Below are 72,089 nucleotides of genomic sequence, written 5' to 3' on the forward strand. Positions count from 1 at the left end.
ATTATGTGAGGAATAAATGCTAGAAGTAGAAATGTAATTTAGGGACGGAGGGAGTGTAGTAATAACCTCATCTATAAAATCAAATCTTAGTGATTAAAGTCAATTGGTGGTTTGTACACCCGGGTGCATGGTACACCCAAATTAAAGCGGAAAGAAAATAGCAAATAATTATAAAGTATATCATGAATTTATAAAAGAACATATCACTAAAATATAATGAACACAGTATATTATGAGATACTTATTATCAAAAAGGTAAAACATAATTATGAATTGAGTTTTACCAATAATTTAATGTCAAATCATTTCAAAATATTACTTTTGAATTAGAAAATATTCAGATTTCAAAATTTTCTCTATCTAAAATAAATTTTACACAAATATAATTCAAAATTTCTTTCTTAAATTTCAAAAATTCGAAATTCAAAATATAAGAACATATTATATTAGTATAAAGAACATAATTTGTATTATTATACCCAAAGAACATAATTTGTATTGTTATAACCAAAGAACATGATTAATATATATTATCTTAAAGAACATTGTTTGTATTGTTAAGAATATATAGTTTATACTCAAAGAATATATTGATCAAGACTTAAAAAAACATATTTCATTGAAATTAAAAAAAAATGATAAAAGAACATTCATCAAAATAGGATGAACATCATCTTCAATCTTAGAAAATAACACCAACACATAAAAATTAATAACAAAAAATATTTGAAAATGTCTTTTCTCTCAATAACGAATTTGTCAATTACATTGATATTTCAATTAAATGATTAATCAAAACGATAAAATCAACTCCGAAATAACATTAAATCACTTTGAAATTCAAAATTTACCATAATTTCTCTCTCTATAAACCCAATTTCTTTCTCTTAACAAAAAAAAATAAAATTTTGTTTTATCAAAAGTAATGTGGAATGTTCTGTCAAAAAAAAAAAAAAAAAAAAAAAAAAAAGTAATATGGAATGTTAATAATGAATCAAGGAATAAAAATAACAAATCAATCTTTTAAATCAAGAGGAGAATTATTTTGATTTATTTTTTCTCGTGTACTTTGTATTTGTATACAATGTTCTTTCCGCATTTTTATAACAAATGTATTTTGACCGGGTGTACCATGCTCATGGTACACTTGGGAGTCTGATTAAATTTTCAATTAAAGTAATTATATTACCTTTATAAAACTTATTCCATTGCCTTTCAACAATAAAATCATACTAGGTTTAAAATTATTCAAATAATCAAATAGTTACCCTAATATTGTTCAATGTACACTAATATTATTGTAACCGGGTGTGTGCAAAAGTTTATTATTTTTTTAGGTATGTAAATGGTTTTATATGACTGATCTTGTCAACGGTTCATATTTTAATAACTCTATTGATAAGTGTATACAAGATAGGTATACAGAATTTGGATTATTATTAAAATCTCCTTTTTCCTCCTTTCTCTCTCCTCCTTTATTTCTCTCACCAAAACCCTAGCCTCCATTGTTGAATTTTGAAGGGGCTTTCATCGATTTTAATCGGTGGAAAGCCCCAATCCTTGTTTCTTTATTGTTTTTTTAGGTTTATAATAATGCTTCCTCCTTTTGGGAGGAACTTTTCTCCCTCGAAAGAAAGGGTTTCCGATCTCCTTCAAAATACAAGGGTTTTTTTACCTCCTTCGAAAGACAAGGTTTATCTCCACTTTTCGAGGGAGAAATTTCTTAGTTTTGAATCCATGGTAGCAGATCTAATGGATTTCCGTGAAATTATATTTCGTTGGTGAAAAAGTTATCAAGTTTTTGAATACGAACAGATGAATCAGAAGGAAAACATCCTCACGGCTACAAAGGATCGTTTGATTGTCTCTCCAACAAGGCTGTAATTTTCAGCGATATAAGCGGGAGATGCTCCGTAGTGCAAGATCTACTCGACGATCGTAGTTTTTATGAAGGAAAATTCTATTTGATTCAATATCTTATGTATTTGTTAACATCGAATCTCTATTGTAGATGTCGTATGACTTTTAATTAATGAAATATTTTTGCTATTAAAAAAAAAGGTATACAGAATCACTTATAAAAAAACAATAATAATAAATAAAAAAAAGACAGGTATACGAACATTGCCCATAAAGGAGTAGGATATTTTTTTTTTTTGGTGTTTAGAGAGCCATAAGAGCGGATAATGATAATCAATCCCAAAATCTCTGTAACCGGGAAGGAAGCTCTAACCACTTGCCTCACTCTTAGGAGTACCATATTTTGGGATTGAGTTTTTTATTTTATTTAATTTTAAATTATTACAAAGTGATCTTTCTATTTCAACTAATACCTAATCGAATAATCCATACATTTTTGGATCACAACTTAGGGCCTGTTCATATTTACTGAACTGAGCTGAACTGAACTGAACTGAACTGATTGGAGCTGAACTGAACTGAACTGATTGGAGCTGAACTGAACTAAACTGATTGGAACTGAACTGAACTGAACTAAGCTGAAATGAATATTTTATGAGAGAGGGAAATTAAGAGCTGAACTGAACTGAACTGATTGGAGCTGAACTGAACTGAACTGAACTGAACTGAAAATAAGTAAATATGAACAGGCCCTTAGCATTAGCAATATAATAACCTAGTTGTCTGCTTTTTTCCTACCATAGAATTGATTTTAAGAAAAGAAAAATACTTTGAATAGATTTTGTGTATTCCTAGAATAATGCCGCAATGTCAAAGTTGGTGCGAGACCTCACCTAATCATGTGTAGTTTAGTTAAGAAAGCACATTATAATCTTGTTTTACGTCCTAATTGATTATATTTTATGTACTTGCTTGTTGCATGTTACTGTTAACACCTTCTTTGTTGGGTTTTGGGATACACCCTAGCTTTTTAATATTTGGAGGCCACCATATTATAATGTCTTACTATTATAGTTACAAATCAATGGCTTGAATATATAAAATTCGTCTTGCAAAAATATACTCCGTAATATGACTAGAGGTTGTAATTTTGTTGTCATTATTTCATAAAAGTCGTTGAATCTTGGTGTAATATTTGTTTGAATATGCCTCGAATGAATCTCAATACATTTAAATAAATAAACTCTCTACCGTAATCTTTTACATAGATTTTAATGATCTCATCTATATCTATACTCTACACTTAGTTAGTTAGTATTTAAAAACACAAACCACACATTACTCATATGCCACATGTCATCACAAATCACTCATATGCCACATGCCACCTTTATCAAAAAATAAAGTTTATGTCTTTATGCATTCTGTAACTTGCAAATTTAAGTAAGGAAATTAAGTGTTTTAACTACACCAAAATAAAGTCGTAGTCTTTCATATCCTAAACTTAAAATAAAGTAATAGTAAAAAAAAAAAGTTGAGCTAATTAGTCCCCATTATATAAACATATAAAGTACAATAAAACAATGCTGACTCATATAACATAAATAAACAACACATTACAAGGAAAATATTCTAAGTAATAACCCGTACATGAAACGGACCAGAAGGCTAGTTATTAGTAAACCACGTAAATCTGCATATTATTCTTGTTTTTTGTTACTATATTACCAGTACAACAATACATATCCTAATAATTGTAAAGAAAAATAAAGTTGATGTAAATCATTTTAAATTCAATTTAATCTAAAAAAATAGTAATGCAAAAGTATTTTAAATTTGTAATGTAAATATAAAATGTTAGACATGCATGGACCGACCCTTTTTTTCTAACATTTGTCCAAGAAAAATAAAGTTTTCAACTGGCCCTTCTTTCATTCTATTTCAAGAGAAAACAAAAGGAGTAATTTGTGCATATGAATCAAGCTTGGATTTATTTGAACAATCTATCAATGATCTTAGAATAACCTAATTCATTAGAAACCAATTTATTTTGTCTTTTACACTAAAGGGTTGAAATAAAATCTAAAATGAATGAAAGTTGCAAACCAACTTAACTTAAAAAAGGAATATAATTTTTTTTATTTATCAAATTCTTTTTTACAAATTGTTGCAAATTGTTGCTTTATTCACCAACTCTATAATATCCTTAGGTGCAAGAAAACTAAAGTAGATGGAGCATGCGGTAAAAGATTAAAAGTTCCTATATATAATTGCATGAAATGAAAACGACTTGTTGAAAAATTTTCAAATATTGGATCAATAATTATCTTTTCAATTTTATTTTATTTTTGAGTTTTTGTAAAAATTTCTTTTAAGGATGCATGATAGAAGGGGTTAATTGATTGAGCTCATTGAAATGCAAGTAGTCAAGTCACAATCTAAGATGATGACACGTGGGGATAGGGGGACATCAACGGTAAAATATTGTCCCACATACATAAAAATAAATCAAAGAGGTTGTAACATTATTGAAATTAATTAATTAGTTTTGTTACACTAGGTTCAAAAAATATTTGTATCCAAGTATTTGGAGTGATTGTGACATTGCTTAATTAGTAGGGAAGAAGCTTGATGTGGGCGGTGGAATGATTTAAAACTATAGGTTTAATTTAAAAATAATGGATAGAAATCTAGAGGAAGATGAAAATGATACATAACCCACAATTCTTAATTGTTAGCTAGATTGAATGTAATGAGACATACAAGTGGCAAAATAATTTGGTATTGAAGTGTATTTTCAATTGCAACAAATCCGGGGAGATAAATTTGGTAGGTCCATCTTTTTATGTACATGATAGTGAAGTTCTTGCATGTAGGAGGAATTTGCTTCAATCATGTAAAAGAATTTACTATTCATGTCCATTTTCAAATAGTTTATGTTTTGTTGACTTGTTATCGCATTTATTATTTGCCAATTGTTTGTACTATTCTTGAGCAACTTTAACGTTTGCCATGCTACATAAGCTTTTAAACTAATTATCATTATATTTTGGTAAGTTTAATTTTCAAGCAAATTAGTTAGGCAAAGCTCCAGCTAATTGAGTTTTCTATCTCCAATGGTCAAGCTAGTAGCTATAAAATTATTGAAATTGCAAGAAAATCCCTATTTACAACCATTGACATTGGCGAAGTTAAACTCAAATAACAAGATCAATTAATTATTTCACTAAGTTTGTAAAAATCTTATTACAAACAATTACAAGCTAAATCCCTGTCATCAAATGTTAAAGAGGGGAAGGGGCTTAAAGCTAGAAGGAATGAATTGCATACATATATGAAGGTGATGAAGTAATAGGTATGTTAAAAAAAGGTATATAATCATAAAAAGGGGAACACAAACTATTAGGTCAGTCAAGTCTGACCAAATAGATTGTGCGGCGGAGGAGATGACGATGACGAAGATGACATCAATGGTGGATCTTCTTCCCCCCTGTAGGCGACAATGACGATGATGACATCAATGGTGAAGGAGAGAAGCGAGGTCATTCATGGAAGGTATGTTAAAAAAAGGTATATAATCATAAAAAGGGGAACACAAACTATTGGGTCAGTCAAGTCTGACCAAATAGTTTGTGCGGCGGAGGAGATGACGATGACGATGACGAAGATGACATCAATGGTGGATCTCCTTCCCCCTGTAGGCAACAATGACGATGATGACATCAATGGCGAAGGAGAGAAGCGAGGTCATTCATGGCAGAAGAGAGAGAAAGTTTGATTCTGGCATTTTTCAAAAAAAATGCCCCAAAAAGTCGAATTGATGCCCCATATACTTTTTATTAATTTCTCTCTCTACTTTTTTGCATACCCAATATAAATTTACCTTTTCAATAACTTTTATTATTCTTATTTATGCTTATTAATTCCCGTGAAAATTGCCCATAAGGGACTTCAATAAGTAGGGACGGACAGAGTATCATTTATGGTTGTGTTTATAATATTCTTTTCTAGAGGTTAGATGATATCCTCTATTGGTTGTATTCATGGCTTGATGATATCCTCTGTTGGCTATATGATATCATTTATGATTATGTCTATGATATTGTTTATTGATTGGATAATATCCTCTATTGACTATATGATATCCTTTTACTGGCTAGATGATATCCTCTATTGGTTGTATTCATGGCTGGATGATATCCTCTATTGGCTACATGATATCATTTATGATTGTTTCTATGATATCCTTTATTGGTTAGATGATATCCTCATTGGCTATATGAGATCATTTATGATTATGTCAGGGATATCCTTTATGTTAGTGGATCATCTCAACCAAAAGCTTAAGTTTATGGTTCAAGCCTAGGAATATGTTTTATACTCTATCACTGCCCCTCCCATGAAAGGCCCTTTGGGCTTAAAATATGGATGCAATACAAGCCCACTCATACCTGGCGAAAATTAATTCTACTTTGAAAGAGGGGTGGATGAGATTTGAACCCGTGACCTTTAATCACGTTGACTCCGATAATGTGTTAGTGGACTAATCAGCCAAAAGCTTAAGCTTATGGTTGAGGCCGAGGAATATGTTTTATACTCTATCACATTATATGATATCCAGCCATGATATCATATAGCCAATAGAGAATATCAAAAATTCGCTGGACTGACGCAATACCTTCTTAAAGGGGAAATGGAAAAGAATGGACACCATTAATGGATTAATGAACGAATGAAGTGGTGGAAACATCCAACTTCTAGGTTTTTTTTGTGATAATATATTTTTTTTTAATTTTTTAAGATGCTAAAACACAATTTGAACATTTTTAATGCATAAAAAAATAAAAAATAATGATAAAGTTAAAGGAATAGGATTGAGATGCGTCACTCTGTATGAATTGCAAAACTACTATGGGCCTCTTCTGATTTACTGAATTGAGTTGAAATGAACTGAATTGAAATGAACTTATTGGAGCTGAATTAAACTGAACTGAACTAAACTGAACATTTTATGAGAGAAGGAAATTAAGAACTGAATTGAACTGAATTAAACTTATTGGAGTTGAACTGGACTGAACTGAACCGGAGTGAAAATAAGCTAAAAAGAACAAGCCCTATGTGAATATGTGAAAATTTTAAAGTATAGCCGTCTATACCTTGCTTGGTACAAAAAAAAAATGTGGAAAGAACATGTGTCTGTTTTTGTAAGCACATGTAGCTATTTTGTAAAGAACATATAGCTGTTTTGTAAAGAACATCCTTTTTTTTTTTTTTTTTATCTAAAGAATATATGTATTATTAATAATGAACATAATAATACTATTATGTAATGAACATTATTTATATGTGTCCATCATAATTTAAAGACAAAATTCAAATAACATTTCACAATTATCAATGAATATTATATCACAAATAAAAGTACATTACTCTGACAATCCAATAACATGGATATAATATATGTTTTTTTTACTCTTTTTTGGTGCAAATATGTTCTTTTTACTTTAGGTATAGGTTCATTAGATTCTAATAGTATGTTCTTTTCACTACAACTGTATGTTCTTTACATTTATATAATATGTTCTTTTCGCAAAACGTCTGTATAATGCACGGTACAAACACATGTAGGAACCACACACTGGTGGATATGTTTTCATTTCTTAATCATCTTCCTTGATTGTTTTCAAATCTCTAGGATTTACGTCAATACATACAATTAAACATATCATAGATGATTCACTATATGTATTATGATTCACCCAATTATGTTTGATCTCTAAATTTTTGACTCCTTTGAAAAATCTATCACAATATGACACTTTTAGAAGCATATCATTGTTGATGCATCATTATTCCCATAAAGTAAATCCTTTAATTTTTAGCTTCTTTCCTTTTCTTATTATACATTTTCTTTTTTCAAAATCTCTAAATTATGAAGTATTAGCTATATTTTCTCCACATTGTTCAAAAAAGTACACTGATGAGAAGCTAAGTACTTTATATACTTTTTAAAATAACTCCATTGCATTTTAAAATTTAATAATTTAATTTTTTTGGTGCAAAATAATTTAATTAAATATACAAAACTTCACTAATTCTACTTAACTTGCAAATTGCATTGACAACAATTACAAACGCAAATAAGTGCTTGAAGATACCGTTATTCATTAGTATTTAATATAAACAGCTAAGAAAATAATAATTGTGGGAAAAATATCATCACACTTTTGGTAACGAATCAATCTAATGTTACACTTAGAAATTAACATATTTATAAGAATCAGTAAATACCCAATAAAGAAGAGATAATTGGAAAACTTAAGGCATTAAATTCAGTAATTATTTTTGTATATAAAAATAAAAAGTAATTTTAATGCTCTATAATTTTGTTTTTCGTTCTTCTTCTTTTGCTCAATCCTCTCATATTTCTCTCAAAGTTAAAGATCATCTTATTAGGCTGACTAATCTCTCTAAATCAAAAGTAAGACATTTCTTATTTCTTTATTACTTTTGTTTTGTTTATACTACTTTTTTGCACAGCTTTCATATTATATAATTTATGAAAATACGATCACCATAATAATTGTATTAGCCATGAATTTTAATTATTGAAATAAGTTAGTAAACGTGATGCTTTGGAATTAAAAGAAAAAAAAAAAATTAAATTTTGACGGAAAATTTTATTATGCTCTTGTTTTCTATGTATTGATTTTTTTTTTTTTTTTTTTAATATTAATTCTTTATGTATTTATTCGACTAAATTTTCTTTTTATGTAGTCCTTTTGACTTTCACATGCAATCCTTACTTTGTGGATGAACGTAAAATATCTTAATTGGAAAATCGTTGGAATTGGGAGGAAGACATGAATTCAAATGTCGTCTTCATTTTATGATTTCGTCTCAATTCTTTCAATGATGAAAAAAAAAAGAGAGTATAATTTTTTTTTTTAAAAAAAAACGATTTTGTTATGTTTTAATTTTGGGGTAATGCTATATGTAGCCCTAAGGGCTATATATAAGCATTAAATACACACTTAAAAATTGTATAAAATTAGGAATTCATGACAAAAACACGCGTAAATCAGTGTAATTAGTGTTTATATTTTTATGATTTCTTAACTTTTTACAATTTTCAAGTGTAAATTTAATGCTTATGTAGCCCAAAGGTTGTGTATAACATTTTCCTTAATTTTAAGTCATTAATTTTATAAGAAATTAATGAAATTATTGATATGTATACTTTGTTAAGAAAATTAAAGTAACCTTAATTCTATCACATTTATTGAAAAACTTTTGTAATTAATGCCCACTATTTTAGAGTAACTCCAATGGCAAACTAATTGTCAGCCACATAAGTTTCTAAGCTAATTGTCATTTAAACTCTAATGGCTAGCTAATAGTTTATTATTTAAATGGACCACATATCCTTAATTTACGTACATTGATAAATTTCATTTTATTTATTCTACCCAGTAATTTGTTTTTATTTTAGCAAGTATTTTTTCCAACCTCTAATGGTTAAGCTAGTAGCTATGGATTATTTAATATTGCAAGCAATTCCATAACTACAACCATCGGAGTTGCTCTTAGTACTCGAGGCGTCCCTAAATAGTGGCCTATTTCTCTTTATTATGTGAGTAAAAATATTAGAAATAGACCACTAATTTAGGGATAGATGGAGGTAGTAGAAAAGAGTATGACACACTACCCACATTAATTTAGTCAACAAGGGAGTGGATAAATTATCTTGGACACAACATTTTATGTTTTCGCTCTAATTTATTTTTTTCACCACTCTCCAATATTTACAAAAATTTGTTTTACACTAATCTATGAACTGGCATTCAATAATTTTGCATAAACCTTGAAATTTAAAACCCTAAAAAAAGAGTTTTTGTTTCTTTCTTTTTTTTAATAAAATCAATTCATTAACAATAACGCATATGACATCTATAAATGAAATCTAAATCAATAAATACATAAAATTGAATCAAATAAGGGTTTTCTTTTCCCTAAGAAAAGAGTTTGTAACATAAATCTCATAACAAAAGCTAAATTAGCAGCATAATCTCTTACATAGAAAAATAAGGACTAATTTCTACATTTCAATATATTTTTTGCACTTTTTTATTGTCAAAATCTAATGAGATACAAGTGTCAATTAGAACAAAGAACTAACCAATTTGCAATTGAGCCTGTACAAGATGCGAGTCTAATTGAGTAGATAGAATTCAAAAATAGCTAGATAGATCCTAATTGTTACAAAAATTGAAGGTTAGTTTATTATTAGTCTTAGGGCCTGTTCACATTTACTTAATTTCAGTTCAGTTCAGCTCCAATCTAGTTCAGTTTGGTTCGGTTCAGCTCCAATCAGTTCAGTTCAGCTCCTAATTTCCCTCTCTCATAAAATATTCATTTCAGCTTAGTTCAGTCCATTTCAGTTCAACTTCAATCAGTTCAGTTCAATTCAGTTCAGCTCCAATCAGTTCAATAATACAGTTTAGTTCAGCTCAGTTTAGTAAATGTGAACAAACCCTTAGTCAAAAGGATGAACATAAATTGCAATATTTGTATCTATTTATGAAAAAGTTCCCAAAAACACCAAGTTTCATTAATTAAAGCCGTATGACATCAATAATTGACAATTAATGACAGAAAACAAATTCAAACAAAAATTAATCAATGAATGCTAACAATCCAAATACATATATATAACAATTCAACACATTATCTGTTGGTTGTCTCGTACAACTTTATAAATGGATTTGTTGTCGGCTTTATAATTTTGTTAAGAAGAAATTTTTTATAATAACTTCATAATCTGAATCTGAGCAAATAGTATTCCAAAGTAATCCAAACCCTTTTAAAAATTCTGACAAGATAAATTATTTATGATTACACCCTTCACTCTGATACAATTATTTTGTCAAAATTTTGATGGAATAAAAAACTTTTCAATTCTCACAAACCAAGGACGGAACCAAGTTATCCATGTGGGCGGAACCAAGGGTCTAGGAGGGCAGGGGTGGGCCTTAGCCTCCCCTTGGTTTTGGTTATCTATTAAATGTTGGTATGAGAATGATGAGATTATGTTGGTTTTATTATACTTGAGTTGGTTTGGGTATAAATTGAGTTTTTTAGGCCTCATGACCATTTCACTTTTCTTGTATCATTCTTATTTGACATTTCAATATATTTCATATTATTTTATGCGTGAGGTATTACTACATAGTTTGTTTCCCTAATAAAATATTTCTAGTTCCGTCATGTCTTGTACATAGTTAGCAAAAGAGTACATACTACAAAGTTGAAGCGTTTTTAATAAAATTGTTTTTATTCTTACGTAATTTATTCAATTACATACAGTATTAAAATAATTTATGCTTCTCTTCTTGTGTAGGTAAAATTAATTGCTCTATCATAAACAATTGAAGTACGTACTCATGCCTAGCAACAACCGGTTTAATATTGGTATGCTACTCTCAAACATTTGGATTAAGCACTTGTTATTTAAATTTAGGCTTTTAACCCTAATCATCTATGCAAATCCGAGGTTTGATTCATATATTGATAAAGACATTCACAATATTGGTCTTAAATCAATACTTAATCACCAAGATAAAGAATTAAAGGGTTCTAATTCTAATTCTAAGATACTCGTCGACAAGATAAATATAACTTCATCATTATTGTCACGGCCACAACCACCACCACCACCATCGCCAGTAGTAGACTCATTACCATTTTGCCTATCATCATCGTCGATATCACTAGATACTTCACCATCGTCGTTGGCCTTAGTAGATCACGATATAATTGGCAACGAGAGTGGTTTTCATTCCATGTCAATAGATGATATGATAAATTGCAAAAGGGCATCTCATAAGACAAGTAAAAGTGTTACTAAACGATACAAGCCTCGAGTACCATCGTTGCCTCCTCTTACATACATGCAAGATGGAATGGTAACTCGATTTCATAGAAAGTGTATCGATGGTAGATTAATCATAGAGGGTGAGAGCATTGATATTCAGGCGTCTTGTTGTTTCAAGACTTATAGACAGAATGGTCGATTGGTAAAATGCTTGATCTTACCTTCTAAAGCTTGAGATTCAGACTCAAATGCAACAGTTAACTAAATTTTATACTATTTTGGTTAATAAAAATATGTACTTTGAATTAATATAGTTTTGTTATAATGATGTGTTGGGCTTTTAATCTTATAGCTAAATTATATGCAAAATAAGCTCCCATCTATGATTATATAGCTGGTGGAAATTGGGTCATTGTGAGCTATATAAATGAGGAAAAATTTGCTAGAATTCGAGTTAAATTACAAGTGTTCCAGACAAAATTTATGTTATAACACTGAGGTGCTGTAATTTACTTGCTATACATACATATTGATACATAAATACCGGTGAAAAGTCCCGGATTTTACCTATGCAACAGCCCAAAGAACAATTGAGCATAGAAATCTAACCTATAACAAGAAATTATACAATGCTCGTTATTTACACAAGCACGAGTGTACTTACCCTATGGATAAATTCATTCGTCATCCATTTTCAAACCTTGAAATATGCAACTGCTGATGTTCAAATAATCAAAATTGATAAACAAACTAGCAGTAAGAAAACTCTGAAGGATCATGAAGATGGATCCTCATAGGTGGATGATTGAAGCCGATTTAAGAGTTTTTTTGGTGAACGAACGTTTTTTAGCGTCATTGTAAGCTTTTGTCGCTCTCCTTCAACCTCAGCAAAATCCAGGCTTAGTTGAGAGTATCGCTCATGCATATCTTTGAGTTCTGCCTCCATGGCACTGTATCGGTCCTTCATCTCCAGCAAGTCTTTAATCAACTCATTTATGTCTCTGAAGCTATGGAATACTGCAGCTTCATCACTGTGTAATTTCAAGAAAGAACTAGGCCAAAAACAAACAAAGAGTACAGTAAATTTCAGTTGCATTTAATAACCACAACAAAATAGAAAGGGTTAAAAAAAATCTATCACCAAAAATATGTCCATGCAACACTAACAGTATGTTTTCTAAGTACTGAAAGAGGCAAAATAACAAATGGAATGCCCACTGTCAGGCAAATATTTAAATAGTCAGAATGTGTGGAGCATTCTTGCCTACTGGGGGCAAGAACAGCTAAAACAGCATGACAATCTAAGACAAAATCCAGAACTTGGAGCCACAACACAACCGAGATTTAGTTAAGTGGCGAGTAAGACTTTTTCATGGATAAAGAAGTTTTGATTAATTAACACGAGCTCAACACAAAGGTCAAATCCTCACTGCCTCAAGTGTTAACTGGGGGCACTTTGAGCATGTGGCTAGTAGGAATTTCTCATGGTTGTAATGTTGAAAGAACTGAATTTTATTTAACACAAGCTCAAAATTAAGATTGAATCCTGACTCAACTGTAATGAAAGCTAAAAACTAGGTGTGAATCTTGAATTATGAGCTGAAGTATATTCACCTCTGAAATTGAATGGTTGACTTTTTCTTGGCCTGCAAGGCTTCAGCAAGTTCCAGCTCCAAAGCAAGTACTCGCTCCACTGAGTTCCCACTTCTTGAAGAATCATTATACAGGGAAGACATATCACTAAGTTCCTTAGTTACCTGTGGTGAAACATTACAAATAGACGAGCTAAGAACCAGATCAAGCCCATCACTTGCAGATTAAACTCAACTCTTACGGTCTTACCTTCTCCAGATGCATTTGCTCACTGCGTAATCCTTCATGATATTGTTCAACCGATTTTTCATCCTCTAGAAGTGTATTTTCGCTTCTCATCCTTTCTAACTACAAGCGAATAACATATAAGTCAGTAAGGTGTGACAGAGCTTCCAAAGGATGAAGTGAGAATACATGATTAAATGGTACAGGGAAAATAAAAATGCTATATGCTTTCTAGTTTGAATAGGATATAAAATGCAACTCTCACAAAGAGAAAAGACTAAGATCATTATCTGCAAATTTTTTGCTTTCATGTTATTCATAGCAAAGTGTGTATACCTCTTTCTGTAGACGGTCCATGCTTGACATTAAATTTTGTGCTTTAAGCTGATCATCGTGAAGATTAATATCATCTTGATCCTTTATTACCCCTGAAAGACCTTCTGAGGATTTGGTTACCAAGGCATCCTGCATATATGGTAAAATTGGTTTACCTCTATATCAGAAAACAGAACATGTAATTAATTGTGTTTACCATAAAGAATATTGTGCATTAATCTCAAATACAATGTAGACCTAAGTTGATACTGGTCAGCATATTTCATGCAAAACAAAAGCTCTAACAAATTGATATACATCCCAAGAAGGAAAAGATAATACTACCTCCGTTTCATATTATTTGCAACGATCAGACATTTTTCCTCTCTACTTTATGTCAAATCGCTGCAAATAATATAAAACGGAGGTAGTAATATTATTCCCTCCATATCACCATGACCAATCGAGTTGATAAACATCATGCATATTAGGAAAAGTTTAATTGGATCAATAATAAATGGTTCAGGGAACTGTGCATCAGCTGAATAGAGTGAAAATGAAGAATTAACAGTCCATATGAAACAGATCAAACTAAACAGTAGTCTAGACAAATTGGAACAATATGGAGAAAGCTTGAAGAGATGATGAGGAGGTCAATGTGAACTTTTTAGTTGCAGGCACCAACCTAGGACCTAATTTGCACAGACACCTCAACTAGGAGGTGTGTCACCACATCAACACATATCGAATGCCAACACAACAATAACAGCAACAACAACAATAACAGCAACAACAACAACAAAGCTACATTAATTTCTTATAAGAAATACTGAGAAGAGAATTTTGGAACAAGTATAGCTTTATAGTGGTCTATCACAAGGGTATATAATACAACCTCCATTTTTCTAAGTTCTACCCAATTTCTATTTTCACCAGTTTCATTGAGTTCTACACACTTTTACCTAATTGCCTCAATAGAAAATTGGAAACCTTTCTCATATTTTATCTCCTACCCACATCCCACCTTGTGGAGTCAATCAATCAATCTTCAAAGCCTTAATTCCACCTTGTGGAATCCTACTACATAATATAGAAACCCTTACTCTTTGTTCTCCTTCTCCTTCTAAAAGTTTTCAGTACCCACATGAGAGGCCCCACTATTGTGTTCTCCTTAGTTTCCATTGCTACAGCTTATACTAAGTGAACTCCGAAAATGGAGGTAATAGAAGTTTTCTGCAAATTTCCCTGAATGTGCTGGTGCAAAGTAAGACAGATGAATGATAAAATAAAGGAATAGATAAAAATCGGTGCCCACTCTCAATCACTTATCTCAACTCAATAATAAGTATGGGAGGAACACAGGAACTTCATCATCTATATCATAGCCTTCTATCCATGAAATCAGTAATTTAGCATAGATTATTATTAATCTATGCTATAAAATTCGATATTTCATCAGATCTGTCATAGCCTTCTATGCTGGAAATTTACATCAGATACTCCAGGTGATTCTGCTCTTGCACTCAATAATTATTATTTCATATTCATACTAAATAATATTATCAATGGAGGAAAATAAATTTGCATGGAATGCAGACTTGCAGAGTAGCTATAGTTGACATAAGCAAGATTCATATTCATACTACAATCATCTGACCCATGTTTGCACTTTGCAGTGACATTGGAAGTCACATAACATAACCCCAATAACTGCTAGTCAGCAAGCATGACGAAGTCGTATAGCAATAGTAGACAAGTTTGAGATTAATGTCAGATATCAACGTAAATAAAACACCTAACTTGCGGCAGATCATCTAATTATTAATACATCAGTAATTTCATACTCATAGTTCTACACTTTAAAAAGAAAAGGAGTAACCAGACTAAGAATATACTCCATCGTCCCATAAGACCATAATAGTGTACCCATTTGCTTTTCATATTCTCCAAGACACCTTTGATCATAAATATCTTTAGTTACATGGTAAAGTAATGATGAATCACTTTGTTTCACACTTGCTAATACATATCCCTAGTTATTAGTAGTAGTTCATAGCAAAATTGATGTTTGTAAAGCATGATATTAACAGATTTAATGATAATGTTATTCCTTTATGAAAAAATCACCAAATATAGAGATTGTATGGTGTGTGAATGGTGTAGATTTAGAAATGTTTCACCTATAAGGAGGGAAAAACTGGAAGAAGTATGTATTAGAAAATACACATTGAAACATATCTAACAAGATCACACATAGCAAGATTGATGAACTTTGACCTCAAAGAAGCATATGGGTACACTTCTTCAATCCATATCTCTAGTTATCAGTAAGTAAAAATCATAGCAAAATTGGTTTTAGAAAGCATTACGTCAGATTTAATGATTATGTTTTTCCCTTATGAAAAAAATCACCAAAAAGAGTGTATGGTATGTGAATAGTGTAGATTTAGAAATGTATCACCTAGAAGGGGAGGAAAGGAGGAAGTATGTGTTTGAAAATATACATTGAAACACATCTATAAAAATCACACATAGCAAAATTGATTAACTTTGACCTCAAAAAAGCATTTGGATACACTATCAGGATGGAAGAAAAGTTAGCAAAATTGTGACTCGTCAACCTATTACTTATATACTTTGAGCGAACATTAAGACAATTACCTGTTCTGCTGGCAGATTCATACATTTCCTGTCTCCCCTTTCAATGTTCAGTGACATATTGTGAGATAAGTAGTTAGCCTGATAATCAGAGGAATCGTCTACTATTTTCTCAAAATTTGAACCCTTTTGCAGAGTGTTACATCCATCCTCATTGGTTTTGGTACTTATCATGAATGCTTTGAGATTCTCTATCTGTTCTCTCAACAATTCAATTTCGTCAGCAAGTCTAGTTTTTTCGTCATTGGATTCCTGTAAAGATGACATAAGTTGCTTTTTTTCTTCCATGCAGCAGTCTAGACTCATGACTGAGCAGTCTAACTCTGCCTTTAGCTGTTCATATTCCATAAACCTTTCCCGATTATCCGAGAGCACTGATTGTAGCTCATCCTCTAACTCGGTAATCTTCAATAGTAGCTCTTCATTTCTTTTTAATTGAGACGCTTCACATTTCTTCCTATTCTCGAGCTCATCAAGAGCATCCTGTAATTTCCAGAGCATCTCTTCACCATGCTTCTTCGAAATAGACAATTGATGTCGCACTTCTTGTATCTTAGTTTCATACTGCTCCTTAATGAATGCTATTCTCAAGGATTCTTGCATAGAAGCAGAAGGTCCTTCAGCGTCTTTCTTTTCCCGTGCTTGAAGATGCCCTGCTTCAGCTTTGTCTTTAAGCTCCTTAAGATGAATGGACAAGTTCTTGAACTCCTCTGTCTTCAAAATTTGCTCAGAAAGCTTACGGGTAAGATCAGAGCACTGTTTCTGCAGTACAGTCAGCTCTTCCCTATATTCTTCATGAAATTTGCAATTAGCACTCATCTCCTCCACTAATGCTTTCATCACCAGAAACCTGATCTCAAGCTCTTCCTTTGAAATTTTCAAACTGTCATTCTCTATTTGAGAACTTCCAAGCAAGGATTTAAGCTCTTCAACGTCAAACTTGTGCTCTAATTTAGCATCTTCATACCTTGTCTCTAAATGATCACTCTTCTTCTTGTACTCTTCAAGTTCAGCCAATGTAACAGTGTTGGTATTCTCAAGATCTTTGTTCAAGAAAACATAAGATTCTGACTCGGATCTAAAATTTTCAGGGACTGACAACAATCTAGTATTTTCTTCAGCAAATGTTTCTTTGCTAGCAAGGCAATTGTTAAGCTTGGAAGTGAGATCAAGATTTTGCTTGTTAACCTCTAAAAGAAGCTGATTTGAGTACTTCAGCTGCTGTAAGAGTGCTTCAACATGGTATTTATACTGCTCCTTAACAATGGTACATGTAATATCAGAAGCAATTACAAGGGCATGCATATCCAGTAATTGAATTTCTAAATCAGCAGAGGATCCCGCTGCTGCCTTCTTTAGGTGCTCTTCCATATTGGAGAATTGATGGTAGAGACTTGATTTTTCTAACTCCATGTCTGATAGATGCCGCTTCAGTTGGCTAACTTCAGATTTCTGCTGATCAAGGTGGGACAACATATCATCTCTCTCCTTCAGCTGAGTATTCAAATTCAAAACATCTGCCTCTAGTTGATTTCTGAAGCCCTTTTGAAGAGAGATCTCATCCTGCAATATTTCCACAGTTCCTTTCAAATTATTAAGCTCCAACGTAAGAATGCCTAATTCATCAGTCTTATTATGTAGCAATTCAGTTAAGTGTATATTTTCTTGTGACAACCTATCTATAACCAATTTATCACCCTCTTGCTCATCAGTAACACTTCCTAAATCCAGTATCTCTGCAGTAAGATCCCTATTTTTGGAAGTAAGTTCTTGCACAGCATCTTCCAGTTTTGCAAAATCAGACAGAAGATCCTGAGTCATCAATGAATACTTTTCCTCAGCCTCTGAGCTAAGCTTGAGCTTGTCACCAACAACCTCAAGATCTGTTTGAAGCTTTTCCATGAGAGTGCTCGATGCATTTAATTTGTTAGCCATGTCTGCTATATCACACTCAAACTTCTTCTTCACAATTTCAACTTCAGACGTTGCACTGGCTAAGGAGAATTTAGCAGTATCACACTCATTCAGCAAGTCTTCCTTCTCTTTTGTGAGTAGGAGAATTTTATCATGGAGCTTCCGCTGGCCTTCTTCCAACTGGAATATTATACACACAAATTCTTCAAACTCTGAATTCTTATCATCTATGTCACGGCAGGATACCAAACCATCAAGCCGTTCATTGCCAGAAGCCAACAAATTCAGTCTTTGACGAAGGTAGTCGACTATACTCTGCAAATGCTCATTTGTGCTAACTTTGCTCTTCATGCTCATCAGTTCTTCTTGCAATAATAATATTTCATCTGAAAGATTTCCCTTCTCTGCAGTAGCTTGCTCTAGTGAATATGCCAGCTTTTCCTTCTCAACATTACATTCTTCATAATTGCTTTTATAACTTCGGTAGTCAGTCAACAAAATCCCTAACTCACCAATTTTCTCATCAAGAACAAGCTTTTCGTTGGAAATGGTTTTCAGATCTGCTTCCAATCTATCATTCTCCAAAGCAAGGTCATTGCACCTTGAAATACAAAGATTTTTTTCCTCACTCAAATTACATACCTCACCTGTCATATTCTGCAATTGAACTTTAAGTGATTCATTGGCCCTGGATGAGAGTTCCAACTGCTTTGCTAATCCATACATCTCTGTCTCTGCAAATCTCCTCCCCAAATCTGCTTCTGCTAAAGCTTCATGTAGCGTAACTGAGAACACGTCAAGATATACATTTACTAGATGCATTTCAAAAAGTTCTTCCTGTATCTTCCCATACAGCTCTTCCTGCGATGCTAGGGACCTCTTCAACTCCTCCAAGATCCTATCACTTCCCAGAAGTTGATTATTGACAATTTTACTATGACTCTGGGAGATCATAAAATTTTCAGAGTCACAGCCTCTTGTAAGATCATTTGGCACAGCATCTTGACACTCCAGAAGCAATGATTGTGGAGATTCTGAAAAAGCTTTACGTATGAGGCTTTCATTTGTCTCATACATAGAATGTACCTGCAGAGAAAGAACTTCAAGGTCCTTTTGTAACTTATTCACAGCAATTGAATAATTTAATCTTGCCCTTCTTAGTGCCGCTTCTGATGAATGAGCTCTTTTCTCCAGCTCTTTATTATGGAGATCCAAGTTACATCTCTCCTCAGCAAGTTGTAACAGCTCATTGTTCATCTGTTGATGCATTGCCTCCATCTGAGCCTTAGTGGATGAAACAGTGTATAGGCATGAAGAATGTTCATTTCTTAGATTCTGCAATTCACCAAGAATCTGCTTCTGGTTTTCCTCTAGCTCTTGAATAAGTGCTTCATAATAGCATTCCATCTGATCCATCTTTCTTAGAAGGCACTCTCGTTCAGCTTTAGACTCATCTAACTCCCTCAGAAGTTTAAAAATTTCTCCTTGCATTGCATTTGTAGCATCTACTGAACCAGTTCCAGTAGGCAGCAGCCCTGGCAAAAGTACACCTTCAGGATGGCACAACTCAACACCTAGACCAGTATCTGACATGACATGATCAGTTTTAGGTGAACTCATTACGCCAATGGTTGTCATTGCTTTTCCAACCGAAAATCCATCAAGCTGATTGCTAGAACCCTCAGCTCCATGTTTGAGATCTTGCACAATACTGAGCAATGCCTCTAGATCTGTGTGCTGCAAAGTTGAATCATTCCCATTGAATCCAAGACGCGCCTTCTCCTGAACATCTCTTATCTTATCCTCCACAGCTGAAATGCCCTTCATCCATCTCAAATTCGTGTCTTGCATTAAGTTATATGGATCTGCATCTACTGCTGTCCTCCTTGGAATTGGAGGATTCATTTTCAAATTCTTTAGCCATTGAAGATCATCTTTAAACCTAGAACACTCTGATTTGAGCAAAGAGACCTCTTTCACCAGTTCCTGATCTGCGGAAATTTCAATGGCTAATTTTTTTGTCAAGCTTTGTGCTTCAACACCTATATCATCAGCATAACTTTGCAGGGAGCTTATCTCCCGTTTTAGATCATTAATAGTCATATTGGCGGCTTCCAAGGCTCCTCTAAGTCTATTGTTTTCTTCATATGCAATTGCAATTTCACCATCGGTTAAGTTTTCAGCACCCCATTGGTGGACCCAATCACTGGTACCATGCACCAAAAAGCGATGATCAGATGCCCCTTTCTCCTTTTCAGAGCTCTGAGGAGAAGGGACCCCCTCACGATCACCAGAGAATGTTCTCTTGACACTCTCAATTTCACGAGTGCTAGAGACTTCATTCTTTTCTGTACACAAACTTCCAGAAGTGTTGGATGATCCATCAAAGCCAGCAGCGGAGTCTGCATACTCTTCACTGACGCCTGATTCTTCTTCAAGTGATGGTAGCTCCTTAGATTCTAACTTGAATTTAACTCTTGGGCTCACCTAATAATAATAATATCATTAGAAGTTTTATAATGTTACACAATCTTACAGAAAGATAACAGATTTAAGCTAGGCTTTGGTCCTTGTTAAATGTTTTCAAGACAGAAGAATTAATTCTAGACATAAGAACAAAAAAAAAAAAAAAAAAAAAAAAAAAAAAAAAAAAAAAAAAGGAAAAAGAAAAGAATATTAGAGATTCTTATACAAAAAAAAAAAAAAACACACTTAGTACACATATTTTACACTGGAGCAGGACATTGTCGCAGTGTGACACGTGAGAGTTTTCCGGTTAATGGCACAGACTTCATTTAACCTGCTGTTTCATCAGAGATATCTGCTATGCATTCTCTTTTGTGATCTTTGCTGAAAGAAACTAAAAGAACAACCAAGCATAGCCAGAGAACATCTGACATATTGTATGGCTAAGAACTTTTGGGAATGGAGGTTGTTGAAACCCATTGTAGCCCATTTGTGAGTGTCCCACATTGGAGAAAGAGGAGAGGTGGTTCCACTTTATAAGGTAGAGGAGTTACGCCTACTATTGCCAATTGGTTTTAGTATGGAAGCTCCAAAGCCTTGTTTGTGGACCAAACTCTCCTCCTCCTTGTTCGGGTTGCCCAGCCCATTTCATATTGTTTCAAAATTTATTATGGTATCAGAGCCCAGGTTTGTTGGGTCGTTTATAACTGGGTATTTGTCAAGCCACTGGTTAAGGGGCCTCTATTGGATGTTCATTTCCAATGAGGATTTATATTATACCTTTTGATGTGCTCTAAGTTCTAAGAACACTTACAAGTGAGAGGGAGTGTTGAAACCCATTGTAGCCCATTTGTGAGTGTCCCACATTGGAGAAAGAGGAGAGGTGGTTCCACTTTATAAGGTAGAGGAGTTACTCCTACTATTGCCAATTGGTTTTAGTATGGAAGCTCCAAAGCCTTGTTTGTGGACCAAACTCTCCTCCTCCTTGTTCGGGTTGCCCAGCCCATTTCATATTGTTTCAAAATTTATCAGAGGTATTGTGCTATTGTTTGCAAGTTTTATTTATTTACTCACATGTTAAAAATTTATACTTCCTCCGTTTTTTAATACTTGCAACACTTCCCTAAAATGGAAATGTCACAATACTTGCAACACACTATAAATGGAAAGTTATTTTAGGGAAAAGATGTATTATTTCCCTTATTTAAAGTACATGCCCTACTAAATTGCCCTACTAAATTACACTCCTAACAACCACTCACCTCATTTTAAAGTGTATTATATCATGTGAACCCCACATTTCTTAAATACCGTGAAAAAGTGTGTGTTGCAACTATTAAAAAATGGAGGAAGTATTATTTTACTAAACTTATATAAAGTTTTGCCAATTAAGTTCTTTTAATTTAATTAATGATGCCCTGCCCAAAATATGCAACAACAATCTTACAAACTAGTTGTTGAGCACTTGAAGCAACCCAGACTAAGGAGTCCAAGAAGTTTAAACTCAGGGTTCAGAGCTTTTGAAATTTAGCCAAGACCCATTACTACTCAGCTACCCTATTGTTACAGAGCAAATTCTAATATGACCATCCGATCTTCACGAGATAAACCTTCTTACCTATTCTATTATTCGATTATACTTGTGTGCATTTGCCGGACAGTTGTGACAAAAGAAAGATAAATGCACTTATACCTTGACACCACATTATTTTATGCCAATAGTTCTTACTTCTTAGGTTGGAACTCCACTTAGGATTCAAAGTATCAAAGTATCAAATTGATTGTATTACTACGTACCTTGTAGGACATAGGCCTTAGTAATAATAAGAGTAACCATTACTCATATGAGCAACCTCAATTATTCATAATGGTAACCTTATTTTATCAATAAGAGTAACCCAATATAATAAACATTATAACATAAAAAAAAAAAGGGTAACCCTATCTGATCATTCGAGTAACTCCACAATTTTAGTTTTGACTATTAACAGAATGACTCCGCTTGTTTATAAGAGTAAACCTATTTCCCTAGCGGTAAACCCTCATCCATCAAAGCAACCCTATTTGATCATCGTCATAACCCCATTATTTGATAGTTGCTTATATTTGAAGAGGCCACGCTTTCAATTAATGGTGTGGTTGGCCCCATAAAAGAATTTGTGATAATCAATATAGTAATAATTTTAATAATTAAAAAAAATACCCAAAAAAAAAAAAAAAAAAAACACTCATTATAGCATCTGAGATTTAAAATTTTCATGGTAATGTGCAATCTATGAAAGGTTTTAAAACACAAGCAAACAGGAATCACAAATACAGATACAGCTTTATAAACACTCCGTACTCCGTAGGAAAGTGTCATACCTTGTCAGTACGAGAAATGACTCCATCGCCGGGTGCTGACAGTTTTCCATTATCATGATCAGTGTTTGACGGCAAACCTCTGTCACTGACTTCCCTCTGCTGTTCAAATTCCCTGGACAGTTGAATGATAATATAAGACCTACTAAATAAATCAGTGGAATTACTAACTTGTACTAGGAGTCTGCACACTGTACCTGAAGCCTGTTTTTGAAGTCAAAAGCTGCACTGTAACCTGGCATTGAATGAAAGTCAGCAATATTTCTTATGTTCAATACCAAATGATTTTTTAAAAGTGAAAACCATGTTTCTATAGATGCATCAAGATTTGTGGCATCTAAAGTCTAAGCCATAACAATTGCTGAGGCACCCACATACTGTGTTATCTAAGATGCAGATATATTTGTCCTTATAATGTCTAAAAATGATTGCGAACAGAACCCTACTATAAAATGATGAAAATATATCTTTAGATTGAAGGAAAAATCCCAACAAATGTTTTGACTGTTTGTATCATGGCTTCCCTAGTTCCCTTCCTCCACCAGTCCACCCCACCCCCGAAATAAAAGGAAAATTCAACACATTAGATCTTTTACTGTCATTAGTTAGCTGTCCCATTGGTATCCTCCCTACCAGCGCCAAAATGGTGTCCATCATGTTAGTTTACTTTCATAAAAGAAAGTATGGAGCACTTTAGAACTGCCGAACTTAACCTGGACAGAAGTCTAAGCACCCAAATTTCATACTTTAAGAGGAGCACTTTACAACAACAACCCACATGTAAGAAACAGAAAGCTTTTCTTGTTCACAAAACAAATCACAAGCCTTTATCATAATGCTTACTGTGCAGTACATTTTTTCAGGTCAAGCAATATGTTCTCAATTTCTTGTCGGATATAACATCTAACCAAAAAAAAAAACACTAGAATATCCTTACATGTAACATAGCTCCAGAATCAGATCCCTGGAGGGGCAGAGAAACAGCAGTGGGCTTTAACGCATCAACATACTCAGAAAGATTTATGCTGGCTTCACCAAAAAGGCTAGACCTTGATGTCCCCTGATAGCAGGCAGAGAGTAGAGAGCAAGAAAATCAAATAGTTCATCAAACAAGAAGAAATATATACATAAACTGGTATGTTGACAAAATCCAAGTACATGAATTATAAGCAATTACCATTGCAACAAGAAGTTTATAAATTTTTTCTTCAAATTGTTTAGTTTTAGAGTCTTGGAGAAGTCTGGTGGTTTCATAGATAGGATCTGACCATTTGCAAGATCCATTTCTAACATTTGCTTTATTAGTCTTTGCTGTTGCCTTGCCAGAATCAGCCGGAACTAAAGAAATAAACAAATTATTCCATCCAGATTGTGGGATCTGTAAAAGGCATAAACCATCACTTCAGTTGGAACAGAAGTTGTCAGAGCAGATCCCATTTCTACAACAAATGTGGTGCCACATCTAAAACAAAGCAGTTTAAGCAAATAGTAATCCAAGTACCGGAAATAACAATTTGATATTGTATCGGAAAACAATGACACACAAGCACAAAGGGAAATAACATGAAGCCTATCTATTTTGGAGGTAGAATGCTTTTTCTGTTGTTTATATATTTCCATTGCAGTATGGGGGCAGGCATCGAGTTCTAGGAGACCCACGTGATGAGGAGTTAAAAAAAGAATGAAAAAAGAAGCTGTAGAAGGTATGTTAAACTAATTTTAACTTCCAAAATAGGGAAGTATTGCAAGTCTATCAGCTATATAACACCATGAAGATTTCTCCAATAGTACGGCTGTCCAACTTAATGAATGATGGAGTTAACCCACAATTATCAATCCTTACTAAGTCCAAAAGACATTAACTTCATATCAAATTATTCTACGAAAAATAAGTCTGAGATACTATGTTGTTAGCCTGTTATGCATCATACTTAATGTTCATTCTGCACTTGGTCCATCCCTTGTCTTACCTTTTCTCTGCAAACTACATCAGTATAAGCAGCTAGGAAGAACGGAAGTACATTTCAGGCATATAGAAATTAATTGATTAAATTTTAAAATCCTCTTTTCACGGGCTTTGGCTAGGACAAAAATATCAACATCAACATTATCCTAAAGAGGTTCCTACCAATGCATCTAAAGGGAAGAGAAATTGGAAGCTATCATGAATCTGTCCAAGTATCACGTATAATGTTAATAAATCATTATAACCAGGTATGTCCACCACCACCACCCACCCACGGGAACCACCTTCAGTAATATCCAAGCTGGAAAATGGTTTGGAGTAAAACGGTACACTTGTGGACTAATGTTATATGTAATTATCCAATCCCAGCATACTTAGAGAAAAATAACTGCTTTAAGTAATTAAGATGGATAACTTGAACAGTGTGCATTGCGAGTATTCATAAGAAACAACTTACATGTGTACATTGGAACTGAAGTCGAAATACAACTTTTACTTTGGTCTTTTCAAGTTTCCACTTCGAAACCCTTGACATTCTTGGCAGTCCGTATATTATACTGTGAAGACCATTTGATTCAACTATCGATACCCTGCCAACAAAACACACAATGGCTTTTAAGACTTTACATGTTTCCACTTAAACAAAAACATAACCTCCTTGGATTTCTATTAGCAAGGTAATGATCTTATATATTAGCAAAGAAATGTAAGAAATATATCAATTGCCAAATCCATTTAGTTTTAAATAAATGTCTATATGTCATTGTTTCAAGAGTGACACCTTTGATTAAATTCCACATAGAAACCATTCATACAAGCTACTTCCGCGGTTCATTAATTATCCCCATACCTTCCTAACAACATTCATCAAAATATCTCCGGTTTTTACAAAACATCGCCCCTATACTTTTTCAGAGCGTCTTCAAGCATAGCTATTAAAGTCACAAATATACTCATCATAGTAATAAAAGAAACAAAAATTAAACAACCCAAAAGTGCAATCTTTTTTTCTTATTAACAATAAAACCAAAAAGAAAAATGCAATTAACTCCATAGCTTTTACACTAATGTGGGTCACTTGGGCCACAAAACCAGCTTAAAATGTATATTTGTATTAAAGTAAACCTTTAAACTAAATCAACAATCCAAAAAAACAGAAACGAGTATACTCTACTTGATTCATTTCGATTTGGTTGCGAATTCGGATAAATGCACATAAAATCAACAATCTAGAACACTAAAGACTATACCCAAAAGCAGATCTTGCATTTGAATACTAAACAAGAAAGAAAAGATGCAAAATTCAGACAAAATTCCCAGAATTTTACCTCGTAGAATTCAAAATTTGAACAATTTCAGCTTCAAATTTCAAATGGGATTGCTTCAAACAAGTCAAAAATCAGCTCAAATCACTCCCAATCTCAACAATGTACTTCAAATCTCCAAAAAGATCACCCAAACACTTGAATCAATGAAATGAGTAAATGGGGTTATGATTAATGATAAATAGAGAAACCCCAAAAAGTCAAGAACTCAATAGAGAACTGAGGACCACAGTAGAAGAAAAAAATCAACTTTATTTTTCCTAAAATTCAAAAAATTAAAAATAAAATAAAATGTTGAAGTACTGAAGCAGCCCATAAACCCAAAAATAAACCCAGAACAGTGACTGTTACAAATTATTTACAAATTCCAAAACAATAAAAATTAAAAAAAGTAAAAATAATAAGACAGGGAAGTGTTGTCAAGCACCTAATTGCAGATCTTCAAATAATTGGGAGCTGCTGGAGTATTCTTATGAAGTAAGCAAGGAAACAAAAACCTTATGTCTGAAGCTTTAAACTAGAATGATAATAAGCGGGATCGGGTACTTAAGATCAAATCTCGTCTACGTCACTTGATAATATTTCGCCAATAAAAGGATGATTAGTGGGAAATAATGTGTTGGGATATTTGAAATGAGCAGGAGGTTTGTGTGATTAATGTGACAAGGAGGAAAAAGACAGCCCGCCAAAGAAGCAAAGACTTGTGAAAATTCACGGATTAATTGCGGGTGGTCAATTCATTTTCCTTTGATTAGTGTAAGAAATTTGGTATTAGTGCTTGTAATGTAATAGATTAATATTTGAGTAATGTGGGGTACAAATGATGTCTAAGCTTTTTTGCAGATTTTCAGACACATAAGAAGATGGGCTGTCTTGTGTTTGTTAGAATTATATAGTGGGATTGTCTTGATATTTTGACTTCACATAGTTTTAAATAATACTTCCTCCGTTTGTTTAGTTGTAACATTTCTATTATCACATTTGTCATCGCATGTTTTTAACGATTAATATCTTTAATTATCAACATTGTACAATCATAAAAAGTGGTTATTAATAAAATATACATTAAAACGATTCAAACAAAATCCCCCGTAAATATGTTTTATTTTATCTATAAACCACAAAAGCGAGTCAAAGCGTGTTGTGTGAATAGTGTAAAAGTCAAATGGTGTCAACAAAAAAAAATAAAGGAAGTACTTCATCTTTTTTTTTAGTTGACACATTTCTTTAGTCATGTTTTCCAATGCACAAATTCAACCGTTAATATCTTTAATTACCTATTACCAAAAATGATAAAAAGTTGATATTTTGAAAATATACATCGTGATGAATCTAACAAAATGTCACATGACTATATTTTTCATTATGTATAAATCACAAAACATGATCAAAGGGAAGTATGTGAATAGTGCTAAAGTCAAAACGTGTCAACTAAAAAAAAAAAAAAAACAACGGAGGTAGTATGGAGTTTTTTTTTTACTTACAATATTGGTAAGGATGTGAGAGGAACTCAAATTTGATCCGGTACCCGAAGTGATCAAAGTCAAAGGTTCCCGACTCGGAGTTGACCCGATAGTTGGCTCGTTATCCGAAGCGACCCAATACCTTAAGTGACCCACCTTTATTTTAACACACTAATAGGAATAACAATAAACTAACATAGCTCACTCCAAAATAAATAGTTATTAGTCACATGCAAAGCCACTCTTTTAAAACTTACCACATAATTATTAACTCTAAACTCTATAACTTGACACTTAAATCAACTTTAATCAACTTACTTTAATAGGATTATGCATCAAATGAGTTTCTTACCTCATAGTGCATGTCCACAAAAGGGATTAATTTGAATTCCTTAAAAATTAAGAAGAAAACCAAAAGTATTTTAAACAAGTACAACATTGTTGAGTTCATAATATTGTAAAAATATACTGTTTTTCACCGTATACCCCTAAGTTTTTTGTCTATTCACCATATACCTATGAACTTTTAAAAATTTTATCATATATCCTTGAGTTTTTACAAAAATACACCATATACCCTTGATGACTAATCGTTGTTAACTTTGTCAATTATTAGGATTAATTATGACTCGAAATCACCCTAAATACTTTAATATTCCCCTACCTTTGAAATCACCCACATTTCTTTTTCCCGCTCCCAAAACCACCCCAAATTTCTTTTTATCATCCTCAAAATCAATTATACGGATATGATTTTGGAGATTTGGAATGATTTCAGGGATTGGACAAAGGAGATGAGTGGTTTCGGGGATGGAGGGAAAGATTTAAGTTGGTTTCGATGCATAATTAATCAAATTCCACTCATCTTGTTGTCATAAGGAGTATATGGTGAAATTTGTAACAACTCCGGGTCATATGGTAAATTTGAAAATTTTCATAGGTATATGGTATATTAACAAAAGACTCAAGGGTATATGGTGAAAAAACCATAAAAAAAATGACTATTACATTGATTAAATTAATTTCATTGTCTTAATAAAATCATTTTTTATTAGAAATGGTGTATAATAATTTAGAGTATCAAAAATTCGCAAATCACATATCGCATGGGAACTTGTAGGCACCTATTTGTGTCTCCCCAACTCAAAACTAATGATAAGTAGTCTTTCATCGCCATTTGGTTGTGTTGTGTATCGGATCCAGGCCAAGAATTGCTTGATTTCCCATAGCCTAGCTGAAAGCGTAACTAGTACTCAAGAAGGGAGATTGAATTGAGTACGGTAGAAGTTGTGAACTTATAAATTTTTTCTCAAAATAAAGGGGAACCAGTAGACTAAAGCTAGTTCCTGCACAACGGAAATAGAAATAAGTGTGAAAAACCATAAGAACACATAGATTTACCGAGGTTCGGCTCAACTTAAATCCTATATCCTTCCTACCCTAGTTACTCTTATTAATCAACTCAGAAAAATAAATGCAATTACAATGATTGTTAACCTAACTATAGCTAAATAATCCTCACACCTAATTAACTCAAGGTGTCACTCGCACTTGAACTCACAAGCTCTTGCGCTTGAACTCTCAAGCTCTAGCGCCTGAACTCTCAAATACTACCCAATCACTAATCCATTAGTGATTCAATTACAACACTAAATGATTAATGAATCATATTTATATAGGATTTATAGGCACATTTAATTTGTGCTACTTTATAGTTAATTTTTTGCTCTTTTAGTCGCTTTTTAACTCACAAATGCATAAGTTGTCCGTTTCGCGTTCTATTACATTTTGTTTGTATTTTCTTAATGTTTCAAGTAGTTTTTATAGTTATTTGGACACTTTTGGAGTGGTTTTGGATCAACGGGACAATGAAAGGATGAAAAATTGATTAATTTAAGTCGTTGAATGAAGTATATGTGTTTGTGGAAGCTTAGGTCGAGATTTATAAGCATACGAAAGAAAATAGCATCCACAAGGGTCGTTATGCATCTTTAGGGAACGAATTTGCATTGAGCTAGAAACGAACCTAAACAATGTTTTACAAAGTGCCAAAAATGACCCTTGTCTACTCTTTTAATTATAACTTGAGTTCTACACATCAGATTGGAGTGATTAAGGTACGTTATAAACTAGATTTGAATAGCTTTCCAATGATATATAGGTCACACACCCTAAGAAGCCTCATAAAACAGAAGATGTGGTTGTTTCAATCCAAGCAATGCAGTCAGTTACCCACAGGATTTGCTGCACGCCTATCTCGCGCCACTCGAACTAACGTCCCACGTTACTACTAGGTCGCAACCTAGCCTGCACCCACAGGTTTTGGCAAGTGAACAGCAACCCACGAGACATCATTGCTGCACATATAACTCGTGTCCTTCAACCCCAGTTATGGTTTTAACTTATGTAATTTAGATTTTCTTATTTCTTTTCTTTTTTTATTTTTAGATTAGAATTTAGGATATTATAAATGATCCAAGGGATTATTCTATTTTCCCTTAGGCCTTTTGTGCCTTTTATTTTTTTATACGTTCGTTTTAATTTTCTCTCTAGCCCTAATTTTTTGTGGACAACTCCATGGATTCCTCCATGAATTTGTCCTTGTGTTTGTTACTTTAATTTATAGTGATAGTTTTAATTCTTTACTTTAATCATGCTTTCTTTCTTAGATTTATTTTTAATTATTTATTTCATGCTTGAGTAGTTTATTATTTATATAATTTGGGAATGTATGTTTATATAGTGAATCTTGATTAATATTATTGATATTTTATTATCGTTTTCTCTAACAGATAGTATTTTATTGTTAATCTTACAACCTGATCCCTTGTTTGATTAATCATTATTGATAAGAGTTTGAATCGAAAGATTGTACTTTAAGAGGCTTACCTACAACTAACAATTCTGATTATGTTAGCGACCAAACTATTTATGTTTAATTGAGAGCGCTAAGACCCAATCGTAGGCTAACAAATTGCTTAAGATACTTGATTAAATAAATTGTCATTGATATTTGATAGATTTAGAACTATAAACATGGTGAACCACAAGCCACAAACCTAGTCCTTTTTATTAATTGGATTTTTATTTTAGTTTAGACTACCTTTTAATACCAATTTCGTGTCATTGTTTAGTTTCTCTTATTTTTAGAAGTTAGATTGAATAGTCACCTCTCTATGTATTAAACCCTGCTTACTTTACTGCATTATTAGTTGGTTTTGTTAGAATTTATTCTTGACAGGTATACAACAACCTATCAATGATCCCTTAAAAACTCTATCTCTCAAAGCGAAGGTAAGAGAATAAACAAAATAAAATAAGGTGTAAGCACAAACAGTTTAGCTGACAAATTGTTTTTCAGGAGTTTTTTTTTTTAGCTTTTCGAATGATCTCTCAAATTATGTATGTAGGGATTATTTCAAACACCCAACTTTGAGCCCCGCTGCGATCATGCATTTAAGCATGGTGATGTCTAAAGGGAAGGAAGTTAGAGTAAAAGAGTCGCAAACAAGTTTTATGAATTTTTAAACCATTCACGAGGTGAAGGGGTTACACCCCTTCACGATCACAGACATCACTAAATCCATAGTGGTCCAGAACCATGACTGGATATTCGGGGATGAAGGTACAAATCCAGCCTAAAAAAGATTGAACTCGCCCTAAATTGGTCTCTGCTTTATTCTTCTCATATTCATTTGTGCTTTTTGATTAATATACAATCATTATATTAATCCTAAACTTGTTTAACCTATGTTGGTAGATTATTAATGCACAAATAAATCTATTATTGGTCATCACTTGAATTAAAATCATATTAGCCTTAAAAACAAATTATTAATTATCTTATTAAGCGTGATTTCAAGTACAAATTCCCTTTAAACCTGCAAGAGATGGCGTGATCAAGCAATATCAATAATATCAAGCAACATAATAATATTAACACAACAAATCATCATCATCATAATAATCTCATCAAAGCATAATAATGTTAGCAAAATCCTAGGCATGATACCAACAAGATTAATAACAAATCCTAGCATGTCACTAAATATTAAAAATCAAAGCTTTAATTCTAATATGATACTAGAAATCAATAAAGGCATCCTAACATGATACTAGGAATTAATAAAACAATCTAAGCATGATTTCTACATTAAAAGAATAATTAAGTAGTCAAATTACTTATTTTGATGCCTCGAACCTGTTTCTATCAAAACAATACACATGTTAGTAACTTCAATGAAAATATTAAATCAAACAACTAAAATAATTAATTGAAATTAGATTTGGGACCAAACCCTTAGAACTATCAACCTTTCACGTTGAGGTATAAGGCAACTTCGAGCTTGGCTATGAGTGTTTTAAGTACGTATGATGTATTTTGAAAAGGTTAGGCTTAGAAATCAAGATAGAAAGAAAGAATAAGCTTTAGCTTAGAGAGAGAAGGAGAGATGATGATTCTGGGTGATTTGAAAACGGAGGAAATCGACCTTATTTATAGAGAAAAATCGACCGAAACGATAAGAAAAGAGTTAGAATTTGACTCAAAGTAAAACAGGTTCCATCACGACGCGACAAGGATATCGGGATGTGACATCGTTATCGCGTGCTGATACACGACGCGATGAACCTATCGCGACCCGATGGTTTCTGTACGATAAAATTTTGTACGGAGTTTAAGTTCTAATCAATAAGGTTATCTAAAGTCCGTATTTATCTTTATCAAAACCAATTTTAATCCTCTTAAAAAACTTGCTTGTTATATTCCAAATAGAATTTTTTATCTTTTCAAAGTCAATAATAATCATAATTACTAATCCCAATCCCTTTAGAACTCAAAATAACCTTCTAGATATTTCTAGAAAATTAGGATAAATCCTAATGAATTTAGGAATACAATTATAATTAATGGACCCTCCACATGATGATTGGGTCACCCATAAAACACATTTAGACCCAGTTTAGTATTTTGGTCATAACTTTCTCGTTATAACTTGAAATTGGGCTTATAATATATCATTGGAAAACTCTTTTTAAATCCGGCATATCCAACTACACAATTATTAGACCCATATTATGGACCAAACTAAACTGGGTTGGATTTTTTTCATAAATAGGATACAAAATGAATGATTTTCGAAATATGAAATGAACTATTTTTATTAAAACATTTTAGAAAACAGAAGAATTCACGAGACTCTTCAACATTTCACCTCACTCGATATTTAATGGCGTGAAAGGTACCCATTACTGGGTTTGGTTTTTGGGGAGACACAATCAAGTGGCTATAATGCATAAAAAGTCTCAGCCGAAAAACTAGAAATTAATGTGTTTATCTTTTATAGTGCTTGAGAGATAAATCATTTCGTGACCTAGCTAGAAGGTCATATCTTAGGTTGAAAAGCCTTTCCTTGATGGTATAGTTCTCGCATAAATGAAAACATCTTCTATATTAAGTTGTTTCCCAAAATAGAACCAAAATAATATCCATCCTAAGACATATGCGAAATAATTTATCTCCTAACTAATATAAACACGATTTCTCTTAGTTGGCAAATATCCCCTTGGTTAAAATATGCTAAGGACAAATCATCAACTTTTGGAAATATCAAACATTAATTTTTTTTTTTTTTGGTGAAAGAGAGGGCAAAGCCCGAACAAAGAAACAAAAGAAAACAAACAGGAAAGCAAAAGAAAACAGAACAAAAATAACCAAAGCTTTTACAAACTAAGCTTTGTTCCGAGGGACAAGCCTAGCCCGAGCCACTCCGCTAAGATCCTCCAATAAAATAGCACAAAGATCCCTAGGAACAGCTCCAAAAATCACCATCTTCTGACTCAAGTTGACTCCATAGTTTGCTAACCAATCAACCGCTTGGTTTGCTTCCCTGTAGCAGTGATGAACTCTCACCTCCCAACCTTGTCTTAGAATGATGGCTTTGAACTTACACACTATGTGAATATAGGGGGAATTAGCAGAACAATGCTCTACTAACATCTTAACAACGACCTCAGAATCGATTGAAACAAGCAGCTTCTTTGCTTCACTTGTTCTTTTTTATATATTTTTTCTTTCCTTTTCATTAAAAATCAAAACATATATTGTTTAAAATAATTAGTAATTGATATAATTCTATTTAATTTGATTATTAGTTTTTCCTATTTTTACTCTGCTCAAGGATCAGTGTGATCAGTCTTTTAAAAAGGAATCAATGTGATTAGTTTTAACCTTTTTTTCCCCATAATCTATACTACATCTAATTTTTAACAAAACCATACTTTAATTTATTCAATTTAATCCTAGCTATTTAGTTTGATCCATCATAGTAACCTAAATTCATTATATGAGTAATATCAATGAATTAATGTCAATAAATATTATTGAAATTATAACTTAATTTTTAGAATGGAAAAGGAAAAAAAGTGTGATATAACAAGTTTCTTTAGTCTAAAATTCATCCTCCTCCACAAAATCATCCTCAACAAATTAAAATTCACCTCTTAGATCGATGGGTATGCGGTCGATGCAATGGGTGATTGTGACGCAACACCCATAAAATTCTGGATCTGTCATTGTCTGTTAGTTTCCTAAACTGGTGGTGTCCTAGGTATATCAGGTGAAATGTTCTGGATCCCTACAATACTTTTACTCCTTAATATTAACCTTTTGACAATTCATTCAACTACTCATACACACTTACAACAAGAAGAATAATTTAAATAAAAGTCATATTCTAATGATCTTCTTGTTTTTTAGGTCTTAAATCTTCCTTTGATCAACACATACATTAAATTTCTTCTTTTCTTGAACATTCATTCAAGCCAACAATTTTCAAGTACCTGGATTAATTGTTAATACACATGAAAAACAATTGATATTACCAAAACAGGGCAACAACTTGTTTGTCAAACTTCAAAACCACCAAGGAAGCTAACACTAGCCCATTTTCCTTTTTAAATCCTCTTGTTACAGGCAAAATATTTACAAATTAAACCTTAGCCCAATTTTCTATTATCAAAACCACAGTCCGAAACCAAGAAAATTTGATTTTCGTGATTTGTAACTTTAACGCAAATCCTATATGCACTAGTAAAATAAGCTAAATGGCAAGCGGTTCAAACCCCATAATGACAAGCGGTTTTGAACCGCATGCGCTTAGGGGGCTTGCCATTAGCCTTTTAAATGACAAGCGGTTCAAAACCGCTTGCCATTTGTAGACAAAGGGCAACGGTTTTGAGACAAACCGCTGCCCATTATGCCTAAATTTTTTTTTTTTGGTTGTTTTAGTCAATTTGATACACAATCAATATATATGTACTATCATAATTATTTTCATTAATCAATCCTATAATTTTACAATTTCAGATTTTCAACAAAAAAAAATAATAAAAAAATTGATAATGAATTTAATATAACAGCCACCAGAACCACCTTCACCCGTACCCAGCCAGCCACCAGAACCACCTTCACCCACCCCACACCTTCACCCACCTAAACGACTAAACCCACCTAAACAAAACCCACAACCCACCCACCACAACCACCCTTATCCCGTATCACCACCAACAGTCCCCTTATCCCGTATCACCACCACCACCAACCACCTTAAACCCACATTTAAAATAAAAAAGGGAAAATACCTTGAACTCCACCAAAACCCCAATTTGGCTAGAAATTATGGTTTTAAAGGTCAAATCGCGCGACCATGAAAATTCTAGATCTAGAGTAGAGTTTTCATGGTCGATTTTTACCTAAAAAACTTGAAAACCCACACGCATGCTAGTGTTCGCTCGATTTTGCAAATATTTGCTCAGATTTTGGGATTTTTAGTTCGTTTTTTTGCTCGATTTTGCTAGAATTCGCTTAGATGTTGCTCGGTGGTGCTCGGTTGTCGCTCAATGGGTGGTCGGTGATAAGAAGGGGGCTTGAGATAGGAGATGAGAGAAATGAGAGGAGAGAGGAGAGAGAAGTGAGGCGTGAGAAATGAGCTGATCTGAGGGGAAATGGGAAAGAGGAGAGAGAGTGTGAGAATGAAATAGAAGGGGTTATAATTTTTTAGGGTTTTTGTAGCAAATGGCAAGCGGTTCAGTGTTCAAACCGCTTGCCATTTAGAACAATTTTGCAAGTGGTTCACCTAAAACTGCTTGCCATTTACTCGTTTCAGGTTTTTTTTGTAGGTGTTTTTGGAAGCGGAATTAAAAACACTGTTTGTCATTTGGGGCTTCCCATTTAGTTTTTTCTACTAGTGATGGTTGAATAGCCCTTGAAATAAGCTTTTTTATGATATATTATATCTAATTTCGATTTAAATTGAATCAGATATGAGCCAAATACTAGGTCTAGTTAAAATTAACACCCTTGCACTATTTCATCCATATTTTAAGATCTACAAATGATTTTGACCTAATTTCGATTGGATTGGAAGTAGAGTTCAATTCTAGAGCTTTCCAACAATATATTAGATTTTTCTTTTTTATTTTTCTTGCGTCACCTACCACAACAATACTGAACTCCTTTATAGAGTTTTTCGGGCACCAAATAAGATGCACAAAACAACTATATTCTGCACTTTTAGGGGGTGTTTGGTATGAAAATTTGTAACATAGGAAACGTAAATAAATAAGTGTTTCCGTTTCTATTAGTTTGGTATGAGCTATAAGTAACAAATACCGTTTCCAAAGGGTAACAAAATCCCTCAAATTGTTACCCTTATCCAACTAGTGGAAACAAAATGTGTTTCCCTCCTCAATCATAAACTCCTCAATTTGTTTCCATTTTATAAAGATACCAAACATATATCAAAGGTAACGTGTATGATTACCCTTTCCCTTACTTATATAAATCCTTTCCATTCCGTTTACGGAATTTATACCAAACGCCCCCTTACTATGACTAATCATTCCTCCTTCATGTCATTCGAAGTTAAAATATGTGAAGTACTACTCGATCTTAAACCTAGCTAGGCGCGACATGTTAAATTACAAGGGTTAGTTTGAGAAAGCTAAACTTTATTTTAACATAATTCTTTTTTTTAAACCTGCTGTAGCAATTTAAAGGGAAGGAGTGCAGTGTAAGAAATTAATTATTTTAATTCATTTTTTTTTTAAATTTTGCTAATATAATGTTGGGATTTTTGTAATTATATTATTTTCATATGATTTAATTTGTACCTTTAAAAGTATTATGTTTGTTCAAATATTTTTGTTACATGATTATGAATTTGATCACTTTTTTGCATGTTTTAAATAAGAATATGTAATTGAAAATCATGTCTAATCTAGATAATTTGGACAAGCGATTTAGGTTCCCTTTTAATTTGTTGACTTAATAAGCAACCTACTTAGTAATATTAGTTTGGAACAAAATTGACTTTGATTGTATGCCTTTTAGATTGTAAATAACACTTGTCACAATAAGAATTGAATGGAGGCCAATGTGGACGAAATCGTCTTAGTGACTCAATTTAGTACCTTCACCCCTGAACCTCCAGCCGTGGTCCGTGACTATATGGAGTTATTAATAATCTTTTGAATTATGAATGAAGTGTAATCTTCATGGATCAAATTCATGGTGGCCTTGTCCTTTTTGCGTCGGTAAAACCCATGCATGAACGATTTACAAGTTATCTATAAATATGTTGGCTGCTCCATGTCCCTAGCGTATAAGTTAAATCCAACTTTCTATAATTGCCGAACATGTTCACCCATGCTAAAGTAGACTCACTTCTTGCGATGCCTACAATAATACCATACTGACCAAATATTAAAACAAGGTTGCCTAGATAGCATATACAAACTAGTATATTACCTCCGTTCATTGTTATCTGTAACTTTTGAATTTTTTATATCTCACAAATAATACCCTAGAGTTACAAATAACAACTAACGGAGGTAGTAAGAGAATTAGTTACAAATTAGACGCCACATATGTACATGAACTATGAGTAACAGATCAACGTCAAATTAAGCTGCAATCTACATTTTCATGCAGTTAAGCTTGTAAGTCAAAAAATATACAAAAGCTTAGCTTTTCTCTGTGCATATACGTGCAAGTGACACTAGTGCATATATATAATATGTGCAAGTGACTACTTAAAGAATAATAGAAGTTGGTTTCTTAACTGATCGAGATTACTCACCCTACGAAATCAAACACACTTATCTTTGTATTTAATTAAACGTGTTAATAATATACAAATAGTTTATCTATTAACATCAATATTTTTGCAAGAAATCAACAAGCATCTATCAATCTTGTCTTGGTGGGTATAGTATCAATGTTGTCTTATAAAAATTTCAAACTAAATTCTATCCATCAACTTCATGGAATCGTTCCTATTTGCTATATTATTCATGTACGTTTTCTTGTGCAAGTAGTGCACATAAGAGCAAACCTTAAAAAATAATGAGAAAGTATTACATTGATCTTTCTCATTCTAGACCGCGGCTACACTTCCCCCCTAGTTTTCAAATTCCTGACCTATATTTAATGAAAAAAAAAACCGTTGGGGTTGAGATACAGTCTGTTAAAGTCATTTTCCTTACCATTCAATTTTTATTTTAAAAGTCAAAAAAATAAAATCCTAAACTTAAAGTAAAATGATGTACTACCTCCGGTCCAAATTAGTTGCAACTATTTCCTTTTTGGGCCGGTCCACATTACTTGCAACTTTCCCATTTTTTTCCTTACTAGGGTGGCCAACGCGCACGATGCGCGCGACATGGCTAGCCAATGCGGAGAAGTTATCAAGGCTTGTCTTTGTACTTAAGATTTTAGCTTGTACATAGCTATGATTAGTAAGCATTTTGCACGTAAAATGTCTTATGCAATCTTTAAATACCTTGAAACTAGTAAGAATTAATACAATGAACCTTTAAAAAGAGTAATAATCGACTATTAAGTTCAAAATCGTATATCCTTAACCTTTTCTTATGTATTTTAAAGAGTAAAAAATAGCATTTACTTGCTTTTCTTATAGAGTCTAGATGATTCTCTAGAATAAAATTTTGATACATATTACAAGCTGAAAAACAAAGAGAAACAAACAGTAGAGGAATAATGAAATTTTGCATCAATTTGTTCTTGGGTACCCTATGAGTAGTTAGGACTCTCAGGTGTTAAATTTTAGTTTTGAGTTTGAATTTTGCTCAAGTCCATTGCAACGTACATTTATACTTAGTATTGCTGTTAAGTCTAATATGATCATCTAATATAAAGTTTGGTAGCTTGAGCGGCCCAATGTAAAAATCCAAAATAATAAAATACGGAGTAGCTTTTTTTTTCCCTCTCTTTGTATGTTAGTCCAGGGGCTTTATTTTTTATTTTTTAATACTCTGTAATTAAACCCAATGTAAGAAGAGCTGAGTTATCCAATGCAGGCAAGCTTGAGCTCAGCTTAATTCAACTCAACAATACAAAGAAATACAGTAAATCATTAAACTGATACTCATTAGATGCAGAGCATATAGCATTATTAGGATGCATCATTTCAGAATCTCACCAGAAAAGTGGTATCTTCTCTTCTAACAAGTAACAATAAACCTTTAAGGTAGGTTAGGATTGATAAGAGAACTACTCACACCTCCTTTCCTTCAAATATAGAATATACATCCAGAGCCTAAGCACAAAGGCATTCTACTCCCTTTAAAAACATGTACCTTGAAAAATTGCATATTTTGAAGTTGTGGACTCTCATTTTACGCTCTTAATCCCAAAATTATAATCGAAATTAAGATGTCCTTTGCATCTCATAACAACGAATCTAATAGCAATGTTGAAAGCCACCTTTGTAAAATTCTACAATCCCCAAAATCAAAACCAAAGTACAATCTAAAGATCATAAATAAAAATCCTAAAAAATCGTATAGGGAAAAAATTAAAGTACCTTTTGATCGGATTTGTGGTAGCGCTTAACTGGACAAACCACAAAGTCACTGACAAATATTCATGAAATGATCAAATTGAAAGAATAGAAAGAGACATGAGGGGATTCTATGGGGTAGTGCTCGGAAGTTGGTATATTTCCCTCGCTTATAGTGTTTCTGGCTCTCCATTCACTTCAATTATCAACTATATTTTTTTCTTTCAAAATCCAATCAAATTTAGGAAAAATAGATGAATACCCAGACCCTAAAATTTAAAAAGGATAATACCTTAAAATCTAAAATCAATCAATAAAACAATTGAAATTAAAATTGAAAAATACCTTTGAAGATTGTCAGTGACTTTGTGGTTGAAACTTGAAACCAATAATTCAACCAATTGAATGTGAAGATAAAAAGGTACGTAATAACATAGAGAAGATATAGAGTATTAAAAAAATCTTGTAATATTAAATAGGGGCAAATGCATAAATACACATTTTTGGGGTTATAATTACCACAACACTATTCATAAGAGCAAGATTCTACTTTTTATAAAGTAGGGATTTAGTAACTTTTTATAGGTAAAATTACAAACTTACCCTTACTTATTTTTTAAACCAACCTTATTATACTACTAACCTAATATAATTACACTACCTAACTGAGCAATTAGATTAATCATTCCCACAAAAAAAAAAAAAACCCAACTCTTTAAATTCTCCATCATCCCAACCAACTCAATTGAATGCTACAACATTCAATTCATCAGATGAATATGGTTGAGTGCATTTATTCTGAAAATTCTCCAGAATATATTACCCCCCCAAAACCCTAGTTCATATTTTTCTCACTCCTCACTCTTCGCCGTTTAGGATCTCCTCTCTCTCTCTCTCTCTCTCTCTCTCTCTCTTACTCTGTCACTCTCCTTGCGATCTGGGTTTTCTCCTTCCTTCATTCTTTTGTTCTGTTCTTCTACTTCTTGAGTCCCACTATGTCTACTTGAAAGGACAAAGAACTCGATCTTCTTTGCCATGAGACCCTTAAATCATCTGCATCTAAGCGCCGATCTGGGCGTGTAACCTATAAGCCGCAGCGAGGAACGGGAAACATGAAACCCGTTCGTCGTGCTTCAGTTATTGCAAGGAGGAGGATCTGTGGTGCAAAACTTGCTGAGTTGAGCGATGAGGAGGAGAAGCCTCAGGAAGTGGTCCCTGTGGCTATGGCCGCCGATGAACCACCACTAAAGGTGGTTCCTATTGTTGAGGTGCATCCTATTCCTGCTGCTGTAGTTCTTGAGGGTGAGGTCTCTGCTGCTAGATCTGCTATTGGGGAGTCAAACCCAGTAGATCTGAAGGTTTCTGAGGTGGCTAAGCCACCTGAGTCCCACGACGACGATGAAGGCCCTTCTAACGGAGCTAAGAGGATCAAATCTGGTCCACCTGGAGGGTTGTCGAGGGAAGAGGTGATTGAGGCATACCTGCAGATCTACTACCCTCAGTTCTACCCTCCTCCTAACTGATTGCGCAGCGTATACTCTATAAACCCTAGTTTAATTTTGTTTTCCTTTGTTTTATGTTTGGTTTGTTACCATGGTGATTGTCTTCCTGTGTTGTTGGATCATGTTTTGTATGTGCTGGTAAATCTCAAATTGTTGTTGTATTGTGTTATGTATTTGCTGTTTTTAAAACTTGCTGGTGGTTGTGTTGGTTGTGCTCTGTATGATGTTCTATGGATTCTGTTGGTTGTGAGTTTTTGGTGGCCTGTGTTGGTTCTGCTCTGTCTTGAATGCTGCTAGGGTTGTGCTCTGTGTTGTCTCGGTTCTGCTCTGTCTTGTGTGCTGGTAAGGTTGTGCTCTGTCTTGTGGCTTATGTGCTGCTACAGTTGTGCTAGGGTTGTGCTCTGTCTTGTGGCTATTGTGGTGCTATGGTTGTGCTAGGGTTGTGCTCTGGGTTGCTATTGGTTGTAATTGTGTTTTGTTGGACCATGTCACTTGTTTAATGCTGACCACATCCCTTCTGAGTCCCCTGGTTTATCATAGATGCATGTACTAGATGGCCTTCCTTAGCATTTGAGTCCCTTAAATGCATTTAGTCCCCCCAACTATAAATCCATACCTTGTTTATTTTCCAAATGATGATGGGACTCACCTGATAGCTACTTGGGTGGTGTGGATGCTCCTGTAATCTCTCTATGAGGTTTTGTTGAGGTACCAACACTCACTAAAGCTTTGACTAAAAAAAACACCCATTCTGATGGAAATATTAGTTACAAAACATTTCAAAGCATTAGTTGATTACATGTTTCACTAAACAAAAGATTAAGACTATAATAAATACATGACTGCCTAATAAATGTGTAACTTCTATTTACCAAAAGGACACATAACCTAGACATAAACTCACTCAAAAAGTTGTTAGAATATTAAAAGGTTATGTGTGGCAGTCATGTGTTGAGTCCCTATTCCATTTGCATTGTTCTCATGTGCTTCAGTCTGCATCCACTTCCATGTGTCCTTGATCATCACCAATTACTGTCACTGAATCTAAATATTGAACAACTTGACCAATGAGATTTTTGTCAACTTCTAGTAACTGTGGTAGTAAACCTTGACTGTCCAAACTTCTCTTCTTCATGTGAGGGGGAGAGAAATTGTTCCCACCTTGCTTCTCTAGTATCTTAATCAAGCATGATTGTAGTGTGATCCATGTGTACTTGTTCAAAACTGGATCAAACTCTTCAAAAGCTCTAGCAACTTCCTTTATGAGATCATCTAGATTCCTTGGGAATGATTGGTATTGTAGTGATTGAATGACACTAAATAAACCTAAATCTAACACATTTGTTTCTGATGATTGAGCTGGTTGGAAAATGAATTGAATGTTGAATCCATGTGCATGACAAGGTGCCTGAAATTCTTCATCCTTTGGAACTTGATGAGGTATTGCATTATCCCATTGAATGAAGATGTCCTTAGGTAGCTGTTTTAGCCACTTCTCATAGATAGTTGGAATAACATGTGTTAGTAGCATGTCCCTAATGCATTCTTTTGTGACACTTTGAAGTGCCTTTGTCTCTAGAGACCCTGCATCTCTATTTTTGCTTTTCTTTTTGGCCATTTCATACTTGACAAAAGGAAATAGACCATATTTTCCATCATGTACCATGTTGTTTTGCTCATCAAACAAGGGCTTCCCAATCATTCCCATGAACATTGCTTTTATCTTGAATCTCCTTGATTGTTGTGCCCTGTATGGATCTTCCTCAGTAGGCAGCAAATAAAATGTTCTTGTTTCTGGATTAATGAAGAACCATTTCTCATCTAGATGTATCCATTGCTGCATGTCTCTGAATTTTGGGTCCCCTTGTGTTGGAATGGGATCTATGTGACTTAGAACCCATTTGAGTCTTGACACTTTGTGCTTCTCTGTAAGAGCTGGATGATTTGTGCTAGTGTGTGTTCTCAGCCTGCCTTGTTGCCTGCGTGTGTGCAGTGCTGTCTTTGGTATTTTGAGTGCTGCAACATAACCTTTCTCTGTCCGTCTCTTGTACAATGGTACCGATGTTAGAAATTCATCTGTGTACACTTTTGGTTTGGGTCCTGGCCTGCCTAATTTTTTGGTATTAACATCAACTACAGTACCTTCAACAAGAGATTTTTTTATTACCTTGAACTACCTTGTTGTTGTTGATTTGTGCACTAAATGTTTTCTAGCCAAATTGGCTAAGAAGCCTCTTGGCAGTGAGTCCCCCTCCATGTGCAACATAATCTCATCAACAAGTGCTCTTTTCTCTTCTACATTCATTTCTCTGCTTGCTCTGACATGCTGTTGTACTTCTTCATTGTTTGCATCATCATCTGCATTATATCCATCATCATTGGCTTCTTATTCTTGCTCTTGATCATCATCTGAATCGTACCACCATGGATATTCTTCATGAATTTGTTCATCTTCTATGAATTCATCATCCAATGCTTGCTGATGCTGAATGTACTCATCCATAAGTTCATTTATGAACTCTGCCATGAGTCCCTCCATTTTTTTTTCAAGGCAGCTTTTTGGTGATGAAGTGGCGGTTGGTTTTTTTTGTCGGTCTTCAACGGAGCCTATTCCTGTAATTAAAGAAGCTGCATCTACTAACACAGCTTTAGGAATTAGGAAAATGCTAATCTTGATTTAGATTGATGTAATTTGATAGGGCTGCCTGTATTTTGAATTAACAAAACATAATTTATGATGTAACCTAACTTAACTATCCTACCCCCAACCCCTCCCCAATTCCCCTAAAACTGCTCTTTTGAAATGGGGTTTTGGAAAGGATGCCCTTCTTTTATAAGGGGCATTTTGTTTGAATGTCAATGAAAAATTTGAATTTTGGGGGAACTTGAAAAAAATTTGAATTTGGTGTGAAAAAGTGGGAGGGAAACAAAGTGGGAAACAATTTTCCCACCTGTTTGTATGCTGCCAGAATCTTTGGGTGGGAAATTCCCACTAAAAATCAAAAAGTGCAAGTGGTTCAAAAAATTCAAATTAAGGGACCACATGTATTTCCTCCATATTACTCCCCTAATTACTTACCCTTACTTTTTCTAATCAACCCCTTAAAAGTTTTGCCTCGTCCTCCGCAATCACCCCCAAAGTTGCAACTAAAATGGACCGGAGGTAGTATGTATGTTTTAGAAGAATTATTCAAAGCATGCACTCGTCCAAATCCAAATGTTGCAAAAAATTCCATGCTTTTAAAATAGGAACTCATTTAATTCTTCATCTCCAATACAGCTAAGCATCATGCATATCTCTTGTCTTCCCTTTGTGCTCAGAAACATGCACGTACACTAGTAGTAATTGGTCCAACGAACTTTGCCTTTTTCTAGTTATGGGGTTCAATTTATACTTGACCAACCAATTTTAGAATACACTACTAGTCTACATTATAGTATTCTACAACCTCTCAAATCTAGCAATTTGAGCAAGTTTTATATATATTTGTGATAGTGACTTCTTCTATGATAATAAAATCATCTACATAAAAGCTAAACATTGTAAGCATTGCTACTTACCAACAAGAATTGGCTCAAGTGGTAAGCAATTTGATGTCGTTTAAGGGAGATTTCAGATTCGAGCCTCACCGTATACAGAAACTCTTGTTAGGAGACTCACTCAACATAAGCCAGGTGTGCTACCCGAGTCGGATTCGAATGTAGTCGAAGCTAAGCTCCGGTGAACCGGTGAACCGGATGGACATCCTAAAAAATAGGTAAGCATTGCTACTTATAAACTACTAAAATATATTACTCCCTCCGTTTCACTTTGTTAGTCCCATATAGAATCAATCACAAAAAATAAGAGAATGAATAATATTTGGAATCTTACATTTTAGTACAAAAATTGCTTAATTAGTTCTATCTTATTAAATTTTCTGATTTTCTTCTTTGGAAAGCATCAATTACAATGCTTGTTTAACGTGAGGAATATCAATCAAATTCCATGTCATCAATCCACTAATGGGATTGATGACCAATTAGAATATTTAATTACTGCACTACAAGAAAAATGTCTTTTCGTAGCGATTATTTTGTAGCGATTGTACATTCGCTAGAATATGCAAGTATGTTTGTGAAATAGTTAAGGAAGTCGTATCATTTTACAATCGCCATAGTTTTCCCATATAAAATCGATACGGAAAACATAATAATACATATCCACACTATTTTTACACATTTATATAATTTTGAGAAATCGTATTATTTACAATCGCCACTAAATCCTAAAAATCGATACGAAAAGCCTTTTCAATACTAGATATATAAATATTGTTTGAAAAAGAATACATAAATATGTCATAGCTTATTGGTGAAACATTTAATATAAGAGTTTGAGGTTGCACGTTCGAATCTTGTAAAGATCATACGCATGTTTTTTTTTTTTTTTTTTGAAGAAGAAATTGAGTTAAACATTTGTAGCGCTTGTAATAGCTACAATAATCACCACGATTGGATGTAGTTTTTCGTATCGATTATTCAGACCAACCCCAGCGATATTGAAAACCACTACCAAAGGCTAAGGCAACGGGGGATATTGTATCGAATGACCATTCGTTGGGAAAGCTTTTTGCTGCAATTACAATCGATACTAAAGGTTAAAATAATAGATACGAAAAGGTTATTTTCTTGTAGTGCTGCCATGTCATCAATCCACTAATGGGATTAGAAATTATAAGACCAAATTAGGAAAGTAAAATAAAATTAAAAAATTAAAAAGGAATAGATTCAATCTGGGTAGATCATTTTGAAACGCCCAAAATAGTATATAGGACTAACATTATGAAACGGAGTGAGTAACAAGTTTGGATGAATCGGAGTAAAACATAATATAATATCATTATATAACCCTTTTGTCTTTTGAGTCAGGCATAAGTGAAACGAGTGTCTCATATCGTAGTAATATGATGTTCTCAATTAGAGGTGTCAAACCCGAACCGACCCGAAAAAAAATTATCCGTTTTGAACTGTAACCGATCCGATTTGATCCGAGAAATTCAAGACCCAAACCCGATCTATAACCGAACTGAACTCAACTCGAATCCGAACTTGACGCGATCTGAACTTAACCCGGCACCGATTTGATCCGACCTGAACTCAACCCGAATCCGATTTGACCCAACCTGAACTCAAACCAAACCGATTTGACTCGACCTGAGCTCAACCCGATCCTAAATTGACCCGACAAATAACCGATTAGATCCGATCTGTTTTGACCCAAACTGATATTAACCCGACCCGATTTTAACTCGATTTGACTTTTACTCGATCCGAATTTAACCCGACCATAATTAATTATTGACCTTTTTATTCAAGTTCTTATACTATATATTTACTAATTATTAATAAGTTAACTTTTTTACTACAAAGAAATAGTCTAGACCAAAAAGTAGGTGGGTCCATATAAAGAGCTCACTCTCTCGAGAGCTGATACACATACAACCATTGTATGTTGTCCATACATACAACACCATTAAAATTTTGACACATCATCAGAAAAAGGGAGAAAATTAGAAGTCAAATATAAATTGAATATAATGGAACTTGGGCCCATTATTCTAGCCAATAAAAACATGACAAATTAGAGTTGTATGTACGGACCACATACAACAATTGTATGTGTAGCCTTTACCCTTTCTTCCTATCTCTCTCCTTTTTTCTCTCTTTACCATGTGTTTTTAGAATATTTTAATAATTGTTATGCATTTACAAATACATAACATTCCTTCATTACTACTTCCTCTACAACTGTGCATTATCCTAGAATTACAGGCACATCATACGGTTATATACACACTACATACATATGCAATAATTTATGCTCAAATAAAAAGAAGGTACATAATAACAATTAACTATCAATATGTATAATGTCAAGTTTTTAATATAAAAATTGAATTAGTAATAAAGTAATTCTAACAACTCTAACAAATATCTTATACAAATTGAATTAGTAATAAACTAAACTAATAGTACAGAACTTATAACCTCGTAAGATTGTACAATTGATGAAGAGTTGTAACCTTGTAATAACCTTAAAAAATTGATATTCTTTTTTGTATATATCACCATATGTAACTATTACTCGTCAATATATCACTGACTCGGTCTCACTTATATATGTATGATAAGTTATCGATAATTATTCAATCTCAATTTTTCTTTAAGATAAAAATTATACATAACTTGATCAAATTAGAAAGCTAAAACTTCGTGCTTCGTAATTAATAATCATATTGAACCAATAATAAGGTAAAAACTCAATAATATCTCTAGATTAAAAATAACCTTATTTGGATATGAATTTGGTCAGCTTGACCAAAATCCAGCCAAACACAAAAAGGAATTGAATCGAAACTGACCATTTAATGAATCAACGGATCAACCTTATTTTAATCAAACCGAACTTGATCGAACCGAAATCAACCCGACCCGAAGTTATCCGGTTAAACCCATTTTAAACCCGATCCAAATTTATCCGAAACGAAAGTGAACCGATCTGGAGTTGACCCGACCCATATCCGACCCGTACTCGATAGACCATGACCCGAACTTGACCCGACCCGAATCTGACCCGATCCGAGTTAAAAGGATAATTTTGATCCGACCCATATCCGACCCGAACAGACCCGAACCGAACAGACCCGACCCAAACTCCATCCGATTATCCGAATTGACACCTCTATTCTCAATACGTAAATACGAGTTCTTATAAACTTGTAAAATTTGTATCAGAAGGGAAGAAAAAAAATAAAAGTTACTTCCTCACACTTTCTATTTTAATCCATAACATATTCCCTTTATTTTCTCATATTACCCTCATATTATTGATCTCAATCCAAAATTATATTGCTCTCAATTAAAAAACGGATGGTCTTACTTTATTCTCCAAAAAAGATGGTCCCAATGTATTCTAATGGTATTAATGTAATTTATTCCAATACTCCTCTATCCTTGGTTTACATAAAAGATTCCAAATGGATTGAACATATTGAAATGGAGAGTATTTATTACTCCATCTATCCTTAAAAAAACGACTCTTTTGACCAAATTTTAGCCTCAAAATTTTCATCTCATTTGCATTTAAATACCCTCCAATTTACAATAATATTTGTGCAAAATTAAGGGCCTGTTCTCATTGACTGAACTGAACTGAACTGAACTGAGCTGCACTGAACTGAACTGAACTGAATATTTTATAAGAGAAGGAAATTAGGAGCTGAACTGAACTGAACTGAACTGAATTTCAACGTAAGAGAACAGGGCCTAACATCTATATATAAATTTTGTTTTTTCTATGTACTTTTATTACTTTCTCTCCGCTTTTACAAATCTCATGTAAATTTTCCTTTTCAATGTACTTTTATTAGTTTCTCCATACACTTGTACTTCCAACTTAAGTTTCTTAATATCTGTGAAAACTTTCCATAAGGATTGTTCTTTTAGGGACGGAAAGAGTAGTAAGTACACCATTCGTCCCACAATATAGTTTCTATTTTTCGATTTTGGAGACCCAAATATTGTTCCTGTTTCTATTTTTGGATAGTATGTAAAAACCATTGTACCCTCATTTTTTAAAACTTTATTCATTAAAATTCTTAATTTACCCTTAAATTGTTCACTTGCATTGTACTTTATTTCACTTTTTTTCTTTAACTTTTGTCTATAATTGTACTTTTCACCTTTTTCCTCTAAAATTATCCACTTCTCTTGTACTTTTGTCTAGCTTTTTTTTTTCCACTTTTAACCTACCTTTTCCACTTCTTCTCCCATTTCTTAAATACTATGAAAAAAACACAATAATAACTATATTATGAGACGGAGGGAGTAGTTATCTTTGCTGGTGTTTTTTTTTTTTTTTTTTTAGAGAAAAAAGCTTTGCCACATAGATTTACAACATAAAGCATATACTCCGATCAACAACAACAAAAAGCAGAATTAAGGAATTGCTGAACATTTATTGAAAAAGACATTGATAAGTATGATAACCAACTTACCAACATAAAAGGACCAGAGGTAATGTTTCTTACTAGTATTACTTAGAATAAGCAACCATCAAGGCTAATAATGTAATTTTATAAGAGTGAGGGATAGCTCAATTAGTTAGAGTTTTTCTCCTAATTCTATTAGATTTTGAGATCGAATCACACCCTGTTATTGTTGGCTCTCTAAACACCAGAAAAATATGTAACTCTATATCATATTATTGTCCATCTATACGGCTAGACATATATAAATAAAGGTGCGTTAAATTGTTCATACTAACCCTAAAAGATGTAACTTTTATGTGTTATTACGTCATTTAATCCTTATTGTTCTTCTCTATTGGAATGTTTCTGTGGGAAAAAAATTCTAAGTGGGAAGAACAAAAATGTGTAGAGGTAGATTTTAGTAATCTTAATCTCAATTTCACAAGAAACAAGCGTTATATACTCCTTTGGTAATAATTGCGCATACTTTTAGAAAATTATAGGGTGGAGACTAAAGGGAGATATTTATGATATACGGAGTATAGTACAGTTGGTACTTGGTAGGGGTATACTTTGTATGTATATATATATTTTTTTTGAATAAATACTGCGTATGTATTTAGTTGTTAGAATGAGAGAGAAATAATATTATAAAAAATGATGTAATGTATAGGAGAGAGAAATAATAAAATGAACATTCTTACCAAATAAAAAATGTTGCAATTATTACATGACATAAAATGAAAGTGTTGTGATTATTTTTACAAAACAAAGGGAGTGTATATATAATAACAACCCTCAAAATTATCTACTTCAACAAGTATATATATTGGAGTAAATCGCCAAGTCATCAACCACCCATCATATATTATAAATGTATAATGCTGAGCTTTTTTCAATTTCCTAGTGCAACAAACAAGTAAAATATTTGTATAACCTAAGTTATTTATATAATTAGCCATAACTTAGCTAACTCATAATTAAGTCTTGTAACTTAGCCCCTCTCTATCTACATGCATCTTTAGATGCTTAAAAAGAAAAACAAATTGAGAAGAGAGGAGTTTATATTAGAAAACATAATAAAGCCGGTTTAAAATCATGGATTGAAGTGTATAATTTATGTTAAACTAATAAACTTATGAGCATGAATTTTGTTGATCAAGAAGGGTTTCCCACCCCAAGAAAATCAATGAAGTTAACCTCTTTGGTGTTACTCGCCATTGCACGACCGCATCCTCCATCCTCGAGCGCTTCTTCTTGTAATGATGATTGCCTCATTGCAGTTGTTGTTGTTGTCGTCGTCTTGCTTTGGCTGACTAATGGAGCAAAAGCAGAAGGAATAGTACAATAATTGACTCCATAAGACGAGCCAAACCCTATTCCACATGAAAACCTTGCATCAAAACCATTTGAGTGATCAAATAATGAGCTATTAGTACTACTATTACTTCTTCCAAGCCAATTTCGTAGTAAACATTGTGGATGTATCGTCGAAGATGATGCCCTATAAGTCCCCTTGCTTATACATGGTCTCGGAAAAGTCAAGCATGCCATTGTACTAGCTTTATTCTTTATCTCCTTGTTTAAATCATGTTCAAACTTGTACAATTCGCGACTATGATCATTATTCTTTAGGGTGCCATGATATTTCCATGTTTTTGAGAGAGGATCATGGGTTGATGAGGTGGTAGACGACGAAATACTAGAACTAATTAAGCTTGATCTCTTGTTTGATTGTTGCTTGGACCGCTCCCTTTGCATCCTAGCCATGATAACGTGCCAATGGTTCTTGACGGCATTGTCTGTTCTACCAGGGAATAGCCGCGAAATTAATGCCCATTTGTTCCCATGGATCCGGTGGGCGGTCAAAAGCCGTTCTTCCTCCTCTTCTGTGAAAGGCTTCCTATTGATTCTTGGGTCCAATTGATTGAACCATCTTAACCTACAACTCTTCCCTGAAAAACAAGTTTAAAAAATCTATTTTTTTTTAAAAAAGAAATTGATCAAGACATGTTTTCAATATATAATCATCTATTTTAGTGGATTTTTTTAGGATTAAGTACCTTTCGGATAAATCTATTTCACTTAATCACAATAAAAAGCAATTCTCTAGAATTATAACTTTCTAATTATAAACCTAGTTAGGATGCTTAAATTTTACATCAACGAACCCCATGCACATATTATATAAACTATAGATTAAAAAAATTGATGTTCTGTCCATTTCAACATCTTACAAAATATATGAACAAAGAAACTCTTAAATTCATATTGACTCCAAAAACCTAATTTTTTAAAAAAGTAAAATACATGGAAAATTAGAAACGTCTTCTCACAAGACCATAACCTAACTTATCTAAAAGTAAAACATAATTAAGAAAATTTTCTATCCAAAAACCTAATTAATATGCTCATAGAATGATACGCAAAACAAGAAAATTCGGTTTTAAAAGAAATATATAGGGGAAATAATTATTAGTGATTTATCAATAAGTTGATATAGTGAAAAAAATTATTACTCCATAGTAATTATCTATAAGTTGATCTAATGAACAAAAAAAACTTATATCTATAAGTTGATCTAATGACCAAAACAAGCAAGCACATAACATACCTGATCTTCCTAGAAGCTTTTCAGCTATTGAATTCCAATTCTGAGGGCCATATTGCTCGACGAGTTTTCGAAGCTTTTCGTCTTCAGCTGGTCTCCAGTGACCTCTAGGACAGGTGTTTGAAGATTTCATCATCTCATTATCACTTGAATTTCTTCCAGAATCCTCCATCATAATTAGTTATCAATGTAATTTAAGAGATAAACATAGGTTTATTATTATGTTATATGATATTATGATGAGAATAATATTAATGTTATTAAGCTTTGTTATGATTGTTTCTTTTGACTTTTAAAATAGAGAATTGAATATAAGAAGTAGTTTGGAGAGAAAAATAAATTAAGTGTAGTAAAGTAAGAGAAGTATAGGTTAAGATATAAAAAAGAGGGAGAAGAAAGAAAATTGGTTAACAGAATAAGAAAAGTGAGTAGGTTGTGTTTTTAGGGTTGTGGATGGGCAGTCACTTTTGTTGTTTTCTCACGACATTATTTATATATTTTTTTAATAATTTCATTTTTCATATTTGTCAATTTATATATTTCAATCTTATTAATTATTTTCGTTTTCTGATTATAAAATGATTAATTTGAATAGTTTTCTTATATAGAATCAATTTCACTTGGTAAATGTATGTGCCAAAAACTTTATTACCTTTTTCAGTTTACCATGCAATTTTTAAATAATATTTTACTAATTGAATTTTCCCATGCATGATTTTAAATTTTAATCATCATTTTCTCTTCCCAATCGTCATATTAATTAAATCGTCCTTATTTAGTATCTTAATCATCTAATTGTTTTGAAAAGTGGTATTTTCTAATGTGAAAACTAGAATCTTTATTTTCTTAAATTCTTAATTATCTCTCCATCACTAAAATTCACTTTTCTTAATTTACTCCAGCATAATTCCAAATGGAAAGAATCAATAGGATTGGAGGGATAACTATTATTCATAAGAGAGAATTTTTATAACATTACACATGACTATGTTTTTCCTTGTGTATAATTACAAGACACATTAAAAAAATAAATAAGTGTGTGAACCGTACCAAAATCAAAATTGGTCATGTTAAAAAAAATAGAGAAAAGTATATATCTTATTTATGTTGGACCATCGTTATTATTGCTATCTTTAGAAATGGTTAAGGTTGACAATATCGTTAAGGTTATGTCTTCTATGAAAACAAGTTAGTGACTACTATATGTGTGCTTGCAATGGCAATAATTTAATTGCTGACAATAATGTTTGGTATGTTTTCAATTGCTTTTTAAAATAGAAACTAACTTAAGTTATTAGGAGTATCAGATTATGACTATTTTGTCTATTTACGATAAACATTATTGTCAAAGATTTTTCTTATATTATTTATATTGTGTATATTCTACATGTTGAAAAGTAAAGAGTTTTGTCTAAGTCAAGTTTTAACAACATTTCTTATGTGCTGAGTGCTGACATGCATGTATGGACTGGCATTATATTAATTTCCACTAGAAAAGAAAAATAAAATGCTAATTACATTAATCTAAATGTCTCTCTATCTTAGGAATAGAATTTTTGCAGCTTTATGTAGAATTCAATACTAGGATACTCGATTACTATTGCAGTCTATTAGTTAAAAAAAAAAACAGTTAAATATATGTATTATGACTAATTATGAAAAAAATTTAGTCAAAATTATGATATGAATTATGCAACAGTCAAACTAATAATGCACTTATAAAATCAAAGGGAATTCCTTCTAATAACAATTTGCTAATTTTTTGTGGGGAAAATTTTATATTGGTGTTAATTCTACTGGGAATCATTTGGTTCGAATCCAGCAGATTAATTAGTACAAATAAAAATCAGGATGATATTTTGTTTGCCTCAGAATATACTCGTATGTATCATGCGACTAATTTTGAGAACATACATATACATTCCATATTTGGGCTAAGTACAAAATTCAAATTGGGCAATTTGATTTGAGTCAGTAACTTTGTACAATCAGCAACTTTTCTGTGTGGCAGGTGTTAACCATATGAGTTACTTATTAAGAGATTACTGAGTTACTTATTTAGGACTTACTTGTAAAAGTTACTTATTCAAGGGTTAGTTGAATTGATTAACCGTTTTCTGTGTTCAAGTAACCCCTAACAGACCGAGTAACCCTTGAATAAGTAGCCCCTAAATAAGTAACCCTTGTAATTTACCCTAGATCAAACAAGTAACCCGGCCCCTGAATAAGAACCACTCCTGACCAAACGAGTAAACCTAGAATAATTAACCCCAACAAGTATTTCCTGACCAAATGAGTATAGGGATGTCAACGGGCGGGGCAGGGCGGATATTAGCCTTCTTATCCCCATCCCCATCCCCGTGGTGGGTTCAAAAATCATCTCCATTCCCGCCCTAGCGGGTACAATTCCAAAATCATTCCTGCCAGCTCCCACTTGGATATCCATCCCCACCTAAGACCTGACTAATCCCCACCTCCTAATACACAATCCAACATAATTAATATAGACTACAAAAAAATTATTATTAATATTAATTGCACACATCTTAGTTATAATATTAGTGCATTACATATGATTATATCTACTATTTTATTTTACTTGATTTCTTTTTATATAAAATGGAATAAAAATATATAGATGTGGTGTGAAGTGGGAATGAAGCGGGTGCGAAGTGAGTCGAGGCGGGGCGAGGATGGGGATGGGGCAGGTACAATGTAAAATCCACCCCCGCCCTATCACCCATGGCGGATATGATTTTTATCCCCACCACCATACCCTCCAAACCAAGACCCATCCCTGCCCCACTAACATCCCTACGAGTAATCCTCTATAAGTAACCCTTGTCATATGGTGTAACCAGCCACATATAAAAAAAAAATTGAGTTGTACAATATATAATCTTATAAACAAACGACATTCATATAAACACAATACAATTTTGACATTGCTTAACAAGAAAATCACATACACCACTACATTAAACATTTGGAGACTCGAGATACGAAAAAAACCTAATAACAATACTTCCTCCGTTTTAATTTGTTAGTCCCATATACTATTTTGGGCGTTCCAAAAAAATTTACCCATATTAAATGTATTCCACTTTTAACTTAGTTTTTATTTTATACATAATAAATTCTGATTGGTTAAATTAATTGATTACGAATTAATGACACGACTCTAAGTAAAATAAATTAATCCCTTGATTTATGCAGTTATGGCTAATGCTTTCTTTAAAAAAATCTTTAAAAAATTAAATAAGGCAAAACTATTTATGAATTGTTTTTTACTCTAATGATAGATTCCAAATATTCTCTTTTTCTTATTTTATGTGATTGATTCCACATGAGATTATTATATTGAAACGGAGGAAGTAATATTATTATATTATAATGGATTGATGGTACATCTTTGATATTTTTGTGTAGAATTGTTAGCTGATGTATATTTCTTTTAACTGGTATATGTTCTTGAGAAATAATCATGAATTCCTACTTTTCAAAAATTTTGAATTAAAAGTCTATTCACTTCAATTTAATTTCAGTTTAGTTCAATTCAGTTCAGCTCCAATCAGTTCAGCTCCAATCAGTTCAATTTATGTGAACAAACCCTAACTCTTATTACTAGTATTTGAACAACTACATCTTCTAAAAATATTTAAGTTACTAGTATTTATTTTTCTATCCTCATTAATTTTAATTACCTTTTTTTAAATAAACTTTTAAGAATAGTGTGAGACATTTATGCCCCAATAATATTTTATTTATATATGTTTTTATCATGAATACTGTCTATAACTAAAGTTATAACATATGATCAAATGGAAAGAGTTCCCCTAATTTATGACTAGCTTTAGCCAACATAATATGTCTAAAATTTCCAATATGCGGGAATATATATATATATATATATATATATATATATATATATATATATATATATATATATATATATATATATATATATAACAAAAATTCCACATAAAAAGTCCAAAAGTGACCTCCAAATAGAAGTACAATCATCTACTTCCAAGGACAAGTTTGCATATGCCCTTTATAGCCAAATAAATACCTAATAATATTAATCTCAAAATTCTTATTGAACCAAGAAATCTCATTTATTTAGTAAGAAGTATTAAACTACATATTCAAGAAAATCCATAAACAACCTTATTTAATTAGTATATGGAGTCATATATTTGGTCCATTTTGACACTTCATGATTCATTTTGTTGATTTAAACGGAACTTATAGTGGGTGGTTGGCTCTATTTTCCTAACTAATATTATCCCAAAATCAACGTTCACATATTTAGCTTAGATTTTATGTGGATGACGTATATAAAATTTACTTGAAGTGCCCCATAAGATTATATAGTTGTATATGTTTATGGAATTATCAGTCTTCTACAAAAACTAACTTAATAAGGGTTAAATAATGTTTAAGATTTAGGGCTTGTTCACTTCAGCTTAAGTTCAGTTCAATTCGGTTCAGTTCAGTTCAGTTCACTTCAGTTCAGTTCGGCTCCTAATTTCTTTCTCTCATAAAATATTCATTTCAGCTTTATTCATTTTAGTTCAATTACCTTCCAATCAGTTCAGTTCGGCTCAGTTAAGTCAATAATCAATTGTTCGCATTGTATCATTATAAGTCGTATGTACTATTGTATTGTGATCAATAAAAATATTATTAGATTTGTCTAAATGGGCAATCTATTAACTAAACTAAAACAAAATGTTGCTGACATCATCATTTCTTCGAAACATGTCACTCTAATATAAATTTTTTTTCTTGCCAATTTGCTATGAGATGATTTCATTAGTTTATTTTATTATTTTTTTTTATCTAATAAACATTTTATATGCTTTATCCTTGTCCCTACCAAGTTTTTATTTTATTTACTTTTTTTACAGGTATATTAATATTTCAATGTTTAAAAGTGTTCATTATGACTTTATATATATATATATATATATATATATATATATATATATATATATATATATATATATATATATATATATATATATATATAACATGTATACAAAAAAAATTATAGAGTAGAAACTTTCTTTCTCCGTATTTTAAACAAATTAAATCTTAATGTATTTTGTACTTTTGTTTAAAACCGTGCATCGCGCGAGAACTAAACTATTTTTATAATATTATAAGTTTTTATATTTACTTAATTTAAATATTTGTTAATGGTTTAAAGTAGACCTGGTTATTGGGCGGGTCGATTCAGAGTCTGTGCGGTCGAGTTAAAGAGGGTCACATTTTACCGGGTCAATATTGGATAAGGCCAATGCGGGTCGCGGGTCAATAGCGGGTCGATAATGGGAGGGCCTATGAAATATCAATTAAAATAAATATTGGACAAAACCATTATTAAGTATATATGAATAAATTTTTTTTATGTAATTATTTTATATTACTTTTTTTTTTTATCAATTAAATTGGAAAAACATTTTAGCCCTATATTGACTATACCTAATAATATCCCTCTCCATTAAAAACCCTAAGCTTAGCCTTGATCTTATTATCATTGGGTTACCTTATCCAATAACCAGTTCTAGTTTAAAGTGTTTTATAAACCTAGTAAATAAAAATAGTAGACATTATATTATAACACGGAGGGAGCATTACAGAAGACAATAATGACAAGTTAGCTACCCAAATACAAAGGTTAGAAAGTAGATGAAGGTTTAAGATAGATTATGGTTCTCTTGTCAGTACCCTTGCTTTCTGTCGGATGTCATTGAGCTGAAGTATAACAATAAGATAGGGACTTCAACTATACTAATGCTTTATGTTATTGCTTCTTATCATAATATCATGGACTCATGGTTATATACAGGAATAAAACACTTTGCTTTATATCTATCTGAATACCTAAGGTTTAGCTAGTCAAGCGCAGGATGAGTAATAAGTACAAGCTACAATATGTACACCATCTGTTTTTTTTTTTTTTTTTTTTTTTTTTTTTTTTTTTTTTCTCTCTCTCTCTCTAATTGGACTTTTGCATAATATATTATATATAATGTACACTACTTTGACTAATATTTTTACTATAAAATCAAACACAGTCATAAAAGTATTTGTTAGAATCATCTCAATGTATTGTATCCGATCCACATGTTAAATTTTATAATATATATTTAGTACTAATTAAAGATAATTTGTTTAAGTAATCCTTAGACAAATATACCGACCAAAGTGAGACACTTAAATAAAAAGTTAGAAGCAGAGGGAGTATTAACTTATACTTGTAACTTATGGTTCTAGGCTAGATTAATAGTTACGGAAGTAGTAGCTTATTTATGGTTTTTGTTTATTAGTTGTGATTATCAGGTAATTTATTATGCATATTTGGTTATCACTTGTGGTTGTCAAGTGGTTTTTTTTTTTTTTTTTTTTTTTTTTTTTTTTTTTTTTTTTTTTCTATTTTATTCTTTACATTTGGTATTATGCATAGTGTATTATTAGTGTGAAAATTTTAAAGTAAGATTAATTACTTTATTATTATTATTATTATTATTATTATTATTATTATTATTATTATTATTATTATTATTATTATTATTATATCTCAAAAACAAAAAGTCATACAACCTACAATAAATTAGTGGGAAGCCGAGATACAATCTGGGCTTCCACTCCTCTAGCTATAGCAAAACCTACCCTAGTAAAAATATGAGCTGCAGCACGTGCTCCAATGTCTTGCGTCGTCGAGAACCTCTGAATTCGCTTAAGCAACGCAACAGCCTCCTTCTCTAATTCACCAAACGAAGAAAAGGAGAAGGGAATGAACCCATATCCAATCGCCTGACAACGAGCCTCATACTTATCCCGCTTCCGCTGAGCTGCATCAGCCACAACCCATCCAGGAATAAAGTCAGATAACCTTGACTGTGTCAAAGGAGAAGATCCTGTCAAATCAACACAGACATCGCGACCACGATCCCAAGAATAAAGTAACACATCAGCAGGTCTGAGGGCATCACCGTTCCCTCCAGACAACCCAATATCAACCTCTTTCCTTGCTGAAATCCCAGAACGATAGCAAACATCAACTAGGGTATCCCGAACAACATTATGTCTATGTTTAATACCCACGATACCAGCACACGACACCGCGTGATCGCAAAAAATATCCCCTGGAAAAACCCTCGAACAAGCAGAGCACGCTGTCGAGGCAGAGAACAACGGAACACCCAATCGGTAGCATAATACACATCGATAAGTCTTTGCATTCATAATCTGACCCAATCCTGAAATAGGAACGGCCCGAAGCCAAGCAGACGTGTGATCTCCCTGCTGAGATTTCCACAATGCTAATAGACGAGGGGATAATGAAAAGGTGGATTCTGCAGAATCGGTAACCTTCGTGAAATATTTATTATGCATATTATTATTATTATTATTATTATTATTATTATTATTATTATTATTATTATTATTATTATTATTATTATTATTATTATTATTATTATTATTATTATTATTATTATTATTATTATTATTAAGAGGGTTGCGCAATTAATTTTCATGTTTAGCGGTTTTTGTCAATCTTTGCAGCCATGTCAGATTGCTGGATTTGAGGGAGTCCAGTTAGCAGCCTGTAGACACCCATTTATGTCTCCTCAAAACCAAACCAAGTGATGAGTACCTTTCGCGTCGAATCATAATCGAATGAAGCGAAAGTGTGGAAAGTCTAGTGTTGCGGACAATTTTAATTTCTTTTCTCTTCTCTCTGTTTTTGAAAACTTATTTTAAGAAAACAGCCAATCCAGTTTGGTTGGTCCATGATATGGGTCCAATAGTAGTGTAGTTGGATGGGGCTTGCAAAGACCTTTCCAACGATATATTATAAGCCCAATTCCGATGAATATTGAGGAAGTTATGGCCAATTTACCAAACTGGGCCCGGTTTGAGCTTTATGTACGGCCCAATGATCTAGAGGAGGGCCTAATAAGGTTTATCATTCCTAATTCAATTAGCATTGATAAATTGACTTTTGTTGACTTTTCAGAGTTTTAATCAAAATCAAATAGCATTTTCGAGGAAATTATATGATTTTATCCTCCAGTACGGCAAACTTATCTGATTTTCGAAAACGCATTAAAATTAGGCTTGGCGCCTGACCCCAGGCTTTGGCGCCTGGAACCAGGCCTGGCGCCTGGAACCAGGCCTGGCGCCTGGCGCTAGTGTTGGTGCCAAGCGCCAGTTAGCCAGGGTTTGCGCCAGCTCTGTTTTTTGTGCGTCAGACTCTGTTTTGTTTATTTTATCTTTTTGGCTGATTTTCTCTATAAATAACGTATTAAAAACTCCGTTTTGATTCACCAATTCTCACCAACTCTCATCAAAATTTTCTAGATTATTCTCTCTCTCTCTTTTTCTAAACTAGCCTTTTCTCAAATACAAAATTCCGCATTCACAAGACTTAGATACACCTAGCCATATTCGAAGTTGCCTTCGCCCTAGACGGGAAAGGTTTTAATTTCTGAGGGTTTGGTCCCAAATCTCTCTTTCAATTGTTTAATTTAATTGTTTGTTTATTATTTTCCTTGAAGTTACTAACGTGTGTATTTTGTTATTAGAAAGAGGTACGAAGCATCAAAGTAAGTACTTTAATGGTTTTAATTGATGTTATGATGTAGAAATCATGTTTATATTGTTATTATGATATTCCTAGTATCATGTTTAGGGAAAAGGTTATAATATCAAATATGCTTATTATGATTGTTACGATGCTTCCTACGTTCTTCCTAATGTTTATGGTTGTTAGTATCATGTTAGGGTTAGAGATTTGATCTTGAATGCTTAGTGACATGCTAGGGTTTGTTATTAATCTTGTTAGTATCATGCCTAGGATCTTGCTATTATTATGATTTAATATTAACATGAACATGATTATGATTATGATTGTTATAATTTATGATGATTATGAATATTATTATTATTATTATTTTTTTTTTGATGATGATTATTTTATTTATGATTATTATTGTTTTGATTATGATTATAATTTTATTTTGATGATTATAATTATTATTTTTCATTATTTATTATGTTGCTTGATGATATTTATATTTATTGCTTGATCACGCCTTTTATGCATGCTTAAAGGGAATTTGTATTTGTAATCACGCTTAATATGATATTTAATAATCTTGTTAGGGTTAATTTTATTATAATTTCAAGTGATCGCCAATAATAGTTTATTTGTGCATTAATATTCAACCAACATAGATAAACAGGTTTAGGGTTAATCCTATTGATTGCATGTTAATTAGAAAGCGCACATGAATACGATCAGAATAAAGTAGAGGCCTATTATTAGGGCAGGTTCAATCTCTTTTAGGTTGGATGTGTGCCTTCATCCCCGAACCCTTATTTGGTTCTAGACCTTATGGAGTTGACGATCTCTTGGATCGTTAAGGGGTGTAACCTTCACCTCGTGAACGGTTTACAAGTTCCTAAAACTTGTTGGCGACTCTTTTTCTCTATCTTCTTCCCTTTTGGACGCCACCGTACTTTAGTGGATGATCACAGTGGGGTTCAAGCTAGTGGGATTAAAGCTTGAAATATATTCCCTACAGTTTTTGGCGACTCTGCTGAGGAGGATTTCTATTTATATTCCTGAATTTGTTTCGGCAATGATTTAGAATGAGTGGATGAGACTCGAAACATTCTAAGTATTTCATGTGCGTAATTTTGATTAACATTATTGTCATATGCATAAAAAAGATCTCATTGGAAAGACCATCCGTAATGAGTTAAAAACATAGGATTTTACACGTAGGAAATTTGAGAAATATCTTTCACAACTAGGATCGAAATAACACCGCGCGAAACTGGAAAATTTTATCGAGCATAGAAAGCTGCTGAGGCATGTGGGAAGTAGCGCCAGAGGCCAGAGCTTGGCGCCAACATTTTAGCCGTAGCGCCAGACGCCAGTATTGGCGCCAGGCGCTACAGTTAAAAGATGGCGCCAGTCTCTGTTTGCTGGCGCCAATTTCCCCCAATACCGAGCCAGAAATATGCGTTCTAATTTCGACCGGTTTTTCGTATTGTTTGCTTGATCCTACTTCCTGATTGAATTTTTTCTCACTTTTCTGAAACCCATATGTGTTCTACATATGGACATAATCCTCTGGGAATTCATGCTCCATCTACCTGATTGAACGTTCCGTGCAACAAAGGGTACATCCGAGATGTTGAATTCACCAAACCATGGAAGCGAGTTTTTTCTAAAGCTCGCGGTGTCCCATCCACTCGCGCCAACCCTTCACGGTTAGGCTTCCGCGCGGTGCATCCGGACAATTAACCATGGACCCTCTTTTGACTAAACCATATCCCGAACTTTAGAGAACTAGAGCCATGGTTAGGTTGCAAACGCATTGCATCATATTGTGCCTACTTGACTAATTGTGCATTATTTGTTGTGCATATATATTTTATGTTTCTCTTAACCGTTTGTTGACTTGTGTTGAGACTAAATAAATTAATGGCTTAAAGAACATTGCCTAATTAATTAATTAATTAGAGTCATTAAAGTCTAATATTTTAATCGGAATTGACCTAGTACGACTTTAGGCATACCCCAATTGACTAATAACACCGAAAACAGTCCCAGATCGAAGCTCCAATATTGGCGCCAAGGTCTAAGCTGTAGCGCCACATTATGGAGTGTAGCGCCTAACAACAGCTCTGTCGTCTGGCGCCAAGCTCTACGATTTGACGCCAGTCCTGTCGTTTGGCCGACAGTTCGGATTATTGGTTGAGTCATCCCTTAGAGTCTGATTAATCAGTTTGCTAATTGATTCGGTTAAATTTTGTTGTCAATAGTACTTATTTGAGTCGATGATCGAGTTTAGGCACTAAGTCCCATGGTCTTACACAAGAGTCCAAGCATGTCACTTATACTCAACGCACACACCAATACACATACTTTGACCATGTTTAAGAGAGTCTTGTGTGCGCGTTTTTTCTGTCATTTTTTTTAAGGGGGTAAGTCGGATATTAATCCTCCAAATAAAAAAAACTATACTTAGTTTCCTAAAAATATGTACATTATTCTTGCCAAAAAATATACACCCTTTTTTTTTTTTCTCTTTTCCTCCTTAAAATAAACCGTAAAGTCAAGTTGATTCGAGTCAAGTAATTAAAACGCAAAATGGTTTAATTTACAGCGCGTGGTCAAGAAAAGAAGGACGGTTAATCAAAGACAACCTCTTCGTACAAGTCCAACTTTTCGACAAACCCATAGCTCGTAAGAGGAAAGCTAAGACTATAATGGCAACACAAGAAGAAGTCAATGATCTTAAGAACCAACTGGCTACCGTGACTGAGATACTGAAGCTTCTCGCACTAAAGATCGATGATCCCGTGAAGCAACAACAGATGGACCTCATGCAAGAGAACCTAAGCAAGTTGTCTAGCGATTACAAGTTTCAAGAGCTTACATCACAAGGGGTCTTGGTGGACAAAGATCTTCTTCCGCAGAAGTTCAATGCCAACGACATCCCAAAATTCAGAGCAACTGACAACCCTTACTTTCATTTAAGAGCATTTGAAACAATCATGAGTATCAAGGGTATTGATAAGAAGGTGTTCCCTTCTCTGTTCTCACTATCTCTCGAGACCGTTTGCCAACAATGGTTCTTTTCTCTCGAGAAAGAAAAGACCTCCACCTGGGAGTCCATAGTAAACGCTTTCGTTGATAGGTAAAAGTGCAACATTCAAGTCGAGACTGACCATAGGGAACTTGAAATCCTCAAGCATAAAGATAATGAAGGCTTCACCTCTTTTTTTAACAAATGGAGGGAAACCTCAGCTAAGATGATTGAGGTGCCAAGCGAAAAAGAATATGTGAGACTGTTCATAAAAAACCTTCAAGAAAAATATTCCAAGCATCTCAAATATCAAAATAATCTCCATAACTTCAAGTCCGTTTATGATATTGGGATCAATATTGAAGATGACTTGGCTAAGTTGAAAGCTGCCAACAATAGCTCCAACAGTGGCTGGAAAGGAAAGAAGAACGAAAATCCTTCTTCTTCCAAAACCGCCCACTCAAACAACGTTAGCACTTCTAATTTAGGAAAAGTCCTTGCTATGAACAATCAAGGACAGAAGAAACCATTTAGGAGGAACTTCACTCCTATTGGTATGAGTTATGACACCGCATTTGATCGATTAAATGCAAAAGGTCTTATAACTCCTATTGGACCATTTGGGGACCTACCAGTTGAGAAGAGGTCGGCTAACTGGAACCCCAATGCACACTGTAAGTATCACCAAGGTAGGGGCCATCTCACTGAAAACTGTTGGAAGCTGAAGGAAGCTATCCAAGACTTGATTGACAACAACAAGCTGCCGTTGCCCCCTGCTAGTAAGAAGCCAAGCATTGACAATGCACCTCTCGCTCATACCCTGGCTATCTCTGATGAGGAAAACGAGGTTGACCCCTCATCTCTCATCAGACCTATCAAAGAAATCCGTGCCATAGAAAAAGAAGAGGAAATTTTTTTCGATGTCAAGGATAATCTTCCAGAACCGGCAAATATGGAAGACATACAATTGCTCACATTGTCTATGAGGGAAGTATCGCATCTACTACGTGAAGCTCTCAAAGCTATGAACGAACTCCATAAGAAATATGATGAGGTTCCACTTCCGAAAGATAAACCTAAAAGAGAATTCACACCCATAGGAATGACCTATGATGTTATTTTTGATCGTCTTTATGATCAAGGACTAATCAAACCTATTGGTCCAACAGAGGATCCAATATCAGAAAAGCGATCTCCAAGGTGGGATCCCAAATCCTACTGCAAATACCATCGAGGAAACGGTCATACCACTGATGAATGCTACAGGTTTCAAAACCTCATTCAAGATCTTGTGGAAGCTAATAAGATCTCATTACCTCTAGCTAGCAAGGGAACGACTTATGAGGCAAAGCACTTTCCCTTACAAGTCACTGAAAAACCCAAGAAGAGCTATAGAATCTACACTCCAATTGGGATCCCATATACACAAATGTTCGAAATGCTCTCCGAGAGTGGCGAGATCAAACCTCTCGAACCGAGACCATTCGAATCGTTGAAAAGGACGGATAGATATTATTGTCAGTATCATCAATCAGGGGGTCACACTATAGAAAACTGTTTCAAATTCAAGGATTTGGTTCAGAAAATGATTGATGAAAAGAAACTAGTCCAAGTTCAACAAGAAGAGGATGCAACCATCAATGGAGTTTGGGACAGTGATGAAGAAGATGTCTATCTAAAGGACATAGTAGGACCTTCACCTTCTGTGTCATACACCACAGATGACATTTGGGCTGAAGAAGACTCATCGATAGACATCCTCACAAGATCCGGGAGAATGCAACCTCCTGTTTCAACACAACCTATGCCAACCACACAACAAGTTCCCATACCTATCATTGAAGACAATGATATTGTTAAGCAGTTTAAGAAGACAAAAGTTGAGATGAATGTATGGAAACTTCTGGCAACATCTCGAGAACATAGGTTGGCTGTAATGAATGCCTTGGACAAAATCGGGATAGATTCTAACACTACTCCTGAGGGACTAGACAACTTCCTCACAAGTGACCTTCCTAGTCCGATTAATTTGATCACCTTTTCTGACAAAGATTTACCCCCAGAAGGTGACAAACATTACAAGGCATTAAACCTCACAGTAGTTTGCAAGAGGATGAATGTTCCTATGACTCTTGTAGACAATGGATCGGCAATCAACGTCTGTCCACTTAGAACTGCGAGGATGCTCGGCATAAGGGACGAAGATTTAACTCCGTCTACACAAGGAATAAGGGCCTACAACAATACTCGTCGTCAAGCTCTTGGCAAGATCACTCTAAATGTAACGGCAGGAGCAATAGAACATGCTGCTACTTTCCAAGTAGTAGATATTAAAGCTTTGTTCAACTTGTTGTTGGGACGCTCTTGGCTTCATGATCTAAAGGCCGTCCCTTCATCTCTCCACCATCAAGTAAAAGCTATAGTTGGGGGAATTCCAATCACTATCGATGCTTCGCCTATGAGGATTAAATCCATAGAGAATCCAATCATTAATGTAGAGAACGACGAAGATGATGAATATTTATGGGGCTTTAACGAAGAAGTCTCCTTAATCCAGGAGGATGAAAGGACCCCTCTTTGCTATGACCCCCATTCCAACATGATTGTCAATGCCATACTGAAGAAACAAGGACACTTTCCTGGGATGACCTTAGGAAAGAAGAAAGGAATGGCAAAACCACTGGAGTCACCTGGCCTCCCTAAGTTAGACACTTTCGGACTTGGTTTTGAACCGACTCGGAATGATCTTAAGCGAGCCCAGGAAAAGTCAAAAACACGTAGGGACGCTCGCATTGAAAAGAAAGCAATCCTAATGGATCAATACCCTCTTACGCTTAATGGTCAGTTTATAAAAGAAGGAGAGGACTATCCATGCCATGAATTTCCCGAGCCATTTGTTGTAAACAGCATACGTAAATCGGGATTCGAGATTTTCTTGGATTGCTACTTCACTGATGAAATTCCAACTCCTGTCTACAAGGAGAAAGCACCCCCATGCTTTGACTTTAACGTCATGGGATTACTGTTCGGGCGAGAAAAGAATGAGCCAACTTGTAAAGAGGATAACTCCTCGCTCATTCAAACAGTCCTACAAAGTGAAAGCTTCGATCCCTCGAAGCTAATTACTCCAGCTGAAGGATCACTACAAGGGTGGCGCAAGACTATCAAGGTGACTACTCTAAGCGGAAGGAAGATATCCATCACGACAGGGCAAGGACCGATGTTTGAAGAGTCGTCTGAGTCTGAGTCTGAGTCAGAGTCTTTCCCTTTAGAGTCTTCTAAGTCTTTAGTAGTAACACCTCCCCCTCCTATTTCTTCTCCCAGGATAGTTAGTGATCCAGTCCCTGAGGACCTATCACTCTTTGATGTAATGATCTCAGAGTATAATGATATTTCTCATTCTCCTTACTTCTCATGTTCTTCTCTAACCCAAGATGACGAGCATTGCTTAACTAACAATGAAAAAGACAAAGAAATTATTAAAGCAATGGAAACACTCGAAAAGAAAACACCGGTAATTGAAGAAACTGAAACAGTTGATATCTCAAATGATTCAACTCATAAAAGAGAAGTTAAAATCATATTAACACTGAATAAACAAGAAATTCACTACTACAAAAAAGGCCAAAGAGACCTGTTATAAGAGGCGTAAGAGACCTGATTAGAGGAGGTCTCTAGCTCACAGGTCTCTTTGATAAAGAGACCTGTTCAAGTCAACAGGTCTCTTTGACTGAGCCAAAGAGACCTGTTATGTAAGCCAACAGGTCTCTTTGCATGTTGTAGACACCCATTTGTGTCTCCCCAAAACCAAACCCAGTGATGAGTGCCTTTCACGTCGAATCATAATCGAATGAAATGAAAGTGTGGAAAGGTCTAGTGTTGCGGAAAGTTTTATTTCTTTTCTTTTCTCTTCTCTCTGTTTTTGAAAACTTTATTCTAAGAAAACAGACGATCTAGTTTGGTTGGTCCATGATATGGGTCCAATAATGGTATAGTTGGATGGGGCTTGCAAAGACCTTTCCAACGATATATTATAAGCCCAATTCCGATGAATATTGAGGAAGTTATGGCCAATTTACTAAACTGGGCCCGGTTTGAGTTTTAAGTACGGCCCAATGATCTAGGGGAGGGTTTAATATGATTTATCATTCCTAATGTAATTAGGAATGGTTTTGGTCTTCTAGAACATTCTAGAAGGTCTTATCATTCTTAATTCAATTAAGATTCTTTAGAGTTTTAATTAGATCAAATAGCATTTTCGACTGAAATTATATTATTTTATCTTCCAGTACGGTAAAATTATCAGTTTTTCGAAAACGTGTTAAAGGCCGGTTTGGCGTCCAACCCCAGGCCTTGGCGCTTGGAACCAGGATTGGCGCCAGACGCTAGCCATTGGCGTCTGGCGCTAGCCACTGGTCTTGGCGCCAATGAGCCAGGGCTGGCGCCAATGTGTTTCTGTGATCTTCAGGCTCTGTTTTGATAAATTATCTTTTTTGGCCGATTTTCTTTATAAATATCGTATCAGAAAACTCCTTTTTTATTCATCTACAATCTACAATCTACAATCTATAATCAACAATCACCAACATTCACCAATTCTCCTTATTCTTTTTCATTCATCTCATTCATCCAATTCTCTTTATTCATCATCTTTCTTTCATCAATTCTCAATAACATTAATTTTTTAGCATTCTTTCTTTCTTGTTTTTTCATACAAAATTCCGCATTCACAAGATCTTGATACACCTAGCCATATTCGAAGTTGCCTTCGCCCTAGATGTGAAAGGTTTTAATTTCTGAGGGTTTGGTCCCAAATCTCTCTTTCAATTATTTAATTAGTTGTTTTGTTTATTATTTTCCTTGAAGTTACTAACGTGTGTATTTTGTTATTAGAAAGAGGTACGAGGCATCCAAGTAAGTACTTTAATTGTTTTAATTGATATTATGATGTAGATATCATGTTTATATTGTTATTATGATATTCCTAGTATCATGTCTAGGATATTTTTAATATCAAATATGATTGTTATGACGCCTTTTATTTTCTTCCTAATATTAATTCATGTTAGTATCATGTTAGGGTTAAAGATTTGATTTTTAATGCTTAGTGACATGCTAGGGTTTGTTATTAATCTTGTTAGTATCATGCCTAGGATCTTGCTATGCTTTAATATGATTATGATTATGATTGATATTATTATTATTAATGATGTTGATTATTTATTATGTTGCTTGATACATATTATTTTATATTGTTATTGCTTGATCACCTTTTATGCATGGTTAAAGGGAATTGGTACTTGTAATCACGCTTAATAAGATAATTAATAATCTTGTTTAGGGTTAATATGATTATAATTCAAGTGATCGCCAATAATAGTTTATTTGTGCATTAAATTCAACCAACATAGATTAAACAGGTTTAGAGTTAATCCTATTGATTGTATGTTAGTCTGAAAGCGCACATGAATACGAGCAGAATAAAGTAGAGACCTATTATTAGGGCAGGTTCAATCTCTTTTAGGTTGGATTTGTACCTTCATCCCCGAACCCTTATTTGGTTCATGACCTTATGGAGTTGACGATCTCTTGGATCGTTAAGGGGTGTAACCTTCACCTCGTGAACGGTTTACAAGTTCCTTAAAAACTTGTTGGCGACTCTTTTGCTCTATCTTCTTCCCTTTTGGACGCCACCGTACTTTAGTGTATGATCACAGTGGTGTTCAAGCTAGTGGGATTTTAAAGGCTTGAAACTATTCCCTACAGTTTTTGGCGACTCCACTGGGGAGGATTTCTATTTTAATTCCTGAATTTGTTTCGGCAATGATTTAGAATGAGTGGATGTGACTCGAAAAGTTCTAAGTATTTCATGTGCGTAATTTTGATTAACATTGTGGCATATGCATAAAAAGGTTCTCATTGGAAAGACCATCCGTAATGAGTCAAAAACATAGGATTTTACACGTAGGAAATTTGAGTAATGTCTTTCACAACTAGGACTGAAATAACACCGCGCGAAACTGGATGATTTTATTGAGCACAGAAAGCTGCTGAGGCATGTGGGAAGTAGCGTCAGGGGCCAGAGCTTGGCGCCACACTTTTTGCTGTAGCGCCAGACGCCAGTATTGGCGCCAGACGCTACAGTTAAAAGTTGGCGCCAGTCCTTGTTTTCTGGCGCCAATTTCCCCCAATACCGAGCCAGAAATATGCGTTCTAATTTCGACCGGTTTTTCGTATTGTTTGCTCGATCCTATTTCCTGATTGAATTTTTCTCATTTTTCTGAAACCCATATGTGTTCTACATATGGACATAACCCTGTGGGAATTCATGCTCTATCTACCCGATTGAACGCTCCTGGCAACAAAGGGTACATCTGAGATGTTGAATTTACCAAACCATGGAAGTGAGTTTTTTCTAAAAACTCGCGGTGTTCTATCCACACGCGTTAACCCTTCACGGTTAGGCTTCTACGCGGTGCATCTGAACAATTAACCATGGACCCTATTTGACTAAACCTTATCCCGAACTTTAGAGAACTAGCGCCATGGTTAGGTTGCGAACTCATTGCATCATATTGTGCCTACTTGACTAATTGTGCATTATTTGTTGTGCATATATTTTCTATGCTCCTCCTAACTGTTTGTTGATTTGTTTTGAGATTATAATTAATGACTTAAAGAACTTTGCCTAATTAATTAATTAACTAATTAATTCGAGTCAATAAATTTTTTTTTTTCTTCTTTTAATCGGAATCGACCTAGTATGACTTTAGGCATACCCAAGTTGACTAATAATATCGAAAACAGTCCCAGACCGAGGCTCCTATGTTGGTGCCAAAGTTTGGGGTGTAGCGCCACTGTATGGTGTGTAGCGCCAGACATTTACTAAAAAGTCTGGCGCCAACCACCATATTGTGACGCCAGTCCTGTCGCTAGGCCGACAGTTCGGATTATTTGTCGAGTCATCACCTAATGTCTAATTATTCAGTTTCCTGTTTAATTCGGTTAATTCTGCTTAATTGAATCAATATTCGAGTTTAGGCACTAAGTCCCATGGTCTTACACAAGAGTCCAAACATGTCACTTACACTCAATACACACACTATTACACATGTCTTGACCATGATTAAGGGAGTCTTGTGTGCGCGCGTTATTTTTCGTCATTTTTTAAGGGGGTAAGTCGGATATTAATCCTCCAATAAATAATAGTACTTAAGTTCCCTAAACACATGTACATTATTCCTCCCTAAAAATATGCATACTTTTTTCTTTTATTTAAACAAAAGCCATAGAGTCAAACTGATTCGAGTCAAGTAATTAAAACGTCAAGTAATTAAAATGCAAACTGGCTTAATCTACAGCGCGTGGTCAAGAAAGGAAGGACGATTAATCAAAGATAACCTCTTCGTACAAGTCCAACTTTTCGACAAACCTATAGCCCGCAAGAGGAAAGCAAGAGTTATAATGGCAACTCAGGAAGAAGTTAACGATCTCAAGAACCAATTGGCTACTGTAACTGAGACACTAAAGCTTCTCGCACTTAAGATCGAGGATCCCGCGAAGCAACAACAGATGGACCTCATGCAAGAAAGCCTAAGCAAGTTGTCCAGCGACTACAAGTTTCAAGAACTCACATCCCAAGGGGTCTCGCTGGATAAGGATCTTCTTCCGCAGAAGTTCAGTGCCAACGACATCCCAAAGTTTAGGGCAATCGACAACCCCTACTTCCATCTAAGAGCATTTGAAACAATAATGAGTATCAAGGGTATCGATAAGAAAATTTTCCCTTCTCTGTTCTCGCTATCTCTCGAGACCGTTTGCCAACAATGGTTCTTTTCTCTTGAAAAAGAAAAGACCTCTACCTGGGAATCCATAGCAAACGCTTTCGTTGATAGGTACAAGTGCAACGTTCAAGTCGAAACTGACCATAGAGAACTTGAAATTCTCAAGCAGAAGGAGAATGAAGGCTTCACATCTTTCTTTAACAAATGGAGAGAAACCTCAGCTAAAATGATTGAGGTACCAAGTGAAAAAGAGTCCGTGAGATTGTTCATTAAAAATCTCCAAGAAAAATATTCAAAACATCTTAAATATCAAAATAACCTTCATACCTTTAAGGTTGTTTATGATATTGGGATTAATATTGAAGATGACTTAGCTAAATCTAAAGCTGCCAACAATAACTCCAACAGTGGCTGGAAAGGAAAGAAGAACGACAATCCTTCTTCTTCCAAAATCGCCCACTCAAATAATGTTAGCACCTTTAATCTAGGAGAAGTCCTTGCCATGAACAACCAAGAACAAAAGAAACTGTTTAGGAGAAACTTCACTCCTATTGGCATGAGTTATGACACCGCGTTTGATCGACTAAATGCAAAAGGTCTTATAACTCCCATTGGACCATTTGGAGATCCACCAGTCGAGAAAAGGTCGCCTAATTGGAACCCCAATGCACATTGCAAGTA

General features: G+C 33.8%; 2 protein-coding genes across 3 annotated transcripts; both read right to left on the reverse strand.

The window, feature by feature from the left end:
- Nucleotides 1-12,202: 12,202 nt before the first annotated feature.
- LOC145639082 (uncharacterized) lies at nucleotides 12,203-27,491 on the reverse strand. Of its 2 annotated transcripts, XM_081690223.1 has the most exons (12): nucleotides 26,985-27,491; nucleotides 26,561-26,694; nucleotides 25,690-25,822; nucleotides 24,444-24,644; nucleotides 24,204-24,326; nucleotides 23,464-23,501; nucleotides 23,270-23,381; nucleotides 16,529-20,926; nucleotides 13,889-14,017; nucleotides 13,577-13,675; nucleotides 13,349-13,491; nucleotides 12,203-12,786 (listed from the first exon to the last, which is right to left on the reverse strand). In XM_081690223.1, the coding sequence occupies exons 3-12, from the start codon at nucleotides 25,765-25,767 to the stop codon at nucleotides 12,510-12,512; spliced, it is 5,598 nt and encodes a 1,865-aa protein (XP_081546349.1). In that variant the 5' UTR covers nucleotides 25,768-25,822; nucleotides 26,561-26,694; nucleotides 26,985-27,491; the 3' UTR covers nucleotides 12,203-12,509. The 2 variants fall into 2 exon arrangements, with proteins under 2 accessions (XP_081546349.1, XP_081546348.1); XM_081690222.1 differs by having other exon boundaries at nucleotides 26,561-27,491.
- A 14,880-nt stretch (nucleotides 27,492-42,371) lies between these two features.
- Nucleotides 42,372-43,688, reverse strand: LOC145640342 (uncharacterized). The gene is made up of 2 exons (XM_081691635.1): nucleotides 43,561-43,688; nucleotides 42,372-43,488 (listed from the first exon to the last, which is right to left on the reverse strand). The coding sequence occupies exons 1-2, from the start codon at nucleotides 43,686-43,688 to the stop codon at nucleotides 42,372-42,374; spliced, it is 1,245 nt and encodes a 414-aa protein (XP_081547761.1).
- Nucleotides 43,689-72,089: the final 28,401 nt, after the last annotated feature.

The sequence above is a fragment of the Chenopodium album genome, chromosome 7 (genome assembly GCF_948465745.1).
Source record: "Chenopodium album chromosome 7, dcCheAlbu1.1, whole genome shotgun sequence".
Lineage (NCBI taxonomy): Eukaryota > Viridiplantae > Streptophyta > Magnoliopsida > Caryophyllales > Amaranthaceae > Chenopodium > Chenopodium album.

Bases quoted from the DNA above. Each gene is read 5' to 3' on its own strand.
- LOC145640342 (XM_081691635.1), bottom strand. From the start codon at position 43,688: ATGAATGTAGAAGAGAAAAGAGCACTTGTTGATGAGATTATGTTGCAC. The intron at 43,489-43,560 runs GTAGTTCAAGGT...AAAATTAGGCAG, and splicing joins CACAAATCAACAACAACAAG to GCCAGGACCCAAACCAAAAG.
- LOC145639082 (XM_081690223.1), bottom strand. From the start codon at position 25,767: ATGTCAAGGGTTTCGAAGTGGAAACTTGAAAAGACCAAAGTAAAAGTT. The intron at 20,927-23,269 runs GTATGACACTTT...TATTATTATTAG, and splicing joins TCATTTCTCGTACTGACAAG to GTGAGCCCAAGAGTTAAATT. The intron at 14,018-16,528 runs GTAATTGTCTTA...CCATATATGCAG, and splicing joins TGAATCTGCCAGCAGAACAG to GATGCCTTGGTAACCAAATC.